The sequence below is a fragment of the Nyctereutes procyonoides genome, unplaced genomic scaffold (genome assembly GCF_905146905.1).
Source record: "Nyctereutes procyonoides isolate TBG_1078 unplaced genomic scaffold, NYPRO_anot_genome, whole genome shotgun sequence".
Lineage (NCBI taxonomy): Eukaryota > Metazoa > Chordata > Mammalia > Carnivora > Canidae > Nyctereutes > Nyctereutes procyonoides.
Genome location: NW_026575037.1, coordinates 3,853,472 through 3,908,908, shown reverse-complemented (window position 1 = coordinate 3,908,908; position 55,437 = coordinate 3,853,472). Strand labels below are relative to the sequence as shown.

General features: G+C 41.5%; 1 protein-coding gene and 1 non-coding gene across 2 annotated transcripts; both read right to left on the bottom strand.

Annotated features, from left to right (window-relative positions):
* Positions 1-18,004: 18,004 nt before the first annotated feature.
* LOC129506095 (prothymosin alpha-like) lies at positions 18,005-18,307 on the bottom strand. Its single transcript, XM_055319571.1, has one exon. It carries the CDS (start codon positions 18,305-18,307, stop codon positions 18,005-18,007), a length of 303 nt encoding a protein of 100 aa, XP_055175546.1.
* An 11,586-nt stretch (positions 18,308-29,893) lies between these two features.
* Positions 29,894-30,057, bottom strand: LOC129506127 (U1 spliceosomal RNA). The gene has a single exon (XR_008663716.1). It is a non-coding gene; the product is annotated as a U1 spliceosomal RNA (small nuclear RNA).
* Positions 30,058-55,437: the final 25,380 nt, after the last annotated feature.

Genomic DNA, 55,437 nt, shown 5'->3' with positions numbered 1-55,437 from the left:
TCTATTTCTATATCGATACCATCTCAAAGAAATAATTATTATTTTTTTAAGATTTTATTTATTTATTCATGAGACACACAGAGAGAGAGAGAAGCACAGACACATGCAGGGAGCCTGATGTGGGCCTCGATCCCAAGTCTCCAGGATCACACCCTGGGCTGAAAGCAGCACTAAACCGCTGAGCCACCCAGGCTGCCCAAGAAATAATTATATTAACAGGTATTTAAATCATCTGATCATTTCATTAGATACAAAAAAAGCATCAAACAAAATTCAACATCCATTCAAGATTAAAAAAAAATCTTAGCAACTTTAAGAACAGAACTTCCTTAATATAATAAAAGGCATCTACAAAATATCTACCACTTGCTCACCACTCTTATTTGATACCATGTCAAGTGGTGAAAGACTTAAGTGTTTTCTCTGAAGGTAAGGAAAAGGTAAGATGTTATCCCTCACCACTCCTATATCACACCATACTGGGATTCTTCCCAGTGCAATAAGGCAAGAAAAATAATTTTTGAAAAGGCATATAGATTGAAAAGAAAAGTAATAAGGGGTGCCTGGGTGGCTCAGTCAGTTGAGCATCCAACTCTTCATTTCAGCTCAGGATATAATGTCAAGGTCCTATGATTGGTCCTGCACTGGGCTCTGTGCTCAGCATGGAGTCTGCTTGTTCCTCTCCCTCTGCTCCCCACCAACAACCTACTGGCTCATTCTCTCTCTCTCTCAAAGAAACAGATAAAATCTTAGAAAAAAGAAATGGAAAAAGTAATAAAACTGTCTCTAGGGTGCCTGGGTGGCTCAGTCAGTTAAGCCTCTGCCTTCAGTTTGAGTCATGATCCTAGTGTCCTGGGATGGAGTCCCGCATCAGGCTCCTTGCTCAGCGGGGAGTCTGCTTCTCCCTCTGCCCTTCCCCCCTGCTCATGATCTCTCTCTCTTTCTCTCTCAAATAGATTTTTTAAAAAACAGGGGCAGCCCCGGTGGCGCAGCGGTTTGGTGCTGCCTGCAGCCTGGGGTGTGATCCTGGAGACCTGGGATAGAGTCCCACGTCGGGTTCCCTGCATGGAGCCTGCTTCTCCTTCTGCCTGTGTCTCTGCCTCCTCTCTGTGTCTCTATGAATGGATAAATAAAATCTTAAAAAAAAAAAATTAAAAAAACGGCCTCTATTTGCCACAATTATGTAGAAAATCTCAATCTATGAAACATATCTTAGAACTAAGAAGTAAATGTAGCAAGATCATAGAATTCAAGGTGAATATACAAAAGTCAACTATAGGGCAGCCCAGGTGGCTCAATGGTTTAGCACCGCCTTTAGCCCAGGTGTGATCCTGCAGACCTGGGATTGAGTCCCATATCGGGCTCCCTGCATGGAGCCTGCTTCTCCCTCTGCCTCTATCTGCCTCTCTCTCTCTCTGTATGTCTCTTATGAGTACATAAATAAAACCTTCAAAAAAAAAAAGTCAACTATATTCCTATATGTCACCAATGAATGGTTGGAATTTCAAATTAATAAAAATACCAATGACCCTATCACACAAGAAATTAAATACTTAGGAATAAATTTAAGAAAATATGAATAGGTTCTGTATATTGAAAACTACAAATCATCAGTAAAAGAAATCAAAAAAGATTAAACAAATGGACAGATAGGCCACATTAGTGAACTACAAATCTCAATTTTTTAAAAAGGATATACTTATTTGAGAGAGAAAGTGCATGAGCAAAAGGAGTGAAGGGAGAGGGAGAGAAAATCCCAAGCAGACTCTACACCAAACACGGAGCCCAGCTGAGGGCCTGATAACACAATCCTGAGATTATGACTTGAATCAACATCAAGAGTTAGACAATCAACTGACTGTGCCACCCAGGTGCCCCAGAAGACTCAATATTGGGCAGCCTGGGTGGCTCAGTGGTTTAGTGCTGCCTTCACCCCAGAGCCTGATCCTGGAGACCCGGGATCAAGTCCCTCGTTAGGCTCCCTGCATGGAGCCTGCTTCTCCCTCTGTGTCTCTGCCTCTCTCTCTCTGTCTCTCATGAATAAAAAAAATGGAATCTTTTAAAAAAAAAAGGCTCAGTATTATAAAGACACCAATTCTCTACAGTTTGATCTATAGGTACAGTGCAATTCCAGTAGACAGCCCAGCAAGTTTTTTTATAGGTATTAACATACTTCTTCTAAAAGTTTTATGGAAAAGCAAAGGAACTAGGATTGCCAAAACAATTCTGAAAAGATGAACAAAGTTGGAGGAGTCAAAATTACAGTAAATCAAGATAGTTTAATATTAGCAAAAAGAATATAATTATGATAACTGGACAGATGCTGGAGACATAAGGTCCAGTTTTCCCATCTTCCCAGACATACAAGGAAAGCCATTAGACACTCTTCACTGCCCTAGCCACATAAGTAAGCCCAGGAAAGACCAGCAGAGCCATTCAGGAGAGACCAGGCAAAATTGCCCACCCACAGAATTTTGAACTATAAATGATTTTTGTTTTAATTTTGGAGGACGGTATCTTTACATAGCAATAAATAACTGATACACCACAGTAATTCCAATGCCAACTGGCAGTAGGACAATTATCCTGGAGGGGAAGCCAACATGAAAAGAAATGGTGGCAATCTTAGCAAACTGCGTTTAAATATTTTACTGTTGTTTGTTGTGATAAGCATTGTGTGTTGTATGTAAGTGACAAATCCCTGAATTCTACTCCAGAAACAAATAGTACATTGTATGTTAATTAAAATTCAGATTTTTAAAAAATTTTAATAAGTATTTTACAAAATAAGTAAATATTTTGCAAAAGTCAGTAAACATGTGAATACATTGTCCAGAACCTTGGAAGAGGCATATTTAAGTGAAAATCCCTGAATCTAAAGCATCATTCAAGGTAATCCTTCTCTGGTAAGCCTGATGCTTAATTCTGAAACACTAACATCCTCTTTAGTGTCATAGAGAATAAAGAAATACCTGCCATAACCTGACTATATAATATTGTTCTAGATGTCTTGCTCATAAAATAACAGTATTTAATGTTTATTACGTTACTACATGCACTACATTAAGCATTCATATAGATTATTTAATCATTACAACACCTCATAAGGTGGGAATACAATAACACTCTTCAGATACAGAAACTGAGCCTCACAGTGGCTGCTAATTGCCCAGAGTTACATGGTTATTAAATATCAAGTTTGAGGGACATCTGGGTGGCTCAGTGGTTGAGCACCTACCTTTAGCCCAGGGCATGATCCTGGAGTCCCAGGATTGAGTCCCACATTGGGCTTCCTGCAGGGAGCCTGTTCCTCTCTCTGCCTATTTCTCTGCCTCTCTCTTTTTGTCTCTCTCATGAATAAATAAATAAATAATCTAAAATTTAAAAATAATAAATAATAAAATAAAAAATAAAAATAAATGTAAAGTTTGTATAAAGTCTGTGCTCTCAGTAACTAAACTCTGTAATACAGGAAAGATTTTAAAAATAACATTAAATAGAAGGAGAGTATTTTATTTTTGGTTTTTATATATTTTTCCTAGATATACACAGGTTTTCTAATATATTTTCTAAATATAAAGGAAAACCATCTATGCCTATATTCATTTTAGAGATAACCACCTTACTGATCTCTCCAATAATCTTAAATTGACGTTCTAGGATTATATTGGTTTATCTAAATATATCATCTGGAAACAGAGATCAGTGTATAAATTTTCTTCCATGCAGACAATCCTATAGAAACAATTGGAAAATATATTAGAAATGTTATAAGTAATAGAGTTCACCAAAGTGAAATACACAATACAGAATTTTTTTAACACAATTTTCCTTAAAGCCAGTAAAAAACAGTAAGACAATGTAATAGGGACATTCAGTATTTAGAATAGCAATTAAATATACTGTACCAGGGATTCCTGGGTGGCTCAGTGGTTTAGTGCCTGCCTTTGGCCCAGGGCGCGATCCTGGAGTCCTGGGATCCAGACCCGCGTTGGGCTCCTGGCATGGAGCCTGCTTCTCCCTCCTCCTGTGTCTCTGTCTTTCTCTCTCTCTCTCTCTGTGTCTATCATAAATAAATAAATCCTTTAAATAAATAAATAAACAAACAAACATACTATACCTAGGAAATGAAACATGCAAATCCTGTATAAAAATTTTTCAAATATTTAATCAGCTACATTAGAAAAACCTATGAATAAATAAATTTACATAATAGTTTCCTACATGTGAAGTTTGAATACTACAAAATTGCCAATTCTTTCCAAATGATTTATTAGTTTAATTCCATCCCAATAAGAGCCTCAAAGGTGTATCTTTATTGAGGTTTTTGGAGGTGATACACTGACAGAGTTCAACAAATCAAAGATACCAAATGATAAATCAAACAAACTACACAGAAAAGCTAAAACAATAAAACTCTTAGAAGAATCACAGGGAAAAAACCTTCATCATATTGGATTTGGTAATAATTTCTTGAATATGACAGCAAAAGCACAGGCAACAAAAGTAAAAATAAATTGGAATAATTAAAAATTTAAAACTTTCGGGCAGGGCAGCCCCAGTGGCTCAGCGGTTTAGCGCCGCCTTCAGCCCAGGGCATGATCCTGGAGACCCAGGACCGGGTCCCACGACTGGGTCCCACGACCGGCTCCCTGCTTGGAGCCTGCTCCTCCCTCTGCCTTTGTCTCTGCCCCTCTGTGTGTGTGTGTGTGTCTCATGAATAAGTAAATAAAATCTTTAAAAATAAATAAATAAAACTTTCGGGCAGCCTGGGTGGCTCAGTGGTTTAGCACCGCCTTCAGCCGCCTTCAGCCCAGGGCGTGATCCTGGAGACCCCGGATCTGGTCCCACGTCGGGCTCCCTGCATGGAGCCTGTTTCTCCCTCTGCCTGTGTCTCTGCCCCCCTCTCTCTTTCTCTCTGTGTCTCTCATGAATAAATAAATAAAATCTAAAAAAAAAAAAAACTAAACAAAACAAAAAAATTTAAAACTTTGGCACCAAAACACAATAAAAAAAAAAACCTAAAAAAAAAAAAAACCTATGAAATGGGAGCAATATTTGCAAATCATATATTTGATGAAAGGTTAAGATCTAGAATCTATAAAGAACTCCTACAACTCAATCACAACAAAAAACCTTATTTAAAAATGGGCAAAAGATTTGAATAAACATTTCTCCAAAGAAGATATACAAATGGCTAACAAGCACATGAAAAGATGCCCAACATTACTAATCATTGGATAAATGCAAACAAAAACCACAAGGTGATACCATCTCAAACTCATTATGATGCCAATTATCAAAAAGAAGAAGAAGAAGAAAAAGAAGAAGAAGACGACAGCAAGTGTCAGCGAGGACATGGAAAAATTACAAACCCTGTATAGTTAGTATATAAAATGGAATAGTCAGGGCACCTGGGTGGCTCAGTCACTTAAGTGTCTGCTTTTACTTCAGGTCATGATCCCAGGGTCCAGGGATCAAGCCCTACATTGGGCTCCCTACTCAGTGGGGAGTCTGCTTCTCCCTCTTCTGTCCACCCACTTGTGCTTGCTCTCTCCCTCTCTGTGTCTCTCAAATAAATAAAATCATTTAAAATATTTTATTTATTCATGAGAGACACAGAGAGAGAGGCAGAGACATAGGCAGAGGGAGAAGCAGGCTCCCAACGGGGAGCCTGATGCAGGACTCAATCCAGGACCTTGGATCACACCCTGAGCCCAAGGCAGATAGTCAACCACTGAGACACCCAGGCGTCCCACAAATAAAATCCTTAAAAAAAATTAATTAAAATAAAATAAAATGGTACACCCATTATGGAAAACAGTATGATGTTTCATCAAAAAAATAAAAGTAAAATTACCATATGATTCAGCAATTTCATTTCTGCATATTTGCCCCAATGCATTGAAAACAAAGTATTAAAAAGATATTCAGGGATCCCTGGGTGGCGCAGCGGTTTGGCGCCTGCCTTTGGCCCAGGGCGCGATCCTGGAGACCCGGGATCGAATCCCACGTCGGGCTCCCGGTGCATGGAGCCTGCTTCTCCCTCTGCCTGTGTCTCTGCCTCTCTCTCTCTCTCTCTGACTATCATAAATAAAAAAAATTTTAAAAATTAAAAATTAAATAAAAACATAATAAAAAGATATTCATGCACACACATGTTCAAAGCAGCATTATTCACAAGAGTCAAGAGGTGGACACAATCCAAGTGTCCACTGACAGATGGACAAATAAATGCAGTACATGCATACAATGGACTATTATTCAGCTTCTAAAATGAAGAAAAATATGACATATACTTCAATATGGACGACCCTAGAGGACATTATGCTAAATGCAAAAGCCAGTCACGATTGCTCTTACATAAGGTATGTAATCAAATTCACAGAAAGTAGAATAGTGCTTGCCAGGGGCTGGGAAAAGGGGCAAGTGTGGAGTTTATGAATTCACTTATGAAAGCATTTTTGAAATTATGAAACTATAGAAATGGTGAACAGATTGGTAGCTGACAAATGTTGAGTGATAGAATGAAGGAGGGAAATACTGGTCACTACAAAAGAATAACGTAAGCCAGTTCTTGGATAGAACTACTTTGTATCTTCACTGTAGGTGGTAATCACACAAATCTACACATGTAATAAAACTGCACAGAATATACATACACATATGAACACAAATACGAGTATAAAACTGGTGAAAGGTCAATAAATAAGGTCAATAGATTAGAATAAGGTCAATAGATTATAAAGGTTAATAGATTACATTAGTTATCAATTTCTTGATTATGATATTATACTATAGATGTGTAATATGCATGATTCCTGGACCATAGCATTATCTGGAACTTGTTAGGAAAAAACCTTGGGCTGGACTCCAGACCTACTGAATTAAACCACATCTGGACCATATAGAATTCTTTATCACTCAGAGATGAAGGTTTTCAAGTTGGAAGCAGTATTTGTATGTGACTTCAGGATTGTTAAACTTGGGGAAGAGATGGGACACCTAGGTGCCTCAGTGAGCTAAGCACTCAAATCTTAATTTCAGCACAGATCATGCTGGGCATGGAGCCTGTTTAAAATTCTCTTTCCAAGAACACCTGGGTGGTTCAGTGGTTGAGCATCTGCCTTTGGCTCAAGGTGTGATCACAGAGTCCCTGGATTGAGTCCCACATCGGGATCCCCACAGGGAGCCTGCTTCTGCCTCTCCCTCTCCTTATGTCTCTGCCTCTCTCTGTGTGTCTCTCATGAATAAATAAATAAAATCTTTAAAAAAAAAAAAAGGATCTTCTCTCTCCCTCTCCCTCTGTCCCCCTTTCCCAAAAAAGCCTTGTAGAAGACTGTGCTCTATGAAAAAGAATAAAGAGTGCTATGAGACTGTATAGGAAAGCCTGCTTGAGAACTAGCAAAAGCGGGGATCCCTGGGTGGCTCAGTGGTTTAGCGCCTGCCATTGGCCCAGGGCGCGATCCTGGAGTCCTGGGATCGAGTCCCGCGTCAGGCTCCCAGCATGGAGCCTGCTTCTCCCTCCTCCTGTGTCTCTGCTTCTCTCTCTCTATCATAAAAAAATAAATAAATCTTTAAAAAAAAAAAAAGAACTAGCAAAAGCACTAGAAGTTAGAGATGGTGGAGCTGCACATCAGCTTGAAGCAGTATGACCCTCACAAGGACAAACATTTCTTGAGCACAATCAGGCTTAAGTTCACTCCCTTTCCCAAGTTCTCCACGTGAGCCCTAAGAAACCAGAAGCATTGTGAGGACACCAAGGTTTTTCCACAAGAATATCCCCCACATGGACACTGAAGTGCTGAAGGAACTCAACAAGAATAAGAAGCTGGGGCAGCCCCGGTGGCGCAGCAGTTTAGCACCGCCTGCAGCTCAGGGCGTGATCCTGGAGACCTTGGATCGAGTCCCACATCAGGCTCTCTGTATGATGCCTGCTTCTCCCTCTGCCTGTGTCTCTGCCTCTCTCTCTCTGTCTCTATGAATAAATAAATAAAATCTTAAAAAAAAAAAAGAATAAGAAGCTGGTTTGATCTGTTTGATCAGAATTTTTTATTGGGATGCCTGGGTGGCTCAGTGGTTGAGCGTCTGTCTTCAGCTCAGGTAGTGATCCAGGGGTCTTGGGATCGAGTCCTGCAACAGGCTCCCTTTAGGGAGCCTGCCTCTCCCTCTGCCTATGTCTCTGCCTTTCTTTTTTTTAAAAAAAAAAATTTATTTATTTATGATAGTCACACACAGAGAGAGAGAGAGAGGCAGAGACATAGGCAGAGGGAGAAGCAGGCTCCATGCACCAGGAGCCCGACGTGGGATTCGATCCCGGGTCTCCAGGATCGCGCCCTGGGCCAAAGGCAGGCGCTAAATCGCTGCACCACCCAGGGATCCCCTGTCTCTGCCTTTCTCTGTCTCTCATGAATAAATAAATAAAATCTTAAATTAAAAAAAAAAAAAAGAATTTTTGATCAAACAGATCCCATGAATCCTAGGCCCGAGCCTGAATTAGGCTAGCAAGTTCCCTTCCTTGCTAACCTACAATGAGAACATGATGCTCAAAGTCAATTAAGTGAATACCATGATCAAGATCCCGATGAAGAAGGTGCTATGTCTGGCAGTGGTCCCTAAGCCACATGAAGATGACAGATGATGAGCTGGTATACAACATCCACTTAGTTGTCAATTTCTTGATGTCATTGCTCAAGAAAAATTGGCAGAACCTCTGACCTCTGTCCTTTATACATCAAGAGCACCATGGGCAAGCCCAGCACCCAACCTGAGGCAAGGCTTAAGAAACCCTAGTGCCACCATTAAAAAAAAAAAAAAAAAAAAAAAAGGAACAAATAATGTGTAGAAAAACTATATAGCAGTAAGGATGGACTCCATTTGTTGGCTCACTCAACATTTTCTCCCTTTTGATCTTCTATTAAGGAATGTCCATTTTACACTGTTATGGCAGAGGAGATATAAGACGAAATCTGTTGTGAGGTTCCTAGGAAAGCCTTTTTTTTTTTTATTTAAAGATTTTATTTCTAAGTAATCTCTACACCCAACATGAGCTCGAACTCACAACCCCAAAATCACAAGATGCATACTCTACCAACTGAGCCAGCCAGATGCCCTGGAAAACAGTTTCCTTCCCTTTCCTTTTTTAAAAAAAAAAAAAAAAAAAGAGAGATCAAGGGCAGCCCTGGTGGCGCAGCGATTTAGTGCCACCTGCAGCCCGGGGTGTGATCCTGGAGACCCAGGATCAGTCCCGCGCCGGGCTCCCTGCATGGAGCCCGCTTCTCCCTCTGTGTCTCTGCCTCTCTCTCTCTCTCTCTCTCTCTCTCTCTGTGTCTCTATGAATAAATAAATAAATAAATATTAAAAAAAATAAAAAGAGCATGAGGGTGGGGAAGGGTAGAGGGGGAGGAAGAGAGACAATCCCAAGCAGGCCCCACCCCCAGCATGGAGCAGAGCCCAACACAGGGCTCCATCCTACAACCATGAGATTATGACCTGAGCCAAAGTCCAGACTCGGGACACTTAACCAACTGAGTCACCCGAGCACCTCATATGTTTTCCTTTTTCTCACTCTTTTAAGATTTTATTTATTTGAGAGAGACAGAGCGCGCACACGAGACAGTGGGGGAGAAGGACAGGAAGTAGCAGACTCCGCACTAATATGGAACATGCCCCTGAAAAAAAAAAAAAAAAAAAAGGAACATGCCCCTGAGATTGTGACTTGATCCAAAATCAAGAGTGAAATGCTTAATGGACTGAGCAACCCAATCACACCACCCCCACGTTTTCTTGATCCAGATGTTGCCCCTTCCTCTTTTGGATCTAGTTAATCCACATCTAAGGAAATTATCCTAAGGAAATAAGCAGATGTACGCATACAGATTTAGCTCATGATGCTCATTATTGTGTATTTATTGCAAATAATGTTCAATGATAAGAGAATAAATTAAAAAAAGGAATTTTTGGGATCCCTGGGTGGCGCAGCGGTTTGGCACCTGCCTTTGGCCCAGGGCGCGATCCTGGGGACCCGGGATTGAATCCCACATCGGGCTCCCGGTGCATGGAGCCTGTTTCTCCCTCTGCCTGTGTCTCTGCCTCTCTCTCTGACTATCATAAATAAATAAAAATTTTTAAAAAAAAGGAATTTTTGGTGTTTTCACAGGGTGGAATTTTTATGGCCATCAAGGGTAATGATTACTAAGAATTTTGATGACATGGAAATACTTATTAAGTGAAAAATCAAAATAAATTTCATTTACATAAAATTGTATACATGTATATTCACATATACACACTCTAAAACTTAATGTAACTTGAAAATAAGTATATATTATTAATCTTTTGAGGAAACAATAATGATTATTCTTTAAATATTGTTTAAATGACTAGCATTTTGGGCAGCCTGGGTGGCTCAGAGGTTTAGTGCCACCTGATTCAGCCCAGGGCCTGGTCCTGGAGACCTGGGATCAGGTCCCACGTCGGGATCCCTGTGTGGAGCCTGTTTTTCCCTCTGCCTATGTCTCTGCTTCTCTCTGTGCGTCTCTCATGAATAAATAAATAAATCTTAAAAAATAAAATAAAATAAAATAAAATAAAATAAAAATAAAAAATAAATGACTAGCGTTTCAATTCTTTTTTCTTACAAAAGCACATTGATGATTTCTAATGTGCAGCAAGGACTGAGAATCTTCAATATACTTGTGTAGGAGTATGTGTGTGATATTTTTTAATGTAAGAATACTCCAAATGTTAAGAAAGCTGCAATTGAGTATAACTGCCCCATTATAATGCATTTTATTTTTTGTGTACTTTTACAATTTTCTACCCCATAACTATTACATTTTTTTAACTATTACTTTTAATACAAAAATGTTCTTTATATTTTTAAAACAAAAAATATTTTTTTATGTTGAAAGGGAAGAAAATAATTCAAGCTCAAGCTAGACCAACACAGAGCGGGAGAAGCCACTCAGATAATGAAACAAACTACCTGAGGTGTCTTGAACACCTACCTTCCATTGGGGATATCGCCTCATCAGGCTCCAGTTTGCAGATGCACAGCTGCATGCCTATTTGCTTGTTCCTCCCTTGGTCCAGACAGTGATACTAGGTTAATTTCCTGAGCCTTTCCAAAGACTACAATATATGTGTACACACACATTTATAAGTTCCTTTTATTTACACATAACTTTTTCTACAATAAGAGATAAATCTTTTCACTGTCCCATGTGTTTTGTCTTTGGGAGCCTCTATTTTAAGATTCACAGAAAGGAGGGACGCCTGGATGGCTAAGTGGTTGAGCATCTGCCTTCAACTCAGGTCATGATCCTGGAGTCCTGAGATTGAGTTTCCCTCTGCCTATGTCTCTGCCTCCATCTATGTCTCTCATGAATAAGTAAATAAAAATCTAAAAAAAAAAAAAAAAAATTCAAAGAAAGCAAAAAACTAAAAAAAAATTGGGAAAGAGTAGTTTTTCAAGGAGTGGTATGATCGATGTTCTTTCTATGCACCACCTCTCAGCTCCATTTCCACATAGAAGATGCGATAGAGGGGGAATCTCTGGGTGGCTCAGCGGTTTAGCGCCTGCCTTTGGCCCAGGGTGCGATCTTGCAGTCCTGGGATTGAGTCCTGCGTCGGGCTCCCGGCATGAAGCCTGCTTCTCCCTCCTTCTGTGTCTCTGCCTCTCTCTCTCTCTCTAAGTCTATCATAATAAATAAATAAATCTTTAAAAAAAAAAAAAAAGAAGCGCAGGAAAACCGGCTCTATCTTCACATTTTACCAGACGTTTTTCAGTTTATGATTCTCAAGTTCAAATTAAATGTTTTTATTTTAGAGTAAGAATTTAAACCATTAAAATTCTTCATTAGTTTCCACTCCAGAGCTGGGGATAATGACTAATCATGGACAGAACAGCTGTCACTCCCAAGGCAACACTCCAGCCATATTCAATTCATTTCATGACCACAGGAGCATGCCCCTTGTTTACCTTAATCACCATGTATTCCAATGCAGTTGAACCCAAAAGGAGTGAAGTTCATGGCCTACTTTTTGCCATTGATAGAATACAGAATATGTATTGAAGAGAATATGTAGTTTCTACAATGAGCTTTGTTGATGAATTTATAAAAACACTGAGTTATGAGATGGCTGGTAGGAAATCAAAGTAAGTCACATTACTGAACACAGAGCACAAACCAGAATTTCAAAGGGAAAAAAAGATAATAAGAAACTACTATGCAGGGCAGCCCTGGTGGCTCAGTGGTTTAGCACCGCCTTCAGCCCAGGGCCTGATCCTAGAGACCCAGGATCAAGTCCCATGTCAGGCTCCCTACATGGAGCCTGCTTCTCCCTCTGCCTGTGTCTCTGCCTCTCTCTCTCTCTCTCTCTGTCTGATGAATAAATAAAATCTGAAAGAAGAAAGAAAGAAGAAAGAAAGAAAGAAAGAAAGAAAGAAAGAAAGAAAGAAAGAAAGAAAGAAAGAAAGAAAGAAACTACTATGCATGTTGAACAGAGTTAGGATTCAATGTTGATTTATATAGCTCTCTAGAGCCACATAATTCAACTGGCTCTTCTGTTCTTTCTTGGAAAAGATGACTTTCAGTTTCTAAATGGCGATGTGGCCAAAAACTACCTAGCTTTTGAGCAAGAGTAATGCAATTTGTTAACAGACACATTATTTTTAGAAAATAAGTACAATTTTGCAAACTTTCAAGGCAGATATAATCAAAGTCACCTGAAGGCCAAATGGTTGCTGCCATTTCCACAGTCTAAGTCATGGGGCCCAACAAGTTAGTTTGAAGGCCATTTTTTCAAGGCCAGAGCTCTCTCAGAAGCCAAATCACCCAATATTTGGCTGAGGCTTTTGACAGGCCTTAACCCTTAACAAAGGATTTATGAGACCAGTTCATGAGAAGATATTTCAGACGCTAAATTCAGTATGCCATCCATCCCTGTTATGCTTGTTCTCTGCCTTGGATGCACTGCTGGTAATCTATGCATTCCTCTATTGCTTAGAGCCTCCTCCCTGCTGATTCAATTCCTACTGCCAACCTTTCTTCCAAACTTTCCACCTGTGCCCTCAGAAAACTTCATGCCAAGGAAATCAGCCTTTTTTACATTACCAACAGTCAACATTCCTCATGGACATTTCTTCTCTTGAATCCTTCATCCTTCTTTTGAATCTTTCTCAAATGGGAGCTTCTCATACTCCAGTAACCCCAAAATTGTGTGTAAAATTAGTGTTCTCAGGCAGCCTGGGTGGCTTAGCGGTTTAGCGCCACCTTAAGCCTGGCATGGGATCATGGAGACCAGGGATCGAGTCTCACATCGAGCTCCGGGCAGGGAGCCTGATTCTCCCTCTGCCTGTGACTCTGCCTCTCTCTCTGTCTCTCATGAATAAATAAATAAAACATTTTTTTAAAAAGAAAATTAGTGTTCTCCTTACTCCTTAAATGCTACTTAAGACATTTTTTTCTTCACCCTATTGTAACACACCCTTCCTTTTGTGTAACTGATCAAGGAATACTGGTATGTGTTCATGATAAAAGGCAGTATAAGGAGACCACAAAATTCAGGAAAATGGTATATCCTTCTTTGGAACATATTAACCATTTTTTACCATTCGATGAATTTATAAATTATATACTGTTTCTGTATTTTTTTTGAAGATTTTATTTATTTATTCATGAGAGACAGACAGAGAGAGAGAGAGAGGCAGAGACACAGGCAGAAGGAGAAGCAGGCTCCATGCAGGGAGCCTGATGTGGGACTCGATCCCTGGTCTCCAGGATCACACCCTGGGCTGCAGGGGACGCTAAACTGCTGTGCCACCGGGGCTGCCCAATAGAGTATATTTTATTTTTTTTTCCAATAGAGTATATTTTAATTAAGGTATATACATTGTTCCTTTAGACATGATGCTGTTGCCTACTTAATAGACTACAGTATGGTATAAACATAATTTTATATGCACTGTGAAACCAAAAAAAAAATAATTTGACTTGTTTTATTGTGATATTTGCCTTATTGTGAAGGTTTGGGACTGAACCTGCAACATCTCTGAGGTATGCCTGCAGTTCCACAGGTTTTTTGGGATTTTTCTATATAGGCAATTATGTCATTTGCAAACAAAAACCATTTTATTTCTTCCTTTCCAATCTGCACGTATTTTATTTCCATTTCTTTTTTTTATTGCAGTAGCCAGGACTTCCAATATGATATTGCTATGGACTGAGTATTTGGGTCTTCCCCAAATTCATGTGTTTAAACACTAATCCCCAATGAGATGGTATTTGAAGGTGAGGTATTTGGGAAGTAATAAGCACAGTAGGTTATGAGGGTGGGGCGCATAGGATAGGATTAATGTTCTTATGAAAGAAGAAAAGGCACAGGATCTCTTTTTCTGCTTGTATACAGCAAAGAAAGGTTATGTAAGGATATAACCAGGAAGAGGGTCCTTACTAAGAATCTTATCATGCTGATAGACTGTTCTCAGACTTCCCAGCCTTCAGAATTTTGAGAAATGTTTTTTTTTTTTAAGATTTATTTGTTTATTCATGAGAGACACAGAGAGAGAGAGAGGTGGAGACACAGGCAGAGGGAGAAGCAGGCTCTGTGCAGGAGGCCCGATGCAGGACTGAATCCCGGATCCTGGAATCACACCCTGAGCTAAAGGCAGACACTCAACCCCTGAGCCACCCAGGCATCCCTAAATGTTTCTTATTTAAACCACCCAGCCTATCATGGTAATTTGTTATAGCAGCCTGAACTGAATAAGACAAATGTTAAATAGGAGTGAGAAAGACAGTCTTCCCTAACTCCCATTCTTAGAAACTGGATGTAGTGTAAGCCCTGATATAGTTCTTTTAGTGTCTTGTTTTTAGTCTTCCGTGTTAGAATTGGGCTTCCTTGAGACCTCCTCATTGACAAAATTTGCACCTTGCAGCTCTTTCAGCTGTGATACACTGTCATTATACTAGAGCCCTGCGGGTGTTCCTGTTAAGGTGCAGGAAAGTGAACATTCTGTAATCTTATTATTGAACTTGAGTCTTTCAATGTGTCTCTAGGCTATAACTTCACAAGTTTTTCTTAGCTTTATTCCTCTATTGGAAGAGATAGAAAGGGTGGATGGGTCTGGAGTCAAACAATTGCCTTTATCATTGATGGGACACATGTTCTATGAACTCTCTTGGAGAGTAGATCTGTTGTGTTATGGAGAAAGCTCTGGACTGTAGGATTTTCTTCCCTTCTTCCTGCTTTCCCCATTCCACAACTACGAGGAGCTCTTCTTGGATCTTCACCATGAGGATCTGGTGGGGCTCCTAGGGGTAAGACTGAATGAAACTGTGGTAGTCCCCTCCAGACTTCAACTCTCAGGATATTCTCTCTCTCTCTCTCTCTCTCTCTCTCTCTCTCTCTCTCATTCTCCTCCATCTGGCAATTTGTCGCTGTAACCAGTTTAGTGTTTCCACCAGTTTATGGCTCCAGCAGTTTCTGCTTTAAGCAAGATTTCAGCTGTGGCCCTGAAGGAGTCGTTTCTCCGGAATTTGGGGTGGTGATTTGTCTTGTAGCCTCAGTTCTCTGATGAGTTCAAGAAAAGTTATTGATTCTGTTTGCTCAACTTTTTCTTGTACTAAGTGCAGAGTGACAACTTTCAAGCTCTTTACATGTCCTAGTAGAAATTGGAAGTCTGGGAAATGTTTTATCACTGATATTGTTTAGAATTGCTGACTCATGCTGCTGATAAAAAGTAAACTTTTAGTAGGTTTTATTTTGTTTTAAATTCTCTACAGGGGCACCTGGGTTGCTCAGTTGGCTGAGCCTCTGACTCTTGATTTCAGCTCAGGTCTTGATCTCAGGGTTGTGACACACCATGTCAGGCTGGGTGTGGATCCTGCTGAAGTGTCTCTCTCTCCCTCTCCCTGTCCTCCTCCCCACCCTCGGAAAAATGAATGAATTAATTAATTTAAAAAATTTAAAAATTCTTTAGTTAGACATACTCTTTATCACTTCATCTGGGATGACTGCTCCTCTCTCCACATTAAGCCATTTGTACACACTGGACCATCCTTGGTTTTTCTTTTTCTTTTTTTTTTTTTTTTTTAAGATTTTATTTATTTATTCATGAGAGACGGAGGGAGAGAGGCAGAGTCACAGGCAGAGGGAGAAGCAGGCTCCATGCATGGAGCCTGCTGTAGGACTCGATCCTGGAACTCTAGGATCATGCTCTGGGCTAAAGGCAGATGCTCTAGCGCTGAGCCACCCAGGCATCCCTGTGAAGAGATTTCTAAATAAATGCATCTCTTTATATATCAAAAGCTAAGTTTAGAGCACTGAACAGGAGTTCTATCGTAAGTGTAAGATGGAGAAAATTCAGGATTTAGGGCTGCAAAGTGGCCACCAGTTAAGAAGAGGAGGAAGGCTTCTGCATACCTTTAGAGGGAAAAAATGGTATGTGAGATCAGATTTTAACATCTTCATATTATCCCCCTCTCAGGGCCAGACATTGGGGAATCACAAGAAGTAGTGGTACATATAAATGGTCATATGGAAATCAAAGAACATCAGAGGTAGTGACCAGCTGTCCTCACCATACCTGTGGATTATGGAGGCCCTTCCAGTATGACCACATGTGGATAGGGCCACACCTAAAATGACTCAGGAGCCAAAGAGCAGCATTGAAAAAGATAGATTCCCTATGACTTGTGTGGAGTTCAGAAGATTGAGAAAGCCCAGTGTACTCTATGTGGAGTACACAGAAGATAGCTGAATATAGAAGAGGTAGGCCTAATATAGAGCCACCTTGGCAAGGTACAGGGTAACTATATAGCAGAGCCTCCTGCATTAGTGGTTTAATCTGAGGGCAAGATGATTGAGACTCCAAGATACCCAGGCCCAGAAAGAGCTAAAGTGGGACCATCAGATACTGATTGTATGTAGAAAACAGACCAAATAAATCATTATTCTGGGTTTCAGTATTGGAGGCCAGTGAGTTTCAGAGGCTAATCTAAGGTCACACATGGACTCAAAGCACCTCCCTCATTTCTTTTTATTTTATTTTTATTTATTTATTTTTATTTCTATTTATTTATTTATTTATCTATTTATTTATTTATTAGAACAACTCAGCAAAATAAAATTCTGGTAGATTGTTGGGCAACATTGTTTCACACATACATCAAACAGGCCAAAAAAAACCCAGCAACTTCATAGACAAAAAAGGAAAAAAAGAAACCTTTTATCTTTGGCCTTTTTAACCATCTCATACAAACAAACCACTTATTGTACAGTTAAGTACATACACAAAAAAAGTTACTGGAATGCTCGGAATAAGATTGTTTTTTTGTTGGTTTTGTTTTTTTTTTTTATATATATATTTTATTTCTTTATTCATAGACACACGGAGAGAGAGAGAGGCAGAAACACAGGCAGAGGGAGAAGCAGGCTCCATGCAGAGAGTCCGACGTGGGACTCGTCTCCAGGATCACGCCCTGGGCCGCAGGCGGCGCTAAACCGCTGTGCCACCGGGGCGGCCCTGTTTTTGTTTTTTTTACAAGGTTTTTTTTTTCTCCTTTGAGATTATAATGAACATGGTCACACCACAAGTAAAGTCAGAAGTAGGACAGAGAATGCTCCAAAGGCTGGTTTGGTCATCCGAGATCATTAAAAATGGCTGACCCCTAACAATATGTACAAAAATATAAAATGTAAATAAAAAATACAAATTTTCCTTTTTAAGGTACTTTTAAGAAAAAAGCAGGGCCTTGGAAGTTTTGGTTCTTTTTTCCTCCCCTGTTGCACATTCACGTTGTGGCTTTGGTTGGGTGGCGGAGAGCGTGTGTCATCTGCGGGTGGCGTGGACCGTGTTGGGCAGGCAGGTAGGACTCTCTACTCCAAGGTGACCACGTTTAGATTCTGAGATGGGAAGTGGAGGGTGAATAGGTCACGGTGGCCTTTTGTTTGTTTGTTAAGTTTAACTTTTCCTTTTTTTTTTTTTTTTTTTTGCTGTCTAGTTATCCTCATCAGTCTTCTGCTTCTTGGGGTCGACGCCGTCCTCCTCATCGTCTTCAGCTGCCCGTTTGCCCGTACCTGCCTCGGCCTCCTCATCTTCATCCTCCTCCTCCTCTCCCTCCCCTCCTTCCTCCTCTTCTTCATCTATCTCATTGTCAGCCTCCTGCTCCCCATTTTCCTCATTAGCTTTCCCATTAGCAGGCGCGTCTCTTCCGTTCTCTGCCTCCTCCACAACTTCCTTCTTCTCTTTTAAGTCCTTGGTGGTGATCTCGGAGCTGGTGTCCACAGATGCTTCTGACATGATGGGGCACGCCTGTGATCCAATGCAGCAGATTAAAAAGAGAGCAAGAGTTCGAGGACTCTGGCGAGGGAGCTGCCGGAGTCCGCAGTGGCAGAGGAGGCGCGAGGCAGAGGTAGTTGCGACGACAGGGAGCCAGACACAGGAACAATGCAAAGATGGCTTTTCAGAGCAGCCAGTGGGGCTATTTATTTTTATTTTTATTTACTTTTATTTTTTATTTATTTTTAAATTGGAGTTGAATTTGCCAACATATAGAATATCACCCAGTGCTCATCCCATCAAGTGCCCCCCTCAATGCCTGTCACCCAGTCACCCCAAACCCCTGCCCACCTCCCCTTCCACTACCCCTTGTTTGTTTCCCAGAGTTAGGGATCTCTCATGTTCAGTCACCACTCATTTTCTCTCCTTTCCCCTTTACTCCCTGTCACTATTTTTTATATTCCCCAAAAGAATGAGACCATATAATTTTGTCCTTCTCCGACTGACTTACTTCACTCAGCATAATACCCTCCAGTTCCATCCACGTCGAAGCAAATGGTGGGTATTTGTCGTTTCTAATGGCTGAGTAATATTCCATTCTATACATAGACCACATCTTCTTTATCCATTCATCTTTCGATGGACACCAAGGCTCCTTCCAGTTTGGCTACTGTGGACAATGCTAGTAGAAACATCGGGGTGCAGGTGTCCCGGCGTTTCACTGCATTTGTAACTTTTGGGTAAATCCCCAGCAGTGCAATTGCTGGGTCGTAGGGCAGGTCTATTTTTAACTCTTTGAGGAACCTCCACACAGTTTTCCAGAGTGGCTGCACCAGTTCACATTCCCACCAACAGTGCAAGAGGGTTCCCCTTTCTCCACATCCTCTCCAACATTTGTTGTTTCCTGTCTTGTTAATTTTCAACATTCTCACTGGTGTGATGTAGTATCTCCTGGTGCTTTTGATTTGTATTTCCCTGATGGCAAGTGATGCGGAGCATTTTCTCATGTGCTTGTTGGCCATGTCTATGTCTTCCTCTGTGAGATTTCTGTTCATGTCTTTTGCCCATTTCATGATTGGATTGTTTGTTTCTTGGGTGTTGAGTTTAATAAGTTCTTTATAGATCTTGGATACTAGCCCTTTATCTGATATGTCATTTGCAAATATCTTCTCCCATTCTGTAGGTTGTCTTTTAATTTTGTTGGTGGTTTCTTGTGCTGTGCAGAAGCTTTTTATCTTGATTAAGTCCCAATAATTCATTTTTGCTTTTGTTTCTCTTTCCTTCATAGATGTATCTTGCAAGAAGTTACTGTGGCCAAGTTCAAAAAGGGTGTTGCCTGTGTTCTCCTCTAGGACTTTGATGGAATCTTGTCTCACATTTAGATCTTTCATCCATTTTGAGTTTATCTTTGTGTATGGTGTAAGAGAATGGTCCAGTTTCATTCTTCTGCATGTGGCTCTCCAATTTTCCCAGCACCATTTATTAAAGACACTGTCCTTTTTCCAGTGGATAGTCTTTCCTGCTTTGTTGAATATTAGGTGACCATAGAGTTGAGGGCCCATTTCTGGATTCTCTATTCTGTTCCATTGATCTATAGGTCTGTTTGTGTGCCAGTACCAGTCTTGATGACCACAGCTTTGTAGTACAACCTGAAATCTGGCATTGTGATGCCCCCAGATATGGTTTTCTTTTTCAATATTTCCCTGGCTATCCGGGGTCTTTTCGAATGCCACAAAAATTCTAAGATGATTTGTTCCAACTCTCTGAAGAAAGTCCATGGTATTTTGATAGGGATTGCATTAAATGTGTAAATTTCCCTGGGTATCATTGACATTTTCACAATATTAATTCTGCCAATCCATGAGCATGGAATATTTTTCCATCTCTTTGTGTCTTCCTCAATTTCTTTCAGAAGTGTTCTGTAGTTTTTAGGGTATAGACCCTTTACCTCTCTCATTAGGTTTATTCCTAGGTATCTTATGCTTTTGGGTGCAATTGTAAATGGAATTGACTCCGTAATTTCTCTTTCTTCAGTCTCATGTTAGCGTATAGAAATGCCACTGACTTCTGGGCATTGATTTTGTATCCTGCCACACTGCCGAATTGCTGTATGAGTTCTAGCAATCTTGAGGTGGAGTCTTTTGGGTTTTCTATGAACAGTATCATGTCATCTGCAAAGAGGGAGAGTTTGACTTCTTCTTTGCCAATTTGAATGCCTTTTATTTCTTTTTTTGTTGCCTGGTTGCTGAGGCTAGGACTTCTAGTACTATGTTGAATAGCAGTGTTGAGAGTGGACATCCCTGTCTTGTTCCTGATCTTAGGGGAAAGGCTCCCAGTGTTTCCCCATTGAGAATGATATTTGCTGTGGGCTTTTCATAGATGGCTTTTAAGACACTGAGGAATGCTCCCTCTATCCCTATACTCTGAAGAGTTTTCATCAGGAATGGATGCTGTATTTTGTCAAATGCTTTCTCTGCATCTATGGAGAGGATCATATGGTTCTTGTTTTTTCTCTTGTTGATTTAATTTATCACCTTGATTGCTTTATGAGTGTTGAACCAGACTTGCATTCCCAGGGATAAATCCCACTTTGTCATGGTGAATAATCTTCTAATATACTGTTGGATCCTATTGGCTAGTATCTTGTTAGAATATTTGCATCTGTGTTCATCAGAGATATTGCTCTATAATTCTCCTTTTGGATGGGGTTTTTGTCTGGTTTTGGAATTAAGGTGATGCTGGCCTCATAGAAGGAGTTTGGAAGTATTCCATCCCTTTCTATCTTCAGACAGCTTTAGTAGAATAGGTATGGTTTTTTCTTTAAACGTTTGATAGAGTTCTCCTGGGAAGCCATCTGACTCTGGGCTTCTGTGTTTTAGGAGGTTTTTGATGACTGCTTCAATTTCCTCTCTGGTTATTGGCCTGTTCAGGTTTTCTATTTCTTCCTATTACAGTTTTGGTAGTTTGTGGTTTTCCAGAAATGTGTCCATTTCTTCAGGATTGCCTAATTTATTGGCATATAGGTGCTCATAATATGTTTTAAAATCATTTGTATTTCCTTAGTATTGGTTGTGATCTCTCCTTTTTCATTCGTGATTAGAGTCTTTTCTCTTTCTTTTTTCTTTTGTTTTTTTTAATAAGAATGGCTAATGGTTTATCTATCTTATTCTTTCAAAGAACCAACTCCTGGTTTTGTTGTCTATTTCACAGTTCTTCTGGTCTCTATTTCATTGAGTTCTGCTTGAATCTTTATTAACTCTAGTCTTCTGCTGGGTGTAGGTTTTTTTTTTTAACATTTTTTTCAAGATTTATTTATTTATTTATTCATGATAGACATAGAGAGAGAGAGAGAGAGAGAGAGAGAGAGGCAGAGACACAGGCAGAGGAATAAGCAGGCTCCACACCGGGGGCCCGACACGGGACTCGACCCCGGGACCCCAGGACCGCGCCCTGGGCCAAAGGCAGGCGCTAAACCGCTGAGCCACCCAGGGATCCCCCTGAGTGTAGATCCCCCTCCAGTTCCTTTAGGTGCAAGGTTAGCTTCTGTATTTGAGTTTTTTCCAATTTATTGGAGGGATGCTCGTATTGCAATGTATTTCCCTCTCAGGCCTGCTTTTGCTGTATCCCAAATATTTTGAACGGTTGTATCTTCATTCTCATTAGTTTCCATGAATCTTTTTAATTCTTCCCTAATTTCCTCGTTGACTCTTTCATCTTTTATCAGGATGGTCTTTAACTTCCATGTGTTTGAATTTCTTCCAAATTTCTTCTTGTGATTTAGTTCAAATTTCAAAGCATTATGGTCTGAAAATATGCAGGGAACAATCCCAATCTTTTGGTATTGGTTAAGACCTGAATTGTGACCCAGTATGTGGTCTATTCTGGAGAAAGTTCTATGTGCACTTGAGAAGAATGTGTATTAAGCTGTGTTTGGATGTAAAGTTCTGTAAATATCTGTGAAATCCATCTGGTCCAGTGTATCATTTAAAGCTCTTGTTTCTTTGGAGATGTTGTGCTTAAAAGATCTGTCATTTGCAGAAAGTGCCGTGTTGAAGTCTCCCAGTATAAGTGTATTATTATCTAAGTATGTCTTTACTTTGGTTGTTAATTGAATGATATACTTGGCAGCTCCCACATTAGGGGCATAAATATTCATGATTGTTAGGTCCTCTTGTTGGATAGATCCTTTAAGTATGATATAGCGTCCCTCTTCATCTCTTACTACAGTTTTTGGGATAAACTTTAATTTATCTGATATGAGGATGGCTACCCCTGCTTACTTTTGAGGATCATTTGAATGGTAAATGGTTCTCCAGCCTTTCATTTTCAGACTGTAGGTGTCCTTAGGTCTAAAATGAGTCTCTTGTAGACAGCAAATAGATGAGTCTTGCTTTTTTACCCAGTCTGAAACCCTGTGTATTTTGATGGGATCATTAAGCTCATTCACATTCAGAGTTACTATTGAAAGATATTAATATGGGCAGCCCTGGTGGTGCAGTGGCTTAGCACTGCCTGTAGCCCAGGGTGTGATCCTAGAGACCCGGGATTGAGTCCCACGTCAGGCTCCCTGCATGGAGCCTCCTTCTCCCTCTGCCTGTGTGTCTGCCTCTCTCTCTCTCTCTCTCTCTCTCTCTGAATAAATAAATAAATAAAAACATTAAGAAAATAAATGTTTAAAAAAAAGATATTAATTTAGTGTCATCATAGTACCTATTCAGTCCCTGTTTTTGTGGCTTATTTTTTGGGGCTTCCTCTTTCTTTTACAGAGTCTCCCTTAATATTTCTTGCAGAGCTGGTTTGGTGGTCACATATTCTTTCAGTTTCTGCCTATCTTGGAAGCTCTGTATTTTCTGAATGAGACCCTTGCTGGATATAGTATTCTTGGCTGCATGTTCTTCTCATTTAGGACCCTGAATATATCCTGCCAGCCCTTTCTGGCTTGCCAGGTCTCTGTGGAAAGGTCTGCTGTTAACTTAATACTTCTCCCCATATAAATTAAGGATCTCTTGTCTCTTGCTGCTTTAAGGATTTTCTCTTATCTTTGGAATTTACAAGTTTCACTGTTAAATGTCGAGGTGTTGAATGGTTTTTATTGATTTTAGGGGGGGAATCTATCTCCTGGATCTGAATGTCTGTTTCCCTCCCTAAGTTAGGGAAGTTCTCAACTATGATTTGTTCAAGGGCCACCCAGGCAGCTCAGCGGTTTAGCGCTGCCTTCAGCCCAGGGCCTGATCCTGGGGACCTGGGATCGAGACCCATGTCAGGCTCCCTGCATGGAGCCTGCTTCTCCCTCTGCCTCTGCCTCTGCTTCTCTCTCTCTGTCTTTCATGAATAAATAAAATCTTTAAAAAAAATAAAGCAAAAAAATAATAATAATAAAAATAAATAAATTTAAAAAAAATGCTTCCTGGTCCTCTGTCCCTCTCGGCACCCTCTGGAAACCCGATTAAACATAGATTTTTCCTTCTGAGGCTGTCATTTATTTCCCTTAACCTTTCCTCATGATCTTTTGTTTTTCTCTTTTTGCCTCAGCTTCCTTTCCTTGCCATCAACTTGTCTTCTATGTCACTCACTCTTTCTTCTACATCATTAACTCTCATTGTTAGGACCTCCAGTTTGGAATGCATCTCATTCAACTGATTTTTAATTTTGGCCTGATTAAATCTACATTCTGCAGTCATGAAGTCTCTTGAATCCTTTATACTTTTTTCCGGAGCCACCAGTAGTTTTATAATCGTGCTTCTGAATTGGTTTTCTGACATCAAATGGTAATCCAAATTCTGTAACTCTATAGCATAGAGTACTGTTTCTGATTCTTTCTTTTGTAATGAGTTCTTCTTCCTAGTCATTTTGCTCAGTGCAGAGTGGCTAAAAACGAGTTGTACTAGAAAAAGGAAGAAAAAAAAGAAAAGAAAGAAACAAAACAAAACAAAAAACCAAGGAGGGGTACCCTCTGGTTCTATATACTGTAAATCCCTCGACTTCCCCTGGAGCTTTCCAGCGCTGCTCGGTCTAGAACTTGCTCTTCCCCTGTCCTTCCAGCTGGTCTTCTGGGGGAGGGGCTGCTGTGCTGATTCTCAGGTGGGAGCTGCCCTGCCCCCGCCGGGTGCCGGGCTCAGTGGGAGCTGTTTATCCTGTGAGGCCCCTGTTCACTGGCGACCCTGCTCCATCCCAGGCACAGGGTGACACAAGGAGGAACAACAAGACGCATCGGCCAGCCTTCCAGCCCTGGAGTCAGCTCCCACAGTAACTACCACAGCTCCCAGTCCACGCTGGCCTGGATACTCCGGGGGCAGGGAGCGCTGCTCTGCAGAGCTCGGGGGGGAGGAGGGGGTGCCCATGGGCAGGAGAATCCTCACTATCCTGTGCCCTCCCCACCTCCACCTGTCCGGGGGGAGCGCAGGATCCTGGTCTGTGTCCCCTGGCACCCTGGGATCTGGGGCCTGCGCCCCCTAGAATCGTTCTCCTGGGGCCCCGCAGCACCCTCCCCTCAGAGCCGCTGCCTGAGGTGATCCTGAAGCCCCGCCGGCAGGCGCTCCAGCCCTTTACTAAGCTCAGCCCGTGGTGTGTGGCGCACTCTCCCCCAGGGTGCACTTCCTCTGTTAGTGACCCAGGAACCTGGGGGCTCCACTGCCCTTCCTGGGATCCTGCCTGAGTTCCCTGCAAGCACCTTTCCCTCCAGGAAGAATCCGGTGAGGATTTTTAAAGTTACTGCTTCTCCAGGGCTGGGCTTTCCTGTCCTGGAGGCTCTCGCCGCCCCCCTTAGCCCAGCTCCTCCCGAGGCCCCTCCCCCACTGGATTCTTTTTTATTTTATTTTTTTTCCGTCTTCGTACCTTGTTCGAAGCGTGAACTCTTCTCTCTTTAGTGTTCTGGCTGTTCTCTCTTTAAATCTCAGGTCAAATTCATAGGTTTTCAGGATGATTTGAAAGTTATCTAGGTTAAGTTGGTGGGGACAGGTGACTTGGGGACCCTACTCCTCTGCCATCTTCTGTGTTCCATGCTCATTTATTAAAAGACTTAGTATTGTTAAGATATTATTCTTACAATGTGATCTATGGATCTGATGCAATTCCAGTCAAAATCTCTTCAAGCTATTTTATAGATAATGACAAAATGATTCTAATGTTTACAATGAAAGACAAAAGATCTAGAATAGCCAACATAATACTAAAAAGAAAGTTGGAGGACTCACATTACCTGATTTCAAGGCTGAAAATAAAACTACAGTAATCAGGGCACCTGACAGCTCACTGGTTGAGTGGCTGCTTTGGCTCAGATCATGATCCTGGGGTCCTGGGATGGAGTCCTGCCCCACAGGAAGCCTGCTATTCCCTCTACCTATTCTCTGCCTCTCTCTCCGTGTCCCTCATGAGTAAGTAAATAAAACGTTTAAAAAAAAAAAAAACTACAGTAATCAAGACAATATGGCATCCATTAAAAAAAAAAAAGGAAAAAAAACACATAGAGCAATAGAATACAACAGAGAGCCAGAAACCAGGAATACACCCATATGATTGTCAACTGATCTTGACAAAGGAATGTTAAAGAAAAAATTATTCACCGCACTTATTAAGACAGTAAGACATTATTTGAGAGAGATTGTTGCAATGAGATTTGCAGAAAGGGAGAGAGATCAGTCTGAATTCTGATTCCAATGACAAGTGGAGATTTATAGCCAAGGAGCAAGTGGGAGTCAGCAAATGGAAAATTACCAAAAGGGGAATGCCTGGGTGGCTCAGTGATTGAGTGTATCTGCCTTTGGCTCAGGGCATGGTCCCGGGATGGAGTTCCACTTCGGGCTTCCTGCATGGAGCCTGCTTCTTTTTTTTTTTTTTTTTTTTTTAAATTTTTTTAAATTTTTATTTATTTTATGATAGTTACACAGAGAGAGAGAGAGAAAGAGGCAGAGACATAGGCAGAGGGAGAAGCAGGCTCCATGCACCGGGAGCCCGACGTGGGATTCGATCCGGGGTCTCCAGAATCACGCCCTGGGCCAAAGGCAGGCGCCAAACCGCTGCGCCACCCAGGGATCCCTGGAGCCTGCTTCTGTCTCTAACTCTCTTTCTCTGTATCTCTCATGAATAAATAAAGTCTTAAAAAAAAAAAAAAAAAAGGAAAATTTCCAAAAGGAACATCAAGGAAAAGGATGATTCCTGCTAGACCTACCGAACAGGGGATTCCTGCTAAAGGCAGACCATGGGGATAAGATATTGCAGGTGAGAGATGAGGAATTTGACTAGATATTAAGGGTGATTACTTACTAAGATTGGGGATTCTCTCCAAACTGACACAATTCTCAAAACTGAACTAAGCAGGCCAAGGACAGGCCTAGTAGAATAGAGAACTAAGAGAAGCTTGACCAAGGTTTGGTCAAGGAGACAGTCTGTCAGGAGTAAAGACAATTGAATGAAAAGAGGAAGTCTTTTCCACAAGTGATGCTGCAACAGTTTAAATTCCATTGGCGGAACACTTGGGTGGCTCAGTGGCTGAGTGTCTGCCTTTGGCTCAGGTGTGATCTTGGAGTTCTGAGATCAAGTTTCATATCGGGGCTCCCTGCATAGAGCCTGCTTCTCCCTCTGCCTATGTCTCTGCCTCTATCTGTGTGTCTCTTATGAATAAATAAATAAATAAATCTTTTAAAAAAAGAAAGAGAGAAAAAAGTCAATTTGCAAAAAGGAGTGAGGAGGAGGAGGAGGAGAAAAGAAACTAGATTCAGAACTTAACACTTCTGACAAAAATTAATTCAAAATAGATCACAAATCTTTTTTTTTTTAATTTTTATTTATTTATGGTAGTCACAGAGAGAGAGAGAGAGAGGCAGAGACATAGGCAGAGGGAGAAGCAGGCTCCATGCACCGGGAGCCTGACGTGGGATTCGATCCCGGGTCTCCAGGATCGCGCCCTGGGCCAAAGGCAGGCGCTAAACCGCTGCGCCACCCAGGGATCCCAGATCACAAATCTTAACATAAAATACAAAACCAGAAAACTACAAGATAACATAGGAGAAAATCTCAATGACCTTCAATTTGGCAATCAATTTTTATAACACAAAAGCATTATCCATTTAAAAAATGATAAATTGGATTCTATTAAGAAATACTTTGGGAAGCCCCGGTGGCCCAGTGGTTTAGTGCTGCCTTCAGCCCAGGGTGTGATCCTGGAGACCCGGGATCAAGTGCCATGTTGGGCTCGCTGCATGGAGCCTGCTTCTCCCTCTGCCTGTGTCTCTGCCTCTCTCTCTCTCTATGTCTCTCATGAATAAATAAATAAAATCCTTAAAAAAAGGAAAAAAGTATTTTTTAAAGTCTCCTTAAGAACAGCTGTAAGTTATGTCAACCAAAATACACATGAATAAATAAACCTCTATGATGGTGCTATAAAATTACCAATAAAACAATCAAAAACCTTCAGAAAATCTGATAATGAACACAAGAAAATAAGCATATAAACAGCATTAAACATGAGAAAGTAGATATAACCGCAGGTATAGTGATTTTTAAATTTTTTTTTTAATTTTTTTTTTTTTATTTATTTATGATAGTCACAGAGAGGGAGAGAGACAAAGGCAGAGACATAGGCAGAGGAAGAAGCAGGCTCCATGCACCGGGAACCCGACGTGGGATTCGATCCCGGGTCTCCAGGATCGCGCCCTGGGCCAAAGGCAGGCGCCAAACCGCTGCGCCACCCAGGGATCCCCTGATTTTTAAATTTTAAGAGACCACCAGGGCAGCCCCCGTGGCCCAGCAGTTTAGCACCACCTTCAGCCCGGGGCGTGATCCTGGAGACCCAGGATCGAGTCCCACGTCAGGTTCCCTGCATGGAGCCTGCTTCTCCTTCTGCCTGTGTCTCTGCCTCTCTCTCTGTATCTCTCATGAATAAATAAATAAAATCTTAAACAAAAAATAAATAAGAGACCACCAGTGTAATTTTCTAATATTAAGTTTGAAAATAAAAATGAGGGTCACGTGGGTGGCTCAGCTGGTTAAGTGTCTGCCTTCAGCTCAGATCATGATCCCAGGGTCTTTGGATCACCTTGCCCCTGAGTCAGGCTCCCTGCTCAGAGGAGAGCCTGCTTCTCCCTCTCCTTCTGCCATTCCTCCTGCTTGTGCATTTTCTCTCTCTCAAATAAATAAAAATCTTTTTAAGGAAAAAAAAAAGGAAAAGAAAGAAAAGAAAGATGAAACAGGTAGTTCCCTTCAAAGAAAGACAAACTGGTCAAAATTAAGTGAGGAAGAGAGCTCATTACATAGATTATCATAAATAAATAATCAGAAAACAAACAGAAAAATTAAACACAAGTCCTACTCCTCCATGACCCAGTCCTAAATTGTTTCTTTGGCAATTTCACTCCAACAAAAAGACAAAATTATTTATGTCATTTAAACTTCCCCAGAGGATACAGTAAGGTGAATAAACTGTGCTACATCCATATAACGGAATATTATTTAGAGATCAAAATAAGTGAGACATCAAACCATGAAAAGACATGGAGGAACGTTAAATATATATCGCTAAATGGAAGAGGCCAATCTGAAAAGGCTACATGCTGTGTGATTCCAACTATATGACAGTCTGGAAAAAACTATGGAGACAGTAAAAAGATCAGTAGTTGCCAGAGATAAGGGGAAGGGATAAATGGATGAAGCACAAGAGATTATTTTCATGCCAATGAAGCTATTCTCTATGATACTATAATTGTGGATATATAATACTGTGCATTCGACAATACTCATAGAACTCCACAGCATAAAAAGTGAATTTTAACATATGAAAATTTAAAGCAAAATCACTTACAAGGGGGAGAGATCCTAGAATAAAATGCAAATTTTTTCTGAGAGAGAATGCACACATGTGCGGGGGCGGGGGAGGGTTAGGAGGTGGGTAGAGGGAGAGAGAGAATCCTAAGTAGGCTCCATGCCCAGCATAGAGCCAGAGACAGGGCTTGATCTCATGATCCTGAGATCATAACCCTGAGATCATGAACTGAGCTGAAATCAAGTGTTGGATGCTCATAAACTGAGCCCACCCAGGTGCCCCCAATTGTGACAAAATAATCTAATAATCTTTTTTTTTTTGAAGATTTTATTTATTTATTCATGATAGACAGAAAGGCAAAGAGAGGCAGAGACACAGGCAGAGGGAGAAGCAGGCTCCATGCCGAGAGCCCGATGTGGGACTTGATGCCAGGACTCCAGGATCCTGCCCGGGGCCAAAGGCAGGCACTAAACCGCTGAGCCACCCAGGGATCCCCCAATAATCTAATAATCTAAGTGAATAAAACCACCTTACTAATGAGGAAAAATGATGCTGATTAACTTTGGAAATGAGTAGAGAGTGTAAGATTAAAGTCAAAAGAGGGGTGCCTAGGTGGCTCAGTCAGTCAAGCGTCTACCCTAGGCTCAGGTCATGATCCCAGCTTCCTGGAACTGAGTCCTGTGTCCCTGCTCAGTGGGAAGTCTGCTTCTCCCTTTTCCTGCTCTTGCTGTTTCTCTCTCTCTCTCAAATAAAGAAATAAAATCTTAAAAAAAAAAATTAAAGTCAAAAGAAACCATTCATAGCCCCATACTCTGATAATATTAAAACCCATTGGGAGTTAATTTTTTTCCCAGGGGAGAACACAAACACAATTCCCCACTATCACAAATTATGCAGTTGAGTTTCCCATATTTGGGGAAATCACAGGGGTTAGCACATCCAGAGTACAATGGATAAACCTCACCCTAAGAAAACCATCTTTGTAATCATAGTATCTCCTCTGCTAGGTAAGTATGGTGGCATTAATTTTTGATGTTGCTATACTTATATACTACAATCAATGCATTGGAATTGAAATAAATGGATGATGGGGAGAGGGGGAAGCCGGTTTTCTCACTCTTAAAATGGGAGCTTACAAATAAGAAAGGGGAGGAGGCTAGAAAGATCCATGTGGTAACGGATTAGAGTTGGAGAGAGTATGAACTTAGCTTATGATGTTTAGCTCAATGAATAAAGACAGTTACATATACAAATATTTATAGATATATCTGTATACACTGGTTAGCACACACACATACACTTGATCCGTCAGCTAAGTAACGACACCCCAGTATCAAAAAGGACTTCCAGGTTGCCTGTGGCTCAGTTAGTTAAGCATCTGCCTTCAGCTCAAGTCATGGTCCCAAGGTCCTGGGATGGAGCCACATTGGACTCCCTGCTCAGCAGGAGCCTGCTTCTCCCTCTCCCTCTGCTTATGCATGCACTCTCTAGTAAATAAAATCTTAAAAAAAAAAGGGGGGGGGGACATCTAGCATCCAAATCTTGAATCTTAATACTATTCCCTAATAAATAGGGAATAGTATTCCCTATTGGAGAAACAGCTGAATCTAGAACTGGGGCAGGAAATACCCAAGAAGAATCTGGCCTATCTTTCAGTGCCAGAAAATAAGAAGTATTAAAAACAAACAAACAAAAAATCACAATGAAGTTATGTCAAAGGGACACAGGAGCAAACTGAAAGAGCCCTCAGTGACCAAAGCTGGTACAATTTAAGCAACAACATAAAGTAGTACTGGATTATAACCCAACGTATAAAATAAATATCCATGACCTTTACTGATATTTACAAAAAAAATAAAAAAATAAACTAAGTAAATGGTGGAGAGGGGACAAATTTCCTGTGTGCAAGAATTCCAAATAATTTATGTAGGTACTCTGCCTTCATGGAAGTGAAGCATAAATCCCAACTCCTTAAGTATGAGCTGTGTATGGTGACTGCTTTCCAAAGGCTACAGTATGGAAAAAGGGATGATGAGAGGAGAAAACTTACAGTGAAGAAATTGCTAGAAAGCATATTTTTAGGGACACCTGGGAGGCTCAGCAGGTGGGCATCAGCCTTCGGCTCACATCATGATCCTGGGATCCAGGATCCCGCATCAGGCTCCCTGTGAGGAGCCTGCTTCTCCCTCTGCCTAGGTCTTTGCCTCTCTCTCTCAGTCTGTGTCTCTCATGAATAAATAAATCTTTTTTTAAAAGTGTTTATTTATTTATTTATTTATTTATTTATTTATTTATTTATGAGAGGGGAAACACGTAAGGGGAGGGACAGAGGGAGAGAAACTCAAGCAACTCCCCACCAAGTGGGGATACTAAGGCAGGGGTCAATCCCACAGCCCATGAGATTATGACCTGAGCCAAAACCATAACTCCAATGTTCAACCAAGTGAGTCACCCATGTGCACCTAAGAAGTATTTTTGATATAATGAAAAAGGTCATTTCTCTCTGTGGTTTTGCTGCCGGAAATCTACAAGCTCAATCTAATCATGAGAAAAACATCAGACAAATCCTAATTAAGGAACATGCTACGTAATACCTGGTCAGTACTCCTCCAAACTGTCACAGTTATGAAAAAAAGGGAAAGTCTAAGAAACCATTGCATCCAAGAGTCTAAGGAGACACGATGCTTAAATGTAATGTACCATGGACAGGGCCCTGAAACAGAAGTGTATTAGGTAAAAACTATGAAAATCTAAATAAGCATAGGCTTCAATTAGTAATAATGTATCCAAAAAATGGTACCCCAAAAGCACCCACCCCCAGGGTGTATGATGTGGCCCAGCCCTCACACAGAATTTCATCTTAAATCCTACTTGCCTGATATGTAGGGAATCCCAAGCCTTAAAATTTAAGGTTGTCCTCAACTGAGAACATCCCCAAATGATCCCCCAAATCCTCCAGGTCGCAGAGGCAAATGGAAATCCTCTCTGAAGGAATGTGACTCCATCCTAGCCCAAAGTTATTGCCACAAATATTTAAGAATGTTTGGAGGCTGGGGCAGCCCTGGTGGCTCAGTGGGTTTAGCGCCACCTCCAGCCCAGGGCGTGATCCTGGAGATCCAGGATCGAGTCCCACGTCAGGCTCCCTGCATGGAGCCTGCCTCCCCCTCTGCCTGTGTCTCTGCCTCTCTCTCTCTCTCTCTCTCTCTGTGTGTGTGTGTGTGTGTGTATCTATGAATAAATAAATAAAGTGTTAAAAAAAAAAAAAAAAAGAATGTTTGGAGGCTGCTTCTAGGCAACAAATGGAATGATCAAGGCAAAAGGGCCCACAGTGACCCTATCTGGCTAAATCCAGACAGGCCCTTCAGGTGACCCACCTCAAAGTATCCATAGGCCCTAACTGACAAGTGGGCTACTTACAAACAGGCACAGCTACCAAAAAAGGAAGAATTCCATTCTCCCCATACCTCCTCAACAACAGCCCCCACCATATCAAAGTAGACAGTTTGTCCTGCTATCCTGCCTGCTGCGCCCTTGCAGTATATCCAAGAAATTTCTAGCTCCTTTGTTCTGTCTCAGGTGCATCCTTCCACCACCTGAGCCACTGGCTTCCCCCAATTGGTTGCCCTACATTTGGGGGCTCCCATCCAACGGGGGGGGGGGGGGGGGGGGGGCGGGGAACACCACAATATGATGGCCAGAATAACCATGCACATAGACAAAGGACCATGGGCAAGGACAAGCAGGAAAACAGACCAGAAAAGAGACACACAAAATTTCAGTTGACAGATGAGTCTACACAGACCATGAAACAACTATGCTTACAATATTTAAAATGATAAGAACAAAAAAAAGAAAAAAAGGAAATCCCACTTCTGGTCAGTGTAGTATTACAGAGACCAATTACATGCCCAGTCTGAACAACCAAAAACTAGAAATAAATGTAAACAATGGATGTTGGCAAACTGAATTCCAATAAAATATAAAAACAAATAAAAATCAAAAAAATAATTAAAAGAAACAATGGTTATCAAGACACTAGGCATCCAGTTGCAACGGACAGTAACCCTGAAAGCTGGTCAACAGAAAACATATTCTCCACAAGTGTCCCAGCTGGCTGTCCTGGAAGTTAACCAGGTCTACTCCGCAGAGCTTGGGGGACCGATTCCCTGGGTTGAGGAGATGGGAAGGAGGGTTGGGAAGAATAAAGTGGCTGAAATCGGCTGGACAGAGTACCCGGGAGGGGACTGCATGGAGAGAAAATTTAGATCTGAGGAGATACTAAACAATTTATTGTTTTAAGCATCAATGTTGGTTCTTTACAACAAAACTACTATGCGATGTAAGATGTTAATAAGGGAAGCGGGGTGTAGAGAGTATAGGAATTCTCCACCTTCTTCATACTTTTTCCACAAATCTAAAACTGTTGTAAATAATAAAGTGTCAAAAGCACCCAGCAGGGCGCCTGGGTGGCTCAGTGGTGGAGCCTCCGCCTTGGGCTCACTCAGGGCGTGGCCTCAGGGCCCTGAGATCAAGTCCCGCACCGGTTCCCCACATGGAGCCTGCTTCTCCCTCTGCCTGTGTCTCTGCCTCTGTGTCTCTCATGAATAAATAAATAAAAATCTTTATTTAAAAAAAAAAAAAAAAAGGACCCAGCAGACCCAAGGGCCTGCCGCTGGCTTCCGCCTGACCGGGTCGCCGGCCCAGGGCCGCCCCTTCTCCCCGCCTCCCACCGGCCTCTAACCTCCAGAAGCACCTTGTCCGCCACCCTCCGCCCCGCCAGCAGCCGGCGGGGCGTCGTGAGCTTCGGCGTCGTCGGCGTCGCCGCCTTGGCCCGCGAGCTCCCGGCTTCACCCGAAGGACGGCAGCACCTGTGGGCCTCGCACGCTCCTCCCTCGGGGCGCCCGCTGGGCGGCGACCAGGCGCCCCCGACGGCTCGGTGACTTCCGGGCGGCCACTTCCGGCACGAGGCGGCGCCTCTCCTCAGGCTGCGGCCCGGCGCCCTCGCGCAGGCTGCGAGCCCCGGAGCCGCCCCGCCGGCCTCGCCCCGCCGCCGGGAGCCGGGGCTTCTCTGCCCGAGCCGCTCCCTGCCCCGCCGGGCACCGTGTCACCCCCGGCACCCTCTCCCGAGCCGTGGGCCAAGTGGGGACAACGCTTTTTTGCAGGGGGGGGAAACAAAAACACGTGTAAAGCTCCTTCCTCTCCGGGTGAATTCTCACACGCCGCCACCCCCACCCCACCACTAGTGCACTATTAGAGAGGGGACATTTGAGAAACTGCTACAAGTTCCATACAAAGTTGTTTGGGTTTTGTTGTTTTCTTTTTTAAGATTCCATTTATTTATTCATGAGAGACGCAGAGAGGCAGAGACACAGGCAGAGGGAGAAGCAGGCTCCGCGCAGGAGCCGGATGTGGGACTCGATCCGGGATCCTGGGATCACGCCCTGAGCCATCCAGGTGCCACCAATACAAACTTTACATTGAGAAAATTTTAAAGAACTGACTAGAGCAAAGAGAGCAAAGGAGACGTGGTAGAGGAGGCTAGAGAGCAAGGAAAGAGGCCCTTCCGGCTGTTGAAAGAGCTCCAGCTTTACCTAGAGTGGGAAGACACAAGATTTTTGTTTGTTTCTTTTTTTGATTGATTCATTGATTGATTGACTGAAGAGAGAGAGCCAGTGAAAGCATGAGCAGGGAGAGGACTCCCCCACTGAGCAGGGAGCTGCGTTCAAGGGCTCAATTCTAGGACCCTGGGATCATGACCTTGAACCAAAGGCAGATGCTTAACCGAGTCACCCAGGCACCCCAGGATGACTTGAGTTTTCAATAAGATGTCCTTTTGCACCAGATTTGAAACTCATATGTGATGATGCATTGCAAAAATAAAACTTTATTATCTGTAACTCATCTACGTTAAAAGTCCTCATTTAGCAGAAATGTAGACACATTTGTAAGGGTAACAATCGCTCTGGGGCGCGGAATTTAATTGATAGGGGAACAGAGGGCTAGCTGAGGACAAAGCACAAGCCCTGGGGCAGCACACTGACAAGTCCTTGAAACAGGCAGAGGGACATTCCTTTAAGATTCAACTGTCCTTACTTTGCTAAGAGCAAAAAACAATCTTAGCCCAACCCCCAGGATCCTGTAGGTCTATCTTAACATATAAAAAATTCCTTTAGAAATTTCCTTTAGGGGGATCCCTGGGTTGCTCAGCGGTTTAGCATCTGCCTTCGGCCCAGGGCGTGATCCTGGAGTCCAGTCCCCACGTCAAGCTCCCTGCTTGGAGCCTGCTTCTCCCTCTGCCTTCATCTCTGCCTTCTCTCTCTCTGTGTCTCTCATGAATAAATAAACAAAATCTGTTTTAAAACTTTTTAAATTTAAAAAAATAATAAAATAAAACTTTTTAAATTTAAACTGAAAATAAGGGATCCCTGGGTGGCGCAGCGGTTTGGCGCCTGCCTTTGGCCCAGGGCGCGATCCTGAAGACCCGGGATCGAATCCCACGTTGGACTCCCTGCATGGAGCCTGCTTCTCCCTCTGCCTGTGTCTCTGCCTCTCTCTCTCTCTCTCTGTGACTATCATAAATAAATAAAAATTAAAAAAAAAAAATAAAATAAACTGAAAATAAATCAATGCCCTTTTTCTATCAAGGATCCAATCCAGGATACCCCATTGTGTTTAATCCACTACATTTCTAAAATATCACGCAGAAACTTCTGCTTCTAGCCATGGCAGAGAAATTAATACCAGACTATCAAATATAACCCAAATATGGACAAAATACTGTGTCCAGACATGGACAACAGTCAATGACTGAACATTGCAAATATAGAAACATCGCAAGGAGGTCCCACAATCACCTCCGATGTTTGTCAGGAGACAGTTTTGTGCAGAAGAGGGAAGTGGAGTCCTGGTGGGATACTCGCCTTGTTCAGCTGAGGAAACACAGAAGTTAGAGACTTCTGAAGTGGCTAGAATTTGTGCAGCAGGTGTCTGAAAAGAGGGAGCCCAGATCTCTGTGTGGGACTCACAATGGGGCCAAGGCCACGAGGCCACGTGCTGGGCTCCATGAGCACAGGACAAGACTGCTTAAGGCTTAGCAGGGGTCATCTGCCACAGAGCTGAGAGCCAAATCAGGATCCTGCTTTGAAGACCTGGCCCAGCCTTCTCAGAAGCATCCCTGCAACTTCAGAAAGTTAATATTTTAAAGTAAGAACCATGATCCAGAGTAAGGGACACATCCTAGAACTAAACCTATAACTGTAGCCTGACAAGGCCAAAAGTATCTACCAGTACTTCAAAGGATTGCAAAATAAAATTCAATATTCCTTATAGAGGAAAAAGTGATAATCCAGGCTCACAATAGCATAGAGTCCACAATCTATATATTATAATAGATACATGTAGGGCCGCTTGGGTGGCTTAGATAGTTAAGTGTCCAATTCTTGATCTCAACTCAGATCTTTTTTTTTTTTAACTTTTTTTTTTTTTTTTTTTTTTTTAATTCATGAGAGACAGAGACCTAGGCAGAGGGAGAAGCAGGCTCTCCATAGGATGCCTGATGTGGGACTTGCTCCCAGGACCCCAAGATCACACCCTGAGCCAAAGGCAGATGCTCAACCACTGAGCCACCCAGGCACCCCTCAACTCAGGTCTTGATTCAGGGTCATGAGTTCAAGCCCCATATTGGGCTCCATCCTAGGCATAGAGGCTACTTTGAAAAAAATATTCATATACTAGATTCTTGTATGTTTATAAATATGTAAGCACAAAGGATAGGAGTTGTAAAAAACAGAAACTACTTTGTTACAAGCTTCATACATTTTTATATAAAGCATTACATAATATTCACAGGAAGCTATGATTGGTATGCATATTATAATCCTGACAGCAACCCTAAAAAATAATATAACAATATATAGCTGAAAAGCCAACAGAGGATTACACTAGAATACCAAATTAATATTAACTCAAAAGAAGTCAGGAAAGGACAAAGAGAAAAACAAAATAATAACATTGGCAAATTGAAAGCAAATAACAAAAAGAAGAAACCTAAATCCAACCATATCCATGATTTTATTAAATGTAAAACAAAAACACAGCTAGTTTAAAAATGATGAAAAAAGATATATCCTATAAATGGCATGCAAAAGAAAGCTGAAAGAGTCATATTAATATTAGATTTAAAGGACTCCAGTCAAGAAGAATTAACAGAGGTAAAGAGAGACATTCATAATGATAAATGAAGAAGACATACCAAACCTAAAATGTAGGTGGCTAATAACAGCTTAAAAATAGATGAAGTGAATCTGACCAAACTAAGACGGACAAATCTACAATCAGAAGTAGAAACATCAATTTCCTCTTTAATAACTAGATAAAAATCTAGAAGAATATGGGGGATCTAAAAATAATTATTGAAGGACGCTTGGGTAGCTCAGTGGTTGAGCATCTACCTTTGGCTCAGGTCGTGATCCCAGGCTCCTGGGATGGAGTCCCACATCAGGCTTCTCACAGGGATCCTGCTTCTCCCTCTGCCTATATCTCTGCCTCTCTCTCTGTGTCTCTCATGAATAAATAAATTTAAATAAAAAAAGGGGGGGTTTCAACTCTCTTATACCACACTGCTTGATTCCCTTGGCAACAGCCCCCATCCTTAGGTTACCTAGGGGCTTTTCAAACATCACCTCATTAACATAAACTCAGGTGTGATTGAAAGGGTTTATTATGAGTAATAAAAAAACACCCATTTCACCCAACTCTAAAACTGTTTCAGGAACCAAAAACAAAAAACAAATATCATGACAAAAGATGCCCCTATTGCTCTAATCTCTTGGGAAATAAAAGGGTCTTGTTAGCTATGAGCCAGGAAGCACAGATGAAAACCAAAATATCTTTTTATATCACAGCATCACAGACCACCCCCTGGGTTTGTTTGGTTTTTTTTTTTTTTAACACAGATTCCTTACTGCAAAATGAGCCATACCTTTCAAAACGGTTATATTTGGTGTAGCTTTTATAGGACAGATCTAGCAATAGAACCAACACAAATATGCCTAACATTTGGAGAAGCCACTGTGGAGCTGGGATAGATTTAAAGAGCTAACTGGGACGCCTTGGGTGGCTCAGAGGTTGGGAGTCTACCTTCAGCTCAGGTTGTGATCTAGGGGTCCTGGGATGGAGTCCCACATCAGGCTCCCCACAGGAACCCTGCTTCTCCCTCTGCCTATGTCTCTACCTCTCTGTGTCTCTCATGAATAAATAAATACAAATCTTAAAAAAAAAAAAAAAAAGGAGCCAACAAATTTGTCCTATAAAGCTTTTATAAACATTTCATATTCTTATACTGGTTGATTTTCCCCCTTCATCTACTGCTAGTTGTACCTTATGATAAACTTGTGTAGAAAGATTCAGCTTGGATACCCACTGATGGGTAGCTAAGTCTAGTTCCTTCCTAGGCTGGCCATTTTCCATAGATATTACATCCTAAGGGGGCTTTGACTCAATCTCCCAGTACATTTGACCATCAATCAGTATTAACATAAAACTTAAAGGAATGAGGTTGTTAAATCTTCCAAACAATAGCAGCATTATACCATATTGCGACATGATCATAGTGCAATTCAGGTTCATTACCAAACAAATCAGTAAGAGGTATGTGCTTTGTGTTCCCAACAGAATCTACCTTTGCCCATCTAACATATTATTAAGAATGGGTATCACTACAGTTGGTCATGAGTTGGTTCTATCTAGGTGTTGACCTTAAAAATAAACGTTATTTTACCAGTAAAATGGATTTAATCCAGAATAGCAGAGGAATTAAAATTAGGGACATGTACACTATAGAAACCAAGGGTAAAGCCACAGATCAAAGTAAAGAAAAGGAGGTAGTTGGGAAGGGCTTCTTTGAATATAAGTTCATTGAAAGAAATCAAGTGTTTGGGGTCCTGATGGTTTCTCATTGGCTCAGTTGTGGTATTTTCTTATTGACGGAGCTTTTTTTTTTTTTTAAGATTTTATTTATTCATGAGACACACACACACACACACACACACAGAGAGGCAGAAACACAGGCAGAGGGAGAAGCAGGCTCCATGCAGGGAGCCCGATGTGGGACTCCATCCTGGGACTCCAGGATCACACCCCAGTCAGGCAGTAAACTGCTGAGTCACCCACGGATCCCTTGATGGAGCTTGTAGCTGGACAAGGAGGCAATGTACCTCTCTTCCTGTTGGGTGTGCAACTGATAAGTGGCAGGGTATGTGAGCTCCCCTTCTGGCCTCCTGAACCCATTTTAATTAAGGTTTTCTTTATTCACTTTCAGATGGGTTAATTCAAGTTAATGGAGACTGGTTTTCATTGTGTGTAAATATAGTGGGGACCACCTCCCTCCAAAGGGTAGGACATGAGTGGTCTTTCGAATAGTTCCTACTATAGTGAAAACCAACTTCAGCATCCAGGAGCTCAAATATGTAATGTGAAGATAGTTTGGATATAAAGAAGGAAGAGAGTTTGTTACTTTGCCAGGCAAAGGAGACAGGAGCAGGCTAATGCCTCCAAGACTGCAAGCCAGCCCAGGCTAAAAGGCTGAGGGGTTTCATAGGAAAATACAGGATCTAGGCAGTTTTGATAGGACCTGGCTCCTGCTGCCAGCCATGTTCCTTGGGTCTCCTGACTAGTGCTGCCCCCAGCCGTCTGAGGCTCCTTACTGTCAACATCAATACTGAGTTCCTGGAACAAAGGATTCTACAGAATAACAAGTGAAAGGGTGAGGGCTTCAAGAACGAGCAAGAGAGAAATTCATTCAGTTTAGAGTCGAGCTTTGCTGAAATGTTAGTGTGTCCATCTAAATATCCATTCATTTTTACATTTCTGTAACGGTTTCACTATACCCCACAAGGGAACAGAAGACAAGCTGAGACAAAGCACAAGTTGACACCCGCAACCTGACCTCTTCCTGGATGTAATATGTGTGACATTCCTAAACTTCCAGTGACTTTCATGCTTTGCTAGAGGGCAAAACAACTTTAGCCTGATAATAGCCAGGACTCCAATAATCTGAGGATCTTCTTTAGCATATGAAAGTCCTTTTGAAAACCTCCCTTTGTCCTTTTCTCCTCTACCCCCAAAGCATATAATCAGCCATTCTTTACATCCCCAGTGCAGCAGCACTTTCTATGTACAGGTCCTGTCCCGTGCTTTAATATATTCACCTCTTAGCACCAAAGATGTCTCAAGAATTTTTTCTTGGCTGTCAGCACTGGACCTCACCAACATTCCAAAACTACATCATCCCTACTAATGACACTGCAGGATATGTTTTATTTCGACCTATTTGGGAGCATGAGCAGTCATGACACATCAGTGAAATTACAAGTGCCCCTAGAGAACTTCTAGGAGGCCATAAGATTTGGAAGCCATAAGATTTGCACAGATGTCCCTTAAGCCTCGGGCTGGGATCTCTTGCTCCCATCCGAAGGATCTTCTACTTGTATTAATTTAGTCAAGAGGACCTTTTGGGTCAGGGTACAGGCCCTTTCCCAAAACTGTTCTAGCATTATCCAGCATTATTTGTTGAGTCCACCTGACCCGCTTTTTTAATGCTTCATTGTTTCTCCTAGCTGACTCCTATCATTGGTTTTCCTTCCGGCAGAGAACTCCCTGTAATCTGCCTATTCTAGTTAATCTTTTTTTCCTCTGACTTTTGCTTTTCAAAAAGCAAATTCTGCTTGTCCCAGGATACCTAGACTAACATTTATCTACCCTAAGGGTCTTTTTCTGACAGGTGGGCCACTGTTGAATACACCATGTGTGTTGTTGCCATTGTGTCCTAATGGCTCAGGTATGGTTAGTGGTGTGGGAAAACAATGGCAAAAGAAAAACTAAATGTCCTTACTACTTACAGCCTTAAAACAGGCAGAGTGACATTCCTCTAGGAACTCAGCTGCTTCTGTATTAATACTTTGCTAAGGGCAAAAGGCAGTCTTAGCCTGACATCCAGGAACCTGTAAGTCTGCTTTAACATATAAAAATTCCTTTGGAAACTTCCCTTATTTCTACTGCCTGAGATACATGTCAGTAATCACCCCCCACCATATGACCCACCAATATACATCTAAAGGGTCTCACGACTTAGGTTTTATTAGGCAATAATAAATGACTTTTCCCCAACAATAGCTAGGCCCCTTAAGTTCTTGGAAACCTTGCCTCCAAATTCCTTAGAGATTTATGCTATTCCTAACCCCCTCCCAACTTGAAACTATATAAGTGGGCTACTCTTCATGACCTTCGGTTCAGCTCTCTTTGCCCAAAGGTTCTGTCCCAGTGCTTTAATAAAACCACCTTTTTGCACCAAAGAGTCTCAAGAATTCTTTCCTGGCTATCAGCTCCAAACCCTAACATCCCTCCCACATCACTTAGCATAAATATTTTTTTACTCCAAATGTTGGGCACCCCATATTAGGGTTAAGTGAGCGGTAGTCAAAATGTATGTGATATAGTTTGAGTATGCCATGAGGCTTCCATAGGCCTTGAGAGTAGAGTGGGACCATTCCTTGGAGGATCTCAGATGCTCACTGGATGCTCACTGCTTTATTTATTTATTTATTTATTTATTTATTTATTTATTTAAGAGAGAGTGAGTAAGCACACAGAAGGAGGGGAGAGCCCAATGCAGGGCTCCATCTCAGGACCTGAGTCATGACCTGAGCTGAAGGCAGACGCTTAACCCTTGAGCCACCCAGGTGTCCCAGGTCTGTAGACTTTCATCCCCCCTGGTCAGATTCCAAAAGCAGGGGTTGCCTTAAACATAGCTTCAGAGCAGCCCAGGTGCCTTAGCGGGGGCAGCCCGGGTAGCTTAGCAGTTTAGCACCCCCTTCGCCCCCAGGCGTGATCCTGGAGACTCAGGGTCGGGTCAAGTCCCAAGTTGGGCTCCATGCATGGGACCTGCTTCTGTCTGCCTGTGTCTCTGCCTCTCTCTCTCTCTCTCTCTCTCTATCTCTCATGAATAAATAAATAATCTTAAAAAAAAATAAACATAGCTTCAACTTTCTGGATATTCGGTATAATTGTGATAGGAGATAATATTCTCTTGCCCCAAACCTCTCTCTTAAGGTATTATTATTTTTTAAAGACTATTTATTCATTTGAGAGAGAGAGAGAAAGAGAGCGCACAAGCAGAGAGGAGACGCTAGGACCCAAGAACCAAAAGCAGATACTTAACCAGCTGACCCACCCAGGCACCCCTCTCTCAAAATACTAATACAATGCTCAATTTCTCTCATTTTGTGACCCACTTATACTTTCATGTGTGCTCAGCTATTCTCCTTCTGTCCACTTGTCATTTATTTGTACCCCAATTTTTCTACCTTTAGAAGGGGCATGAAGTTCAGCCATGATGCTAGTCCAGATTGCTGGCAGCTACCCTCATCTAGCAAGCAACTCTCCTTCAATTTGTTCAATAATTCAATGATCGGAAAATGATTGGTCTAGTCCCCACCCTACATTGAAATGCACACACACAATGTTGAATCTCTTGTGTTGCTTCTTTTTTTTTAAGATTTTATTTATTTATTCATGAGAGACACACACAGAGAGAGAAAGAGAGAGAGACAGACAGACAGACAGACAGACAGAGGGAGAAGCAGGCTCCATGCAGGGAGCCTGATGTGGGACTCGATCCCAAGTCTCCAGAATCAGGCCCTGGCCTGAAGGCGGTGCTAAACCACTGAACCACAGGGGCTGCCCTCTTGTGTTGCTTCCTAAGGAGACACAGCCCACAGTCATCCTGCACTCTTCCCTTCTTTCCCTGCCCACATTCAACTGTTAAACACTAATTGCTGGCCAATTGCTCTGTTTTTCATCTGTCTGTGGTCATAAATTGTTCTACAAACTAATCCAATAAAATTGTGTCTCCTTTATTTATTTATTTGAGAGAGAGAGAGAGGGAGAGAGCACATATGTGAGTGTGGAGGGGAGGGGCACAGAGAGAGGGAGAGAGAGAATCCCATGCAGGCTCCATGCTCAGTGCAGAGCCTGATGCAGGGATCTATCTCACGACCCTGAACCAAAATCAAGAGTCCAATATTTAACTGACTGAACTATCTAGGTGCCCCAAATTGTGTTTCCTTTAAGGGAATAGTTTCAGAAGTTTTTTTGACTCCCAGAGAATTCCTCCCAGCTGTCCTATTCCTCTCTTCTCTCTCACACACTAGCCAGCCTACAGTCTAGTCTGTATATTCATCAAATGCAGGAATTTCTTTCCAATTCCAGTTGCCTTTCACCACAACCTCCAGTATTCAAACCTTAGGCTTGAACTTCTGCAGGCTCTGTCAAGAATGCAGTCAGTTCCTTTGGAAACTGACACCTTCTGAGGAAATTAGGAAGAAGAAGCTGTGTAATGGACTGCTTCTTTTCCTAGGCAACATTTCTCAGCAAGAGCTCTGGAGCTGGGGTTAGGAACAGTGCATGTTCCTCTCAAAGTAGGTGCTGAGTGCTTAGTGAAGTAAGGAGGGGCAGCAGCCTGAGATCCCCTTGGCTTGCCTCTCCTGGCATGGAACAGTTGCTCCTCAGCTGTGGCCAGGACTGTTGGACCCCAGTCTTCTCAGCATGCTATGACCAAGGCCCTGGACTGCACCTGACTCACACAATAGCCCCTACTCCCCAAGTTAGCAGTCATTTAACTCGCAGCAGTGCCATAGACACCCACACATGTTCCCTTTATATTAATAGAACATCTCAGTTCATTCTCTTTCTGCCTACTGCCATCAGGATGTCCACATTTAAAAATTATTCCCTCTTAACAACCAAAAATTCTTCAGTTAAATTAATGTAAGTTGGAAGAAGTTGGCCTTCCTGTCTTTTTCCTTTGGAAAGTATGATATAATCATATCCTCACTGACATGCAAGTCTTTTTCTTACCAAAATGAGGGATCACTTTTCTTCCAGGCTTTATTATATTTATCCATTCCTAAAAGATAGGACATTCTGAGGTTTATTATAATAAAAACAACAATTTGAAGGGTAGCAGAATATACCATCCCCAAATGTGCCTCTTTGGCAGAAGGACTATTTTAAACTGATTATTTTTAAGAAACTGTAGACCCTAGAGAGCTCTGAAAACAGAAATTACCTTTTTGTAAGAGAAATTTACATTTGTAAAAGAAATTTACATTAAAAAGGGGGCCTGTACCAGGAAGAGAGCTATTACTACAGAGCTAATACCAGCATGGCAGGGCAACCTTTGCTTACCAAGCATTTTTTCTCAACTTCCTATGACTCGCCTTTCCTTCTTTGAAGTCCCAAACCCCTAAACCTTTCCTTAGCTCATGATGGTGTATAAGCCTCAATCCTCTAGTCCCTTTTTGAGTCTCATATCTTTTAGGGGCTCCCATTAAGTAATTAAAACATAACTTAAAAAATTTTTTTCCCATCTCCTTACCCCAGACTCCTAAATGTTGGCCCATTCTCAGCCTGACCAGTATATATTGCCCTGAGAATAAACTGGCCTCCAGGGTAATAAAACAAATTCTCTGATCTACTACTTGAGCATGCCACTGTTAACCTTAAAAATAAAAACTGCCACCCAAGGATGGATTTATTTGGGAATAAAAGAGTACAATCTGGAATAAACAAACTGTGGCAAAATCTTCCCCAAGTCCAGGGAATAAAAAAAGGGCACCTTATTTCAAGGAGAAAAGGGGTAAATTGGAAAGGCTGTTATAAACTAAAAGTCCATTGGAATAAACAGGGAACTCAAAGCGTGGCAGCTTCTCATTGGCAGAGCTGTTGGAGGGGAGGGAGAGTTTGGGAGGAAAGTGGCTCTTCTCACTTCTCACTGGGTAGTGTCCACATGCAAGGTGAAGTCTAGGTAAGGTCAAGTCCTAAAGTCAAGTCCTCTCTGCCTGTTGGCTCTCTAGTTGACTCTGAGTGGTGGGGCCGAAACCTCCTGATGCCATGTTTGTTTTTTTTTTTTAAGATTGATTGATTGACTGATTGATTGATTGATTGATGATAGACACAAAGAGAGAGAGAGAGAGAGAGAGAGAGGCAGAGACACAAGCAGAGGGAGAAGCAGGCTCCATGCTGGGAGCCCGATGCGGAACTCGATCCTGGGACTCCAGGATCGCGCCCTGGGCAAAGGCAGGTGCCAAACCACTGATCCACCCAGGGATCCCCTCCTGATGCCATTTTAGTGAGGTTTTCCACGATTATGCTTCACACCACCCATTCGCTTCACTTCCTCACACCTAGTTCTTTCTAGCTTTGTTTCTAGCTTTGTTTATTCTTCTCTTTTCCTAACTCCTGAGTGCTGCTAGCACACCTTATGGTCAAAACATTTTCCCTGTTATGATAATCACCCTCCCCCACTTGCAATAGTGATTTTTCCCTCTCTTGCTATAGGGTGTCCTGCTTAGCAATGGGCCTACATGTCCCTCTCCCTCCCAGTCTGCTCCTCCTCTCACACAATCTCTATCTAAAATAAATAAGTAAAATCTTTAAAATAAATAAAAAAATAGAGTAGGCTAGATGCCCAACATGGGGCTTGAACTCAAGACCCTGAGATGGAGAACCACGTGTTCTACTAACTGAACCAGCCAGGTGCCCCACAATAACACTTTTGAATACAATCTCTCCTTCACTAAACCCAGATTTGGTTTTTATTCCAGTCTTATCTCTAATTTCTCTTGGTATTGCCTATCCTGTGACATCCTGAACATAAGGGTTTTATGTTTTATGGTTAACCTTGAGTTAATGCTCAGGATGAGACATGGAGCAGATTGTTGCTGTCCTAGCTAAGGTCATCATAGAGCAGCTAGCTTCCAGCCAATCCAGCAGACACATGAGAGGGTCCAGGTGAGACCTGAAGAACTCCCAGTAGAGCTCAGAGGAAAAAGGAAACTGCCAACCTGTAGAATAAGGAACTCAGTAAGTGGTGTTTTGTTTTGTTCTTTGTTCTTTGAAAGATTTGAAAGATTTATTGATTTATTGATTTATTGATTTATTTATTTATAGAACACGAGTAGGAGGGGCAGAAGGAGAGGGAGAGAGAATATGAAGCTGAAGCAGACTCCTTCCTGAGTGTGGAGCCCAACACAGCTCTCAATTCCAGTACCTTGAAACCAAGAGTCAGACGCGTAACCAACTCTACTACCCAGGTGCCCCAAGTGGTATTGTTTTAGGCCTCTAAGTTTGAGTATTTGTCATGTAGCAGTAGGTTAATGATACAGTGAACACATGAAGGAGAAAATGAACAAATGAATAAATGAACAAATGAATAATGTTCATTTAATAATGAAACTCTGGAGATTGTGTTCCTTCCTAAGTAGGAGGAAGGCAAACCAGGACTTCCGAAGTAGACTGCTACTGGGGCTTCCGATCTGAGATGATATAGAGTATATGAGCCGATGAGGATAAAAATATGACTTTTGAGTATATTTTTGAAACTTTAGTTGCTATGGGGGTGTTTGGAAGTGTATCAAATGTATCACCCACCAAAAATATGGAGTCGTGATACTAAGAGGATATTAATGACTTCTCTGTGAGTCATGCATTCACCTTAGACTAGAAAGTATCTTCGTGATGTTGTGAAAAGTCAAAATCACGTAGGAAGTTGGATTCGTTTTTAAGGCAACTTTAAAATATGACAGCATCTTGGGATGCCTGGGTGGCTCAGTGGTTGAGTGTCTGCCTTTGGCCCAGGGCATGATTCTGGAGACCCAGGATCGAGTTCCACGTTGGGCTCCCTGCACTGGAGCCTGCTTCTCCCTCGCCTGTGTCTCTGCCTCTCACTCTGTGTCTCTCATGAATAAACAAATAAAATCTTAAAAAATATATATATATATATGACAGCATCTTAATTTGATATCCACTTAGTAAAAATGTATGTACCTTGCCCTCAATATACCAGGCACTTTGCCAGATGCTAAGAATAGATCAGAAATGACAGTCATTGCAGTCAAGGACCTGACAACCTAGTTGAAAGATACCAACAATTACAATGCTAACTGCAATGACCAGTAAGGGATTTATTGCCTGTGTAAATAAATACTTGGGGTTAGTTATGGCTAGATTCAGGGCTGAAATGCTATGGTCAGAAGTTCATTTCTTTCTGTTTATTAATGCTTTTCTCTATTTTGGTCTCATTTTTGGCTTCCACATGGTAGCAAGATGGTACCAACATGGTGTCAACAGTTTCATTCCCTATGACCTCTTTGGCTTTAGAGCCAGCAAGAAAAAAACAAACTCTCCTTCCTATATGTCCCAGCAAAAGCTCCTCTTTCTTCAGTAATTTGTCCATTCCTAAACTAATCATTCTGGTTGGAGGGGTGGGAGAGGCACTAAGAATGTGACTCACTGTTTGGTTTAAGTCTGGATTATATCTTACACTTGGAGTTTTGGGGTTTGCATTCTCTCCAGAACCACATGGACTGGAAATGAGAAAGAACACAGATCTCCATGGGTCACCAGAGGTAAAGCAAATAGATGGTGGTATTCAAAACACAATCACTATAGATTAGAGAAGATCTATGTTAAAAAAAAAAAAGATCTATGTTTTGTCATCCTTAGTTACTGCAAAAATTTATCTGCAGCCTGCAGATTATGGTTTCCCTTTTTATGTTGGCCTTTTTTTTTTTTTAACATGTAGGAGTTAAATTTGTATTGTTCTTTTTTTTTTTAATTTTTTATTTATTTATGATAGTCACAGAGAGAGAGAGAGAGAGAGGCAGAGACACAGGCAGAGGGAGAAGCAGGCTCCATGCACCGGGAGCCCGACGTGGGATTCGATCCTGGGCCTCCAGGATCGCGCCCTGGGCCAAAGGCAGGCGCCAAACCGCTGCACCACCCAGGGATCCCAATTTGTATTGTTCTTGTTATTAAATATGTCCATCCTTTTTTCAGTGATTTTTTTTTTCAGGACCTTTAAGCAAATTCCCAATAATTCTTACCACACTACTGATTATGTCTTCTTTACTCATGGGGAAAAAAATGAAAACAAATCGGCAGGGTGCAAGGATGTGGAAACAGGCATATAAGTGGCTACTTGGTAAATGCTAAAGGAAGGAGGATTTCATTTGTATAGTCACAGGGTTGAGAGTATCTCAGAACTGGGTGAATGTTGAATTTCCATCTTCCTCCCTCCACTACTCCCCTGTTCCATTAGGTGATTCAGTGTTATCTAAGAGTTTATTCAGCCTTTCTCTCTATGTATCCTTTACCCATATTAGGAGCCCTGCTTATCTAGATGATTCATTTTCTTGAGAGCTTTTCAGGGTCTTTAGCCTATAGGCAAAACTTACCACTGCCAGCCTTTTTAGGTATAGTTGAATGGAGAGGGCTTAATCACAGAGGTCCTGATTTTGATCTGACAAATGTATACATCCTTTGTTCTGGAGGTGGAGGTAGTCAGTGCCTACCTGTCACTGGCATGTATTAGTTCTAGACTTATCACAGTTATCCAAGTAGGAAAAGAGGAACCACCAGAGGAACAATACTGATTTAATGAGCCATTTATAGTTTCACTGTACCATCTGTATGTACTTAGACCAACTGTTCCACAGGTAGTCTTTAAATTAATTATCATAACTAATGCTAGAAGGCTTTATCATGCTTGGGGCTCCATTGGAAAAAGGCTTTGTTGCTCCCCAGTACCTTTCTCCTTAATATGTTTCGGACATGACTTTGTCTACTCCAGATTCTTCATTAGTCTATACACATAAATATCATAAAATCTATGTAATATGTATAGATATATATCCTAGCATACTAATATATAATGCATACATTATATATACTATATATGATATATACTACATATATAAGTTAAATGCTATCTGCTATATGCAGTAAACGCACATATACATATAGATTCAAATGTACATATGTATTTGAGAAACTCCCCAAATTATCTTGTTCACTGCTGGTCTTCCATTATGTTTTATGGTGCTGTTAAGGATTTATTCCTTTAAAGATATCATTCATTTTCTTTTCAAGGCTTTTTCAGAAAGAGAAGAGGCAAATGTGTGATCTCAGTCTGCTATCTTGAACCAGAAGTCACGAGGAGTTTTTCATTTTTGTCATAAATTCTAGTTCTGTATTCATTCGTAGAGTTGAATAAGAGGGATAAATGACATGCTGGCTCAACAAACCAAGTTTCAAAGCTCCCCAGATTTTTTTGTCCTTTCACTGAGATGAAAGAATCCCTTGCAATATAAAAATGCATTAAGTATAAAAAAATAATGGAAAGAAAATTCCTATCAAGAAAGCAGGAGCATTGTTCTCCCATGATTTACGAAGAAATACTCAGTAATGATGTCTAGAGATAGGTATTTAAATTTACCAGTCAGGGCAGCCCCGGTGGCGCAGTGGCTTAGCGCCGCCTGCAGCCCAGGGCGTGATCCTGGAGACCCTGGATCGAGTCCCACGTCGGGCTCTCTGGGTGGAGCCTGCTTCTCCCTCTGCCTGTGTCTCGGCCTCTCATTCTCTCTCTGTGTGTGTCTCTATGAGTAAATAAATAAAATCTTTAAAAAATAAAAAAAAATAAATTTACCAGTCAATATACATTTGTATTGATATGGTATTAAATTAATCAATATTTAATAAGTGTACTAAATTGAAGGCAATTAGTCTACTGTAATGTCAGAGGGTGAGATGAAGAAAAGGAACACATTTTCTCAGTACTCTGTTTCTCTAAAGAAACCATTCAAAGAGATCATTATCTTATTAAGCTGTTCTTTGGAAGAATCAAATTCTCAAACTAATCAACCAACAAATATTCATTGAGCAATATGTAATCTATACCACATATAATAGGCAGATTAAAAGCACTGCCAAAGATGTCCATGCCCTAATGCCTGGAACATGTCAATATATTATGTTACAAAACAAAGAGATTTTGCAGATAGAATTTGCTGACTTTTAGAGAGATTATTTTGGATTATTTGGGTGGGTCCAATGTAGTCACATAGGCCCTTAAAAAGTGAAGCAGGAAGGCAGAAGCATCAGAGGGATGCAGTGTGAGAGGGACTTGACCTATTGTTGCTGGTGAGAGAGATAAGGGCCCAGTAGCCAAAGAATGCAGGTGAATAGAAGCTGAGAATAGCCCTGCGCTGATAGCCAGGAAGGAAATAAACCTATGACTGCAGTCCTATGACTACATAAAATTCAATTCTGCAAACAACCTGAAGGAGCCTAGGGGCAGATATCCCCAGAGCCTCCAGAAAGGAAAGCAGGTCTTTTGACACCTTGATTTGTATCTTGTGAGACTTGACAGTGAAACCAGCAAGCCTAAATTATGCTGTTTTGAGCTGTTAAATCTGTGGTAACTTGTTATGTTAGCAATAGAAAAATAATACATTTCTATCGACACTGCAGTGGATACTAATACTGAATTCAATTTTTTTTAAAAAGATTTTATTTATTCATGAGACACACACACACACACACACACACACACGCAGAGCAGAGCAGAGGCAGAGGCAGGCAGAGGCAGAGGGAGAAGCAGGCTCCATGCAGGGAGCCCGATGCGGGACTCGATCCGGGTCTCCAGGGATCCCGCCCTGGGCTGAAGGCGGCGCTAAACCGCTGAGCCACCTGTGCTGCCCTGAATTCAATTTGTAGTATGGAATTCGGCTTGTAATTTCTTTTCTTTTTTTTTTTTTTCCCCAAAGATTTTATTTATTTATTTATTCATTCATGAAAGACACACAGAGAGAGAGGCAGAGACACAGGCAGAGGGAGAAGCAGGCTCCATGCTGGGAGCCTGATGTGGGACTCGATCCTGGGCCTCCAGGATCACGCCCTGGGCCAAAGGCAGGCACTAAACCGCTGAGCCACCCAGGGATTCCCTGGCTTGTAATATCTTCAGATATATTATTAATATCAGTTACATCGTGGTATAAACCAAATATTTGAGAATGATGTAGTATCATACAATGAAGGAAGAAAGAATGAATAATGATGTATGATACTCAATTTTTACTTGTGACATTGGTTTAATGACTCAAAACTGACATATGCTCTTGTATCAGTTAAACTCAGACAGAGATTACCCAGATTTGGCAACCCTTAGTTGTTGAACACAGGGTGGAGTGCCAGGATTTTGGCCAGCAGCTTTATTGCTTTGACCTAATTTTTCCCAACTGAAGATGAGGTAATACCAGTTTCTACTATCTCACAATAAATTGATAAGTGCAAATGCAGTTTATGAACTGGTTTAATGGTAGATGCCCGAGGCTCTGGGTGGGAGGCCTTAATAGAATGAGAAAAGAAATACTGTTGTTATCTGAGTAAAGCAAATTAAACATATGAGAATTACCAAATGGAGGGCAGCCATGGTGGCTGAGTGGTTTAGTGCCACCATCAGCCCCGGGTGTGATCCTGGGGACCTGGGATCCGGTCCCACATTGGGCTCTCTGCATGGGGCCTGCTTGGGTCTCTGCCTCTCTCTGTGTCTCTCATGAATAAATAAATAAAATCTTAAAAAAAAATTACCAAATGGACTCGGGAAATAAAAGGAAACATGTCAGAATGAATCCTTGTTTTACTTGACCTTGTTTTATTTATCGCCCTCAAAGGTTAGCAATAGGCTCCCACACTAACTTCTCTTACAACCGGATACAAATCTAATTATAATTATTATATATAATTATTATAACCCTTCATTCTAGCTTGTTTACAGAAGTTCACAATCCAGTGCTACCTTAGCATTCCCAATTTCCTACAGAATTTAGTAGATGATAGGAGCATGTATTGCAGTAGATATCACAGTACAACTGGAGCACAATTACATTTACATCTGAATGCTTGGGGTACTGGGCAGAAAGAAACGCACAATCTAGGAAGGAGTCTTGATGCAAATTACAGTGAAACAGCTTGCTGTTTTATTTTATTTATTTTAAAGATTTTACTTATTTATTCATGAGAGACACACACACAGAGAGAGGCAGAGACACAGGCAGAGGGATGTGGGACTTGATCTCAGGTCTCCAGGACCAGGCCCTGGGCTGAAGGTGGCGCTAAACCTCTGAGCCACCCGGGCTGCCCTGTTTTAAACACATCTTGATTCTAGTACACACGTTCCCAGATTGTTTAGTTATGCCGTGTTGCATGGATGGCTGGTCAAATCCATGGAGCAAAAGATTTAATGTTACCTACTTCAATTTCAACATGAGGTGTTTTTTTTTTTCTTTTGTCCTTTATTATCTGTCTACACCTCATGATGACACCAATTGTTCTCTTGAATTCATTAGAATTCATTAGGCCTCTTTCTGTTTTGGTTTATTACATTCAAGCAGATCTAAACCTACCCATATATTCATAAAATACATACATATTACTGACGAGCAAATGTTTTTCTAGTCCATGTTGTTTTTTCCCAGTCTTGAGCATTTTTTTTTTTTAAACTAACTAACTCAGGCAGCCCCGGTGGCTCAGCGGTTTAGCGCTGCCTTCAGCCTGGGGAGTGATCTTGGAGACCTCGAATCGAAACGAGTCCCACGTCGGGCTCCCTGCATGGAGCCTGCTTCTCCCACTCCCTGTGTCTCTGCCTCTCTCTCTGTGTGTCTCTCAAGAGTAAATAAAAAAATCTTTAAAAATAAAATAAAACTAACTATTCAGTAAGTTGCATTCATATTCACACAGTTCCACCTGTAATCTTTCATAGTTACAATACTTCTGGTTGGCTTAGGACCTATTTTACAACTGCCTTGACTAAATTTGCTAGTAGTAGCTTGCCAAAGAGGTGCTTTAATAAAGGAAATTAACTTCTTTTAATATGTTGACTGACTTACCAAGGTATTAACGTTATTAGTTTACCTTCTCTAAAGAAGTGCTTGTAATTTCACATAGGAAGACTGGGAGAATAGAATAAAAGCTAACAATGCCGGTCGCCTGGGTGGCTGTGAATGGCGTGATGCTGGAGACCTGGGATCGAATCTCACATCAGGCTCCCTGCATGGAGCCTGCTTCTCCCTCTGCCTGTGTCTCTGCCTCTCTCTCTGTGTCTCTCGTGAATAAATAAATAAAATCTTAAAAACAAAAAAAAGCTAACAATGCCATTCTAGCAATGAAAACATTGTGGTAGACATTTTCGGAAAAGTTGTCTGCAAATAGTAACTCTTAATAAATTATAATTCTCCATAGGTAACTGTCTACCTCTGTTTTTTTTTTTTTTCTACCTCTGGTTTTAATGCATGAGTTGGAGCTTTTCATTTTAGCAGTAGACGATGGAATATTTTCTTCTAGATGTATTATTATGCTATTGCATTGTAGAAACTTTTCTATCTCTCCTGTCCATTCACACTGACAAATATATTTTTTTCTCCCTAACTCAGTTTAGCTTTTTACTACTGTGTTTATTTCACATCTCTTATTTTTTTTTTTAAACAGGACAACCCCATTAAATAAAAAAAAAAATAACAGGAGGCTATTATTCAATAAGAGACTTGGTTGGACAGCAAACAGGGAGAACAGGCAGCAAACTCTAAAGATGAAGCAGACAGATAAAGCTTTTTAGAAAAGTTTTTTTTTAAGATTTTATTTATTTATTCACGAGACACACACACACACACACACACACACACACACACAGAGGCAGAGACACAGGCAGAGGGAGAAGCAGGCTCCATACAGGGAGCCTGATGCAGGACTCGATCCTGGGACTCCAGGATCACGCCCTGAGCCAAAAGCAGACGCTCAACTGCTAAGCTACCCAGGGATCCCTAGAAAGGATCTTTTTTGAGAGATCAGTTACCAAAAGGCAGGACTAGTTGGAGGTATAAACTAGCAGCCTTGTTTCTCTTATATATTATATTTGGATAAGGCACTTTGTTTTTTATTTACTATAGACTTTTTAAAAAAATTATTTATTTATTCATGAGAGACACAGAGAGAGGCAGAGAGAGAAGCAGACTCCATGCAGGGAGCCTGATATGGGACTTGATCCCGGGATCCCCAGGATTGCACCCTAGGTGGAAGGCAGGCGCTAAACCGCTGAGCCACCCAGGGATCCCTAGATTTATACCTAACATGGGGTTCGAACTCACAAATCCAACATCAAGAGTCACATGTTATTCTGACTGAGCCAGCCAGGTGCCCCTGGATTAGCCACTTTGGAACTCTGTCCAGAAAGTTGTCTTCTTGGCAATTCCATTGCATCTTACTTCATTAACAATATTTTCATAAAAGACTTTGGATTTTTGTCTTGTCATTTTTGTCATTTATGTGATTAATATATTTAACAATGTGATGGAATTTTTTCAATTAGTAAGGCTTAGTTTTTATTCTACATTGTTTCATTTTTCATAACGTTTTCTTATCTTCTCCTATTTGCTTCTTTTCCTGAGTTGTCTGACTTCCTCAGTATGTGTGTGTTGTGTGTGTTTTGCCATGCTTCCTCTTTTCTCTTCTGCTTTTCCAGAACATCCTGCCTAGAAACGAATAAGGACCGTGCACTTTGAAAATAGTCTTTATAGATTTAACTGATATAAAAGGGAAATTCCATTACATCACATCTCCCATCTCCTCAGCTTCCTTTTTTAAATTTAGATTTTACTGAAGCCAGGTTCCAAAGAGGTAATACAAAGCACTGATGATTTTTTCCTAGGAGACTTCTCAGCTAAGGTCATACTACTTTTGTCCCCCCAGTAAGCTACCTGGAAGGAAGAGACTTTTTTAAATATATTTCTTGGACATTCCCTACTTAATGATCACAGTGTTTCTCAAAGAGTTAGGTTCACTTGGGTGCTGCTAAGAATGCATATTCCACAGGCGCTACCCTAGACCTAGAATCTCAGGAACTTGTAGTTTTACTTTTCATGTACTGGACTTTCACCTGTGCCTCAACCTGAATTTTTTGTCACTGCTAGATTTGCTTAGTTGAATGTATTTTTCATCTACTTACTCAATACATCCCAAACTAAAGCATCCACTGGACATCTCCCATTCTGTTATCATGCTATCATCCCTGGACTCATCTTTTAGTCATTCTTCTCTGTATTCCATCATTTTTTTTAAAAAAAGATTTTATTTATTTATTCATGAGAGACACAGAAAGAGAGGCAAAGACATAGGCAGAGGGAGAAGTAGGCTCCCCGAGGGAAGCCCTATGTGGGACTCGATCCCAGGACTCCAGGACCATGCCCTGAGCCAAAGGCAGATGCTCAACCACTGAGCCACCCAGGTATCCCTTTATTCTATCACTTAAAAAATAGTTTTATTTAAGTAATCCTTGTAACTAACATGGGTCTCAAACTCATGATCCCGCAGTCAATAGTCAAACACTTCTGTCTGAGGCAGCCTGGTACCCCTGGATTCCATGATTTTTTACTTCATCAATTTATTGGCCTTCGTGCTAAGTCCTGGGAAAGACAGTAATGAATAACACAGACATTGCATCATGCCC

Bases quoted from the DNA above. Each gene is read 5' to 3' on its own strand.
- LOC129506095 (XM_055319571.1), bottom strand. From the start codon at position 18,307: ATGTCAGAAGCATCTGTGGACACCAGCTCCGAGATCACCACCAAGGAC.